Source organism: Coffea arabica, chromosome 3e (assembly GCF_036785885.1).
Source record: "Coffea arabica cultivar ET-39 chromosome 3e, Coffea Arabica ET-39 HiFi, whole genome shotgun sequence".
NCBI classification, from domain to species: Eukaryota; Viridiplantae; Streptophyta; class Magnoliopsida; order Gentianales; family Rubiaceae; genus Coffea; species Coffea arabica.
Window position 1 is genome coordinate 45,845,376 of NC_092315.1, and position 72,089 is coordinate 45,917,464.

Below are 72,089 nucleotides of genomic sequence, written 5' to 3' on the forward strand. Positions count from 1 at the left end.
TCGAACGGCCAACCCGATGTAGACCCGATTGCCACCCCTAGTTTTAGCATTGAGATTTTGTTTAATAGTTGAATCATTTGCTAACCAATGTTAGTTGAATTCTTAGATTAGTTAGTTGAAAATTGGAAAAGTCTCTGATTTTAAAAACTAACTGCCAGGTTGTCGAATCCTGTGCAATAATAAAACCTGTTCAAACTAAAAGTAATTTCTGTAGATAGCGGTGAGTAGGGTCGAATCCATAGGGACTGGGAGTAATTGTTTCTTTTCAAATTCACAGTGACAAAGGGGGGTGTTTTTATCTCAGGGGTGACAATCAAAGAAATTCAAATAAAATCTAAGAAACTACTAAAAATTAAATAACAAATTACTAAAAATCGAATGAGTGATAACTAAGGATCTAGCCAAGGAATAATTTCAGCAATGGTTCACCTAATTGGTCATCGAAACAAAGGCGATTCCAATTATTTACTAATAAATAGGTTATAACTGCCAAACAAGCGATGACATTCAACCCCTCCTTACTGTGTCGGTGATTAAGGTACGCCCGTTAATCACTGCTCTAATGGAGAAATAATCTTAGGTACGCCCGTAAGATTTAATTCCCCAATTGCCTTACGTATTAGAAGAGCCCTATTCTAACCAAATAACACACTACCAGGGTTATTTTAGGTTAGCCCGCGTATTCCCCTGACACAAACCCCATCATGCAGTTATCACTATTTTGAGACAATTAAACAATTACGGATTTAACGTCCCAATTGACAATAGATTATCAATTTAACTAATTATCCGGATCCAAGACAATCAATTAACTAAACAATCATAAGCACTGTAACCAGAGAATATGCGAATACCAATAAATAAAAAAAAAGATAAAATTAAATTGATCTCATAATTTTAGGCGAATCAAAGTCTCCGTTGTTCCTTGACTAGAATGAAGGAATTAGCTTATCTTTGATGCCGAAAACCCACGCACCATTGAAACAACAGTTGCGGCCATTGTTTCCGAGAGTTGAGAAAATTCAATTCGTCCCAATCCATAAGAAAACCAAACTACCAGAAGTGATAGCTAATTCCTAATTCTCCCTGACATGCGCAGGCAGCAAAGCTACTAAAGGACAAAAAATACAGAAAAAAAAACTCAAAGAGGAAAAACAAAAAGTGGTCTCCGTTGTCTCTATTGGTAATTCCTATCTATTGCCCCCTTGTCCCAATTGCGGCGGCACACCAGGAGAAAGAAGCCTTCCATCCGTCCTTGCTTCACAGAAATTACCAAAATAGGCATGATGTCTTCTTTTCCAAAAATGCCCCTGGGACAAGCTCTATCATTTGGACTCCTTTTCTGTCAAATTGGCACCTATTATTATATTTTCGTTCTACTCCCTGAAATATATGCCAAATACTAAAAGTGAGTAGAATCCAGCAATTAATCCACATCAGGTCAGGTAATAGTAAAAATTAATAATAAAATAAATGACAAAATCGCACCCTATCAATTCCCCCCACACCTAAACCATACTTGTCCTCAAGCATAAGAACATTAAACAAACGCCAATATTTGACAATAGCTATTGCTCTATCTACCAAATTGCCAAGATGCCAGGAAAAACATATATCAAGCATCAGTGATCAAGATCCAAGAAACATCACTCCGGTTAGCTTCTAAACCACAAACTCCTCTAATTTCAGGTTAACTAACCTAAGAAAAAGGAATGACGCACAACATTTATCAGTAAATGGTCCAACTATTAACCAAAATCTCAACATTAAATCCATAAATCGGCAAGCTGACTTTTATTATACACTAACATAACATTCACTTTTTTTTCATGTTTTTCTATTTTTCTATTTTTTCCTCTTTTTTTTTCTCTCTCTTTTTTTTTTTTGCTTTTCTCAATAGTAACAAAAGACTTAGTCGCTAGCCATTAGAGCCTTTTGACGCGAACTCTAACATTTGCCAGATGAAGGAACCCGGTTACTCAGCTCCTATCGCTATACGACCACGTACTCATAGGAATTATTACCTTTTGACGCGAGAATCAACACTTTTAGGTGCAGATCCTCGGTTACTCAGTAGTAAAGACTAGCGGAGTGCAGTCAACTCTTATTCACAGCCAAATAATACCAAAAAATTCAAAATAATACAAAAATCAAAAGGAACTTTGCAGCTGCTAGCCTCATTTTTAAATATGGAGAACTAAGGTTAATAACCGGACCAATTCACATAAAAATGCCAACAGTCATTCCCTATGCCTAGGAGAGTTAACCAAAAATTATAAAAGTCACACAGTCGTCGATATTCACCACAGAGACATTCTTAGACTCAACCACATCCACTTGATACACTTCCATTACTAAAACTTGGCAATAGCAGAAATAGAGGTAATAATCCAACATCAAACTTGGCATCACATACGAGCTAATCACTAAAAAGAAGAAAAAGAAAATGAACGAAAGACACTAGTACCATAACTGCTCCCCCCACACCTAAATCCTACATTGTCCTCAATGGAGGTAATAAAGTAATTAAAGTGAAGAGAACAATGAAACTTCCCTCTCGAGTGGCGAAGGGGTAGGTGGGAACAGTGGAGGAAAACTGATGTGGCGAAAGTATGCACCCAAGTGCTGAGACATCTAAACTCAATTCAACCAGCAAATGCAAAACTCTGTCCACCCAAAATCTCAACAAAGCCTCCAAATAGACAGTTAATTTCTCAACTCAAAAGCGGCAATTCCAGCAATAGCAGTATAGAAATTGGAGAATAACCACACAATCACAATCAGGTAGCCAACCAATTGGAAATAACAAATGCTAGTCAAAATACCCCAACCAGTACCACTGGTGCAAAACGTGGTCCAAAATCGATGAAATAGCTATAACAGAGCAGAGTAAATGCTATCTATGGCCCCCAATGCATCAGCCAACAGTAGAAGCTATACAATGCCACACTCGCAACAGATGCTCCAACAAAGGCAGCAAATGAACTCAATTGAAACGACTACGGAAGGCAAGTGAAATCAAGAGACTAAACACACCCAGTAAACCAGAATTAGTTTACCAACTTCAAGAAGCGATGCAGGGGTCACAATGCCCTTCCGATTCAACAAACAACCCAGAAATTGCGCCACTATAGTCCCAACAATTCAAGCAATAACAGTATTTCAGCTCACCCAAAAACTCAACAATTCCACCCCAAAAGTTGAACAAATGCCTCCCCGCACTGTGCCAGAGCACAACTAATTTCAACGAATATGCTAATCAACGAGGCTAAGAGCAGGGCAACTGTCAAACACCCAACAACCCAAAACAATTGTACTTAAATCCGCGCTCTCAATTAGGTAGGCAACAACAGAGAATGAACAAATCCGGAGGAAAACAACTCAGCCGCTAAACGATACCAATCAACACCAAAAATTTTGGGATCGAGGTTGACATACCTCAACTAGCCACCAAACAAAGAACTGGAGGAATAGTAGCCGACGAGGCATGGCCTGGCGGTGGGAGGCGGCGTGAAAGGGTGGAGTCGCGGGTGGAGAGCTTAGGCTGTTGAGCTGTGGCAACTGACTGCAGACGGCGGAGATAATGCTGGAGCAGCATGATTAGGGGAAAGCTGGAGAGAGGCGCGCGACCGTGGCCTGGCGGTGAGAGGCGGCGTGAGAGGGTCTGCTGTGGGGGAGGCTGCGCGCGCGAAGGTAGAGGGCGGCAGCTTGCGAGTTAGAAGGAGAGAGGACGCGTGAGGTGGAGTCGATGTCGGCCGAGGGGCGGCGGAGATAAGCGCGCGGAGGCGGCGCGCGGTGGCGGCGTAGGGGGGCGCACGTGGTTGGAGAGCGGCGGCGGCGCACAAGCTCTCGATCGACAGAGAGAAGAGAAACAATGGAGAAGAAAGAAAGAAAAGAGAAAGAAAGAAGAAGAGGAAAGAAAGAAAAAGAAAGAAAAGAAAAGAAAAGAAGGAAAAAGAAAAAGAAAAAAGAAAGATTTTTTTTTTTTTGCGTTTTTTTTTTTTGGAAATTTCAGCTACGGTTAAAAGGAGATTTTTTTTGTTGTTGTTGTTGTTTTTTTTTTTTTTTTTATATCCTATTATTATATATATATATATTTTTTGTGTTAATAAAAAAAATTTTTTTTTTTATGTTCTTCCCTTTTTTTTTATTATTATTACAAAACTCAACTTTGAAATTCAAAATTAGAGACTAACAGGGAATCACTAACCGGTCTTGAGTTTTTCTTTTGAATGCTTGCCTTTCCCGCGAACATGACGTGGGCATGTGACGAAGGCACGGAATGAGGGGCTTTCCAAGTTACTTGACGCGGGCACGTCAAGAGGGTAGGAACCCTTTTTGACGAATCTGACCGTGAGCTCTTCATATGTTATGACGCGGGTACGTCATGAGGGCAAGAACCCCTTCGGACGATTCTGACCGTGAGCTCTTCATACGTCATGATGCGGGCGCGTTATGACAGAAGGACACCTACAAATCATCATAAACGAAAATTGAAGTCAGAAACCTGTCAAATCCAAGGAAAAATATATTTAAACTAATGAATAAAAATGAACAAATAACTAAAAGAAATTGGGTTGCCTCCCAATGAGCACCCTTCTTTAATGTCGTTGGCTAGACATTATCATGTTTTGTTCATGCAGGATAAAATCTTGGGGCTTGTTTCAATGCTTCATCCTTTATATAGTCCTGATAACCATCGTAAATAGAGTAATCCTTGAGCACACGAGTTACGGTCTTCCATGGACTAGTTGATGGCGCCAAATAATCAAGCAGTGATCTCCATTCTTCGTCCACTCCTCCATCAAAAGCATTCAACGGTTCAAGATATTTCACCAGAGCTACTCTTAACTCATTTCTGCAATGAGACTCAAACACTTCCGGTATAATAAAATCAATCTCATTAACAGAAGTTATAGAGTAAGAGTCAGGGGAATATAGATTAAGGGATGGAGTGGGTGTCATCGCATTTAGTAATTGCTCACTAGATTCGTTCACTAGGGTAATTTGATGTTGGAGTCTCATGTCTTCCACTTCAACTTCCTTTACAACTGCATCTTTGGATCCTCCTTCTTGAGACTCTTGCAGTTCCATATCACTTGTCAGGATAATTGCACTTTAACCTTCCTCAGAGTCATTGATGGTCTGTGAGGGCAATTCTGACATGAATGACGATTGTTGAGACTCTTGCTGTTGAAAACTCATTGGCCCCTTTTCATAATTAACGTTGGAGTTATTCCACCATCCTTGATCATACCGATTTGAATAAGGGTCATACCACGTTTGAGATCGAGGTGAAAAATCTCCAAATTTTTTTTTGAGATAGTCACTCAGGTAGTCTTGATATTCGGGACACATACCGGTTGAATGATCTCTGGCATAACAAATTTCACAAGTTGCAGCAGCCATTCTTTCTCTAAGAGAGTTTAGTGTCTCTGAATATGCAAACTTAGAAGAAAAACAAACCTTATTGCCTTCCCTGAAAACAAAATCCAATCTATCACAAAAATATGGAGTGTTAGAATCCATAAACCATATAAAAAATAAAATAAAAATAAATAAAAAAATAAAATGAAAACAAGATGAAATCAAAAGGAAACAAATAAATCTGGCACCAGTCCCCAGCAGCGGCACCAAAAATTGACAGGTTGTCGAAACCTGTGCAATAATAAAACCTGTTCAAACTAAAAGTAATTTCTGTAGATAGCGGTGAGTAAGGTCGAATCCATAGGGATTGGGAGTAATTGTTTCTTTTCAAATTCACAATGACAAAGGGGGGTGTTTTTATCTCAGGGGTGACAATCAAAGAAATTCAAATAAAATCTAAGAAACTACTAAAAATTAAATAACAAATTACTAAAAATCGAATGAGTGATAATTAAGGATCTAGCCAAGGAATAATTTCAGCAATGGTTCACCTAATTGGTCATCGAAACAAAGGCGATTCCAATTATTTTCTAATAAATAGGTTATAACTGCCAAACAAGCGATGACAGTCAACCCCTCCTTACTGTGTCGGTGATTAAGGTACGCTCGTTAATCACTACTCAAATTGAGAAATAATCTTAGGTACGCCCGTAAGATTTAATTCCCCAATTGCCTTACGTATTAGAGGAGTTCTATTCTAACCAAATAACACACTACCAGGGTTATTTTAGGTTAGCCCGCGTATTCCCCTGACACAAACCCAATCATGCCAGTTATCACTATTTTGAGAGAATTAAACAATTACGAATTTGACGTCCCAATTGACAATAGATTATCAATTTAACTAATTATTCGGATCCAAGACAATCAATTAACTAAACAATCATAAGCACTGTAACCAGGGAATATGCGAATATCAATAAATAAAAAAAAAGATAAAATTAAATCGATCTCATAATTTTAGGAGAATCAAAACCTCCGTTGTTCCTTGACTAGAATGAAGGAATTAGCTTATCTTTGATGCCAAAAACCCACGCACCATTGAAACAGCAGTTGCAGCCAGTGTCTCCGAGAGTTGAGAAAATTCAATTCGTCCCAATCCATAAGAAAAGCAAACTACCAGAAGTGATAGCTAATTCCTAATTCTCCCTGACATGCGCAGGGAGCAAAGCTACTAAAGGACAAAAAATACAGAAAAAAAAAAACTCAAAGAGGAAAAACAAAAAGTGGTCTCCGTTGTCTCTATTGGTAATTCCTATCTATTGCCCCCTTGTCCCAATTGCGGCGGCACACCAGGAGAAAGAAGCCCTCCATCCGTCCTTGCTTCACAGAAATTACCAAAATAGGCATGATGTCTTCTTTTCCAAAAATGCCCCTGGGACAAGCTCTATCATTTGGACTCTTTTTCTATCAAATTGGCACCTGTTATTATATTTTCATTCTACTCCCTGAAATATATGCCAAATACTAAAAGTGAGTAGAATCCAGCAATTAATCCATATCAGGTCAGGTAATAGGGCAAATTAGTAATAAAATAAATGACAAAATCGCACCCTATCAATTCCCTCCACACCTAAACCATGCTTGTCCTCAAGCATAAGAACATTAAACAAACGCCAATATTTGACAATAGCTATTGCTCTATCTACCAAATTGCCAAGATGCCAGGAAAACATATATCAAGCATCAGTGATCGAGATCCAAGAAACATCACTCCGGTTAGCTTCTAAACCACAAACACCTCTAATTTCAAGTTAACTAACCTAAGAAAAAGGAATGACGCACAACATTTATCAGTAAATGGTCCAACTATTAACCAAAATCTCAACATTAAATCCATAAATCGGCAAGCTGACTTTTATTATACACTAACATAACATTCACTTTTTTTTCATGTTTTTCTATTTTTCTATTTTTTCCTCTTTTTTTTCTCTCTTTTTTTTTTTTTTGCTTTTCTCAATAGTAACAAAAGACTTAGTCGCTAGCCATTAGAGCCTTTTGACGCGAACTCCAACATTTGCCAGATGAAGGAGCCCGGTTACTCAGCTCCTATCGCTATACGACCACGTACTCATAGGAATTACTACCTTTTGATGCGAGAATCAACACTTTTAGGTGTAGATCCTCAGTTACTCAGTAGTAAAGACTAGCGGAGTGCAGTCAACTCTTATTCACAGCCAAATAATACCAAAAAATTCAAAATAACACAAAAATCAAAAGGAACTTTGCAGCTGCTAGCCTCATTTTTAAATATGGAGAACTAAGGTTAATAACCGGACCAATTCACATAAAAATGCCAACAGTCATTCCCTATGCCTATGAGAGTTAACCAAAAATTATAAAAGTCACACAGTCGTCGATATTCACCACAGAGACATTCTTAAACTCAACCGCATCCACTTGATACGCTTCCATTACTAAAACTTGGCAATAGCAGAAATAGAGGCAACAATCCAACATCAAACTTGGCATCTGATATGCTAATCAACAAGGCTAAGAGTAGGGCAACTGTCAAACACCCAACAACCCAAAACAATTGTACTCAAATCCACGCTCTCAATTAGGTAGGCAACAACAGAGAATGAACAAATCCGGAGGAAAACAACTCAGCCGCTAAACGATACCAATCAACACCAAAAATTTTGGGATCGAGGTTGACATACCTCTACTGGCCGCCAAACAAAAAACTGGAGGAATAGTAGCCGACGCGGCATGGCTTGGCGGTGAGAGGCGGCGTGAGAGGGTGGAGTCGCGGGTGGAGAGCTTAGGCTGCTGAGCTGTGGCAACTGACTGCGGACGGCGGAGCTAATGCTGGAGTAGCATGACTAGGGGAAAGCTGGAGAGAGGCGCACGACCGTGGCCTGGCGGCGAGAGGCGGCGTGAGAGGGTCTGCTGTGGTGGAGGCTGCGCACGCGGAGGTAGAGGGCGGCAGCTTGCGGGTGAGGAGGAGAGAGGACACGCGAGGTGGAGTCGATGTCGACCGAGGGGCGGCGGAGCTAAGCTCACGGTGGCGGCGTGGGGGCGCGCACGTGGTTGGAGAGCGGCGACGGCGCACAAGCTCTCGATCGACAGAGAGAAGGGAAACAACGGAGAAGAAAGAAAGAAAAGAGAAAGAAAGAAGACGAGGGAAGAAAGAAAAAGAAAAGAAAAGACGGAAAAAGAAAAAGAAAGATTTTTTTTTTTTTGGAAATTTCAGCTACGGTGAAAAGGAGATTTTTTTTTCTTTTTTTGTTGTTGTTGTTGTTGTTGTTTTTTTTTATATCCTATTATTATATATATATTTTTTTATTTTTGTGTTAATAAAAAAAATTTTTTTTTATGTTCTTCCCTTTTTTTTATTATTATTACAAAACTCAACTTTGGAATTCAAAATTAGAGGCTAACAGGGAATCACTAACCGGTCTTGAGTTTTTCTTTTGAATGCTTGCCTTTCCCGCGAACATGACATGGGCATGTGACGAAGGCACGGAATGAGGGGCTTTCCAGGTTACTTGACGCGGGCACGTCAAGAGGATAGGAACCCTTTTTGACGAATCTGACCGTGAGCTCTTCATACGTTATGACGCGGGCACGTCATGAGGGCAAGAACCCCTTCTGACGATTTTGACCGTGAGCTCTTCATACATCATGACGCGGGCGCATCATGACAGAAGGACACCTACAAATCATCAAAAACGAAAATTGAAGTCAGAAACCTGTCAAATCCAAGGAAAAATATATTTAAACTAATGAACAAAAATGAACAAATAACTAAAAGAAATTGGGTTGCCTCCCAATGAGCGCCCTTCTTTAATGTCGTTGGCTAGACATTATCATGTTTTGTTCATAGAGGATACAATCTTGTGTCTCGTTTCAATCATTCATCCTTTATATAGTCCTGATAACCCTCGTAAATAGAGTAATCCTTGAGCACACGAGCTACGGTCTTCCATGGACTAGTTGATGGCGCCAAATAATCAAGCAGTGATCTCCATTCTTCATCCACTCCTCCATCAAAAGCATTCAACGGTTCAAGATATTTGACCATAGCTACCCTTAACTCATTTCTGCAATGAGACTCAAATAGTTCCGGTATAATAAAATCAATCTCATTAACAGAAGTTATAAAGTAAGAGTCAGGGGAATATAGATTAAGGGATGGAGTGGGTGTCATCGCATTTAGTAATTGCTCACTGGATTCGTTCACTAGGGTAATTTGATGTTGGAGTCTCATGTCTTCCACTTCAACTTCCTTTACAACTGCATCTTTGGATCCTCCTTCTTGAGACTCTTGCAGTTCCATATCACTTGTCAGGATAATTGCACTCTCACCTTCCTCAGAGTCATTGATGGTCTGTGAGGGCAATTCTGACACGAATGACGATTGTTGAGACTCTTGCTATTGAAAACTCATTGGCCCCTTTTCATAATTAACGTTGGAGTTATCTCACAATCCTTGATCATACCGGTTTGAATAAGGGTCATACCATGTTTGAGATCGAGGTGAAGAATCTCCAAATTTTTTTTTGAGATAGTCACTCAGGTAGTCTTGATATTCGGGGTACATACCAGTTGAATGATCCCTGGCATAACAAATTTCACAGGTTGCAGCAGCCATTCTTTTTCTAAGAGAGTTTAGTGCCTTTGAATATGCAAGTTTAGAAAAAAAAAAAAAACAAGCCTTATTGCCTTCCCTGGAAACAAAATGCAGTCTATCACCAAAATATGGAGTGTTGGAAGCCATAAACTATATTAAAAAAATAAGAGAAAAATAAATAAAATAAATAAAATAAATAAAATAAAAACAAGATGAACTCAAAAAGAAACAAATTAATCTGGCACCAGTCCCCGGCAGCAGCGCCAAAAATTGACAGGTTGTCGAAGCCTGTGCAATAATAAAACCTGTTCAAACTAAAAGTAATTTCTGTACATAGCGGTGAGCAGGATCGAATCCATAGGGACTGGGAGTAATTGTTTCTTTTCAAATTCACAGTGACAAAGAAGGGTGTTTTTATCTCAGGAGTGACAATCAAAGAAATTCAAATAAAATCTAAGAAACTACTAAAAATTAAATAACAAATTACTAAAAATCGAATGAGTGATAATTAAGGATCTAGTCAAGGAATAACTTCAGCAATGGTTCACCTAATTGGTCATCGAAACAAAGGCGATTCCAATTATTTACTAATAAATAGGTTATAACTGCCAAACAAGCGATGACATTCAACCCCTCCTTACTGTGTCGGTGATTAAGGTACGCTCGTTAATCACTACTCTAATTGAGAAATAATTTTAGGTACACCCGTAAAATTTAATTCCCCAATTGCCTTACGTATTAGAGGAGCTCTATTCAAACCAAATAACACACTACCAGGGTTATTTTAGGTTAGCCCGCGTATTCCCCTGACACAAACCCAATCATACCAGTTATCACTATTTTGAGACAATTAAACAATTACGGATTTAACGTCCCAATTGACAATAGATTATCAATTTAACTAATTATCCGGATCCAAGACAATCAATTAACTAAACAATCATAAGCACTGTAACCAGGGAATATGCGAATACCAATAAATAAAAGAAAAAGATAAAATTAAATTGATCTCACAATTTTAGGCGAATCAAAACCTCCGTTGTTCCTTGACTAGAACGAAGGAATTAGCTTATCTTTGATGCCAAAAACCCACGCACCATTGAAACAGCAGTTGCGGCCATTGTCTCCGAGAGTTGAGAAAATTCAATTCGTCCCAATCCATAAGAAAAGCAAACTACCAGAAGTGATAGCTAATTCCTAATTCTCCCTGACATGCGCAGGGAGCAAAGCTACTAAAGGACAAAAAATACCGAAAAGAAAAGTCAAAGAGGAAAAACAAAAAGTGGTCTCCGTTGTCTCTATTGCTAATTCCTATCTATTGCCCCGGCGGCACACCAGGAGAAAGAAGCCCTCCATCCGTCCTTGCTTCACAGAAATTACCAAAATGGGCATGATGTCTTCTTTTTCAAAAATGGCCCTGGGACAAGCTCTATCATTTGGACTCCTTTTCTGTCAAATTGGCACCTGTTATTATATTTTCGTTCTACTCCCTGAAATATATGCTAAATACTAAAAGTGAGTAGAATCCAGCAATTAATCCACATCAGGTCAGGTAATAGAGAAAATTAATAATAAAATAAATGACAAAATCGCACCCTATCACTAACCGGAAAGATATTTTTTAGAAATTAGCTATTAATACTTGACATGTGTTTTGATTGTATTTTAACAATAGATGATTTGAGTAATAGTTATTGTTTGAACTCAATGACTTGTGTTACTTGATTAGTTGTTCTCATACTTGAGAACAAGTATAGTTTAGGTGTGAGAGAATTGATAGGTTGTATTTTTATCATTTAATTTATGAACATTTTTCCCTTGATTTCAGCTAAATATTGCGTTAATGGATGGATTCTACTTATATTTGGTATTGGTTGTAGGGATCCGGAGCAAAATGGCATTAACAACATGATTTTTAATTGAATTTTTGTGCAATTCAGTGTGGGTGCATCAAAATATAATTTTGCATATCTGGAGGTTCAGAATTTGGCTCGTGATTTTCAAATTTTAAATTCACGTTGCAAGAATCAGTTGTTCCATCGAATGGAAGTCTTCTATTCTTACTAGGATATTAGTCAATTTATCTATTAGAACTATTAGAACTTTTCTATTTTTATGGAATAAGAGATATTGACTTGTTGTCAATTTTGATTTATCTTAATATTAGTACTTTAGTAGAAGTAGGAAACACAACAGCAGGAGGCATTATAGTTCCTTTAATCTTTTCTTTTCTCCGAGCGAGAGAATTAGCAGTAGTAGTGTTAGGAAAAGAAAAGAAACGTAAGGACGAGGGACTCTTGGCTTTCGTGAATTTTAAGACATTGTTCCGATCCCGAGAGACTAGTAGTTTTAGTAGGAAGCAAAGAACCGAACGAAGAGTTTTTGTCATCGTCTCTTCTTTTGCGTTTCTATCATGGGACGTTCATGCAACTTTTGTCAATGAAATTGCTTGAGTTATTCCCAACAATGAACGCTAGTTTCTCATTCTAGTTAAGTAATAACAAGAGGATTTGATTCATTTAAAATTGTGAGATTGAATTAATTATATTTATTTCTTTTATTTACTAATATTTTTATGGTTATTATGTTATTTAAATATCAAGGGCCTAATATTTAATTTAATCTAATAACATAAAACCAGTTAGATCAGTAAAATTCGTATAAATTAGTTATGATTGACATGCTTGAATTTGTATCAGAGGAACATATGGGCTAATTTAAAATAACCTTTACAGCGTATTATTTAGTTAGAACAAAGTTTCTCTAATTTTTAAGGCAATTGAAAACTTGAACTCTACGATCGTACCTAAGGTTATTTCTTGATTAGAGAAGTGATTAACTGTCGTACATTGATTACCGATACAATAAAGACAAGTTGATTGTCATCGCTTGTTTAGCCGTTATAACTTGTTTATCAGTAAGTAAATGAAAATATCATTGCATCGATTATCAATTGAGTGAACCATCTCTGAAATTATTTTTTGGACAGGGATTATTCATTATTGATTTAATTTTGCTAAATTATCATTTAGTTTTTATTTTATTTAATTTATCTAAGTTGTTTACTAATTCTCAATTACATAAAAATCCCCCTTACTTTGTACTCTGGAAGAAATGAATTATCTCTAATTTCTATGGATTGGATCTTACTCATCACTATATACAAATATTGTATTTTATTTGAATAGGTATTTATTATTGTACAGGTTCGACACCTGTCAACCTGGTAAGCTATTGTCTTAAATCATCATAGATATTAAATTTATTATTTTGAAAAAATGCTAATTAAATGTTGACTTCTAAAATTTCTTTTAAGGCTATTGTGAAATTTAGAGAAATTAATTCTAAGACAAAATAAATTTGTTTTCAACAACAAAACATTTTTCTTTTCTTTCTTTGGGAAAAAACTAAGGGAAAATGACATGTTTCATCCTTCACATTTAGCAAAAATATTCTTTTCGTCCCTCACTTTTAAAATAAAGCAAATTCATCTCTGACATTTAAAAATTAAAGCTATTACATCCCTGAACCTAATTTTCAATCTGAATCAAACCATTCAATAGCACAGTAATAAATTTTGGAAATAGAATTAATAGATCACTCGGTCAATTTCATCATATTCACATGACATTTATTAAACCAAAAAAAATAAAAATTATAACATAAAAGGCCATTCTTTGTCTTGGAATAGTGGGATTTTTTTTTGTAAATCTTTTCATACACCGTTAGTATATCCGCTTGCGAATCTAGATGTGTATCATAAATATAAAATTTGGTGTTAAAATTTAAATTGAAATGATATGGCGGCACATAAAACCGTCAGTGTATACAATGATAATGTAGGAAAGATTAATCTTTCATTTTTATGTTATAAATTTTTTCTTTTTTGGTTCATTAAATTTTACATGAATATCAAGTTGAGTTAACCAAATGATCTACCAATTAGACTCCCAAAATTTGTAATCAGGTTGATTGATGGTTTGATTCAGATTGAAATTTGGGTTCAGGGATATAAGAATTTCAGTTTTTAAATGTCAAGAATGAAATTGTTTTGTTTTAAAAGTGAGGGACGAAAAGAATATTTTTGTGAAATGTGAATGATGAAACTGATCATTTTCCCAAAAACTAATAGTGCATTTGGGAGGCAAGAAACGGTCAAAAAAACAAAAGGTTTTGGTCGTCGACTTTTTAATTTCTGTCGTTTGAAATAAACAGTGGGAAAGTTAACGAAAGAATTGAACGGATTTCGTTTCCTTCCTAAAGCCAAAATATTTTCCACCCGAAATTCGGCTGAAATGGTACGAAAAGGAGAAAACTTAAGTTTACTTTTACAATATGACAGCTTTACCCTCAAAAAGCTCCTAGGGAAAAACTAAGGCCCTGTTTGGAAGTGCAAGTTTTTAGCAAGTTTGTTTCCTACAAGTTTTTTAACAACTTTTGCTACAGAAACACCAAAAAACTTCACAAAGTTCTTTACCTACACACCTCAAAATACCCAAAACACACAAAAAAAAAATTCTCTCCCCTTTTTCTTCTACTTCCTCTCCCACTCCGTCCCCACCTCCATCACCCACTCCAACCCACCACCACCTCCGTCCCCACCTCCGTCACCCACTCCAACCCACCTCCACCTCCTCCCCCACCTCCCCTTTTTCTTCTTCTTCCTTCGTCACCACCACCTCTGTCATCACCTCTTCCAGTGCCCAGCAAGAACAATTAGGCCCCCCATGAATGGAGGTAGCATCGATTCATCAGCAACTGGGCCTTGCGAAGTTTCCGATGCCAAACTTGTCCCAGCCGGTGAGCAACTTGGCAGGTTTCTGCTCGAAGGGAACATCACCGGCGACTTTGCCGGTGTCGCAGAAGTGGAAGGAACACTGGCACCGGTGGATGGAACCTCTGCAGTGGCTGGAACTGGAGAACTCGCCGGGCTTCTGGTTGGAGATGATGGAGGCGGTGACACTGCCGGAGCATTCACCAGGGAGAAGCCGCAGGTATTGTTGGAGGAATCTTTGGAGATGGAGAAGGAACCGGGGATACATGAGGGCTGGCCGGAGAAGCTGTGGGCACAGGAGTTTTTTAGGGGGAAGGGGAAGGGAGGAAGGAAAAGAAAAAAGAAAGAAAGAAAAAGAAAGAGAAAAAGAAAAAGAAAGGACAAAAAATGGTGACCATTGCTGCTGGGGAGGCAACGCAGAAGTAACGGGTGAGGGAAGGGGGAGTGGGAAGGGAGAGGAAGAAGAAGAAGAAGAGAGGAAAGAAAAGAAAAAAAAAAAGAAAAAAAGAAAAAGAAAAAAAAAGGAAAAGAAAAAAAAGAAAAGGAAAAAAACTTCCAAAAAACTTCTTAAAAAAACTTAAAAAAATTTTTCATCTTAAAAAATTTTTCCAAAAACTTCTACAGTACACTACAGTAAAGTTTTAGACAAACTCCCAAAAAACTCAGATTCCAAACAGGCCCTAAATTCCCCGTGATTTCTAGCTTCCCTGTGAAACCCACCAAATCAAAAATTCATCTCACTTCCTTCCCTTCATAACAGCGTCTCTGACACTGCTGGAGACAAAACAGAGAAGTTGTTCCTTCCCATTTTTTTGCTCCAAGACCAGTTAATCTTCTATTTCATTGATAGTTTCTTCATATTATAGGCACATTGACTTGGGGTGTAGGAAGGAATTCCATTTTTGTCTTATAAATTTCCACAATTGCTGATGAATTAAATTTAAAATTTCACATGTATTAGTTGTTTACAAGATACTTGATTGTGCTATATATATATTTAGATTAGATAAAATCCATCACTTAATTCTTAATCAAACAAGAATGGGTAGAATGTGTGGCACAATAAATTATTCTTGGTCTCTTACTTGATTATTTGAATCATGTAGGATTTCAATAATCTTTCAAGATTATCCCTCTTCAATAACATCTCACAATCTTGGACAAGTAGGATGAGAGATTATGATGCATATCTTTCTAAAAGAGTCAATTATTATTTTACGTTCATATTGACTCATACAACAAACAAACTAAAAGTGTTCAGTTTTGTTACAATTAATTACCTACTTTAAAAGACATTTTTAATGTAAGGTAAGGGCACTCTTGTAAAAATGCCAAGATCATTTCCTTTTACTTCTCTCAATTCCCAACCATTTGAAGCAGTGGTTTGAAAAGTTAAAGAGTTGTAAGAGAGTTTTTATTTGTATGAAAACATGGGTGAAGCTTTTATCAAATTTTGACTTGTAATAGTTAAAAAGTGATATAAAATACAAAAAGTTTATGAGAATTATGAAAAGTATTGTCAATGAATGACACAATAAAATTATGAAAAAATCAAGAAACAATTATGGAAGAGTATATTTTTATGGTATTTGGTATTTGATAAATTAGGATCGAAAGCATGACAGCATAGTTGTGGGTACCTAAAACTGGTTAAATATGATAAGAAACAGCATGTTAATATTCCTTTATAAAAATGGTGAAATTAAAAGAAACAGTAAAAGTTTCGGAGTTGTATAAAACTTTGAAAAAAACTCATAATGTGTGGGGCCAATTGGAAATTCCAGTCAGTGTCCAAATTTTTTAAAACATGGAGGATGATTTGGGCACACTCTTCCTCATTGTATGGGTTTGTGGTTCCCGCCCTTTAGTAACCTTTTGACTCAGTATTGATACTTCTATAATTATAACCCAAAAAGCTTTCAAAGCTTTCATGAGAAAAGAAAAAGGACGTGAGTGAAGTGAAGCATAATGAAGAATAAGAAATACTACAAGGTGACTGAAAAAGGAAAAATTCAGCAAATAAATAAATTTGGATTCTTATATATATATATATATATATATCAACAGTACGTAGGTGTCTACCGAATAAAAGCAAAGAATCCCAATGCATTTCGAACAGAGAAGTACGGAATAAGTAAAGAATTCATTTGCCTGCCTATAACGCGATGCTCGTCGGGAACCTTTCCTTCCTTTTTCATTTAATTTTCCTTTTGGACTGCTTTATCTCCTGCTACATTCATTGACGTGGGTGATGCTTGTCGGGTTCCTTCTTCATTAATTTTCCTTTTGGTTTCATTTCATCTACTGCTACATTCAGTCTACTCTTTCTCCCCTTCAAAGTTCAAACTTGCAAATTGCACCCGGTTCGGCTCCATTCCACACTCCCAAAACTAATCCAAGTCTCTCTTCTTACTCTCATCAGATATCGTGACCTGACCTGATGGCGGATGCACTGCTTGTTCCCACTGTACATGTTGCACTGGAGACGGCAATAAACTTGGCTTCAGCACATGTTGGCCCGTTTCCGGGCATCGGGAATGATTTTGCGAGACTGGTGAGCACGTTGACTATGATCCAGGCTTTCCTTCGTGATGCAGAGGAAAAGCAGGTGGCTTACTTGTGGGCGAAGCTTTGGCTGGAGCTGCTTGAACGTGTCACTTTCGATGCCGAAAATTTGCTGGATGACTTCAACTATGAAATGAATCGGCGCAGGATTGAGATCCAAAACCAAACGAAGAGGAAGGTATGCTTCTTCTTCTTCTCACTCTTTAATTCCATTGCATTCCGTCGCAAAATGGCAAAACAAATTCGGGAAATCAACGTGAATTTTGAAAGAATCCATGAAGATGCGATGGCCCTTGGCATCGTGGAACAGTTTCACTTTGAACGTGCTCTCTCCTCTCCTAGTGGAGGAAGATTTATAAAGAACAGAGAGATTGACCCTGAAACTATTGATACGAGTTTTGTTGGAAGAGATGATGATGTTTCAACAATACTAGCACAGTTGACTGCCACGGATAACAATGAAACTATCTCCGTTCTTCCCATAGTAGGAATGGGTGGGATCGGGAAGACCGCAGTCGCTCGAAAAGTTTTCAATGATCCAAATATTAAAAAACATTTTGACAAGAGAATGTGGGTGTGTGTTTCGGAGGATTTCAATGCCGATAGGCTTTTTAGGTTGATGCTAGAATCATTGAAAGAACCAATGCCCAAAGTTGAGAATACGGAAGTCAAGGTCAAGCAGCTTAAGAAATTATTGGATGGTAGAAAGTATCTACTGGTCTTGGATGATGTTTGGGAAAAGCGCTCAGAACAATGGGATGATTTTCTTGAAAGTTTGATTGGTATCAGCCAAGCCATGGGGAGCTGGATTCTTGTGACCACTCGTGACCGAGGAGTGGCAAGCATCATGGGAATTTCTTCTCCTCCTTGGTCCTTGAAAGAATTATCAGATGATCAATGTTGGCTCATTCTCAAAGAAAATGCATTTGGCACTGGAGAGGTGCCGAATGGACTACAACATGTAGGATTCAAGATTGCGCAAAGATGCCGAGGCTTACCATTAGCTGCAAGCGTTCTTGGTGGCATGCTGCGCAACAAGGGAGAAGATGAATGGCCAACTTTAGATGATCAATTGCGAACTTTAAAGCTTGGGATTCAAAGTTTAGGCGGAGATGAAATTACTGTGGTTACTGAAATTTTGAAGTTGAGTTTTGATCGTCTTCCACATCCATCTCTTAAAAAGTGTCTTGCGTATTGTTCAATTTTTCCCAGGGGCTTTCAAATGGAAAGGAATCAACTAATCCAACTTTGGGCAGCAGAAGGATTTCTTCATCCGAGACTCGAAATGCATATGGAGGAAGTTGGTAACAAGTATTTTACCATTTTGTTGGATAGTAACTTGTTTCAAGATGGAGAGAAGGATGATTATGGAAACGTATTGAACTGCAAAATGCATGATCTTGTGTACGATATGGTGCAATTCATTTCCAAATCTAAAACCAGAAGTTTGAAAGACTCAACAGAAGCAGATTTTCTTGACAGGACTTTTCGGTATCTTGCAGTGGAGAGCAGTGGTGGGGAAGAAATACAATTTCCATTGAACAAGAGTTTCAGGTACATAACAACATTATTTTTATTGGAGAACAAATCAATTAATATTGATGGTTGGATCTCATCTTTGACTAGCTTGCGGGTGCTAAACTTAGCTTCATCAGATGTCGAGGAGCTTCCCGAATCCATTAACAAGTTGTCTCATTTAAGGTGCCTCGATTCATCAGATACTCCGATCAAAATATTACCAGAGTCTCTTTGTCAGCTTAACAATTTGCAGACGATAAGAGTTAGAGATTGCAAATCATTGACAAAGTTCCCAAACAATTTCAAGAATTTGGTGAATTTGAGGCACTTTGACTTTTTCTCTGGAGATAAATCTAGTGATATGACGCCTCTTGATATCGGACAATTGCGTTCTCTCCAAACATTGCCATTTTTCAATATTGGTGAAGAGGCGGGTCGACAAATTGGACAATTGAGAAATTTAAATAATCTCAGTGGAAGTCTTGAGATAAGAAATCTTGAATTGGTGAGAAGCAAGAAAGAAGCCGAGTCTGCAAATCTGATTGAGAAGCCAAACATTAATGAGTTGAGATTGTTATGGAATGAATCAGATAATTTGAGAGAGAATGACAATGAATACAATCAAGTGTTGGAAGGTTTGCATCCTCACCAAAATTTGAAAGGTTTGACAATTGAAAGATTTTTTGGTGATAAACTTTCGACATGGATTGGAAAACTTGGGAAATTGGTGAAATTTGAATTGCGAAATTGTAGAAATTGCAAGGAGTTACCAACTCTTGGATACATGCCCTTCCTCACATATCTTCACCTGGAAGGACTCGACAACATAACAACCATAGGGCCTTCTTTTTATGGTGAATCAATAATGCATAGTGGCGGTAGCAGTCAATTGTTTCCAGCACTTGAACATCTCATTCTAGAAAACATGCTAAATTTGCGTGAATGGGTAGAAGCATTAGATCATGATGGAATAGTGGTGGTGTTTCCGGTCCTTAACACGATGAGGATTAAAAGGTGTCCCCAAATAGCCACTTTTCCAAGTCATTTTCCGTGTCTCAAGAACTTGCACGTTGAGCACATCAACAATGGATCAAGTATAGTGACATGTATTTCCAATAGTTTCAGGACTCTCACGAGTCTTTCTATTGATAATATGAATGGGTTCACTGAGCTACCATACACTCATATTGTTGGTTCAACTCAAAATTTGGTTGGCCATGGATCCTTAGAGGAATTACATGTTTGCAGGTGCCACTCACTGAAGTCGATTTCAATCCCTAGGGTACATCCGTACCTCAATGCCTTGCGAAAATTAAGGATTTTTATGTGCAGTGAGTTAACCCATTTGTCCATCCCGCAAATATACGAGTCAGAGTGGGATTCCAGTTCTTCATCCTCCTCTACTTGTCCTCCTCGTCCTCCTCTTGAGGAATTGGAAATATGGGGATGCCCCAATCTTATCTCCTTTCCGATTGATTTAACCCGCAGACCTTCTCTTTCTTTCCTGGACATCCCATACTGTAAGAAATTAACCGACTTGCCCAAGGGGAAGCTTTGTTCTCTTACAAGCTTGAGAAGCTTAGAGATTGGACCATTCTCAGAAACCACAGAGCAGCAGTCCTTCCTAGACCTCTTTGATGCTCTCCCCAAACCAATGCACCCCTACTTGCCCTTCCTTTGGAAAATGAGTCTGGTTGGATGGCCTCATTGGGAATCTCTGCCCGACCAACTTCAGTATCTCTCTGCTCTAACATATCTTGAACTAGATGGTTTTGGAGTAAAATCATTGCCTGATTGGTTTGGGAAGCTTTCGTCACTTGAACGACTCTACCTTTACAATTGTAAAAAGTTAGAGAATTTACCCTCTCACCAATCTATGAGAAGCCTCACCAGACTAACAGAGCTGCGGATTGAAATGTGTCCCCTTCTAACGGAAAGATGTAATTCAGAGAGCAGCAGCAGCAGTAGCACCGACCCCATTTCTGAGTGGTCCAAGATCTCCCACATTCCCAGAATTATAATTAATGGGCAGCGAATCAAAGGCTAATCTCCAATTAAAGCTACTAGGTAATCCTCTGTTCTACTACAAAACTTTTTCAATTGATTTTTGCTTTTTTTTTATCTATCTATATTTCTTTCCCCTTAATATCTTTTCTTGGTATTGACAGCGGTAATGTATTGATTATGTTTATTAATCGAATCTTTGACTGTGCAGCCTACCTTCTGCTGAATAACTGTTGCAAACCTGTCTTTCCTTGGTTCTCTCTGAATTTCTGCTTTCCAGGTAACCTCTCCCTTGTGTGTTTGTGCGTTTTTTTTTCTCTTTCAATTTTAACGGCATTGATTTGTGATCTACTACCCTTTTTTAACTTCCTGCAGTACTTGTATCAGCATTCACGGCTTTATTTCTTTTGCGATTTCTTCTATAGCAACAAATGCTACAAAAGCCCATCTTTCACTGCATTGGAAAATTGTAATGACTATTTTGTTTTGTCTGGCAAAGTATTTGATAACCATCTTTCTTTATGTGTCTGTTTTTATCTTTTATTTTTTCATGTATGAGCTTTTCTTTATATGGTTACAGAAATATTGGGACAAAAGTCTTCAGCTACCATAGTTTCGTTTTATATGGTGACACAGATAAATACCTACACATTCTTGGACTTACAAAGAAGAGGGGCTTATTCACTTCAAATGGATCCAGCAGGGCTCTTTCAAAGGGAGCTCATTCTCCTTCATTATATAGAGAAGGTTTAGGCACAATTCAGGATGACTTTTAACGCTTTTCCCTTTGCTATATTCAATTGTTGTGCAGTTCTGATCTGATGGCATCTTTTCTTGTATTGTAGGCAATACTATGTCTAGTTTGAGAGTGTAGAATGAACCATTGGTAAAAACCCATGGCATAGTATTAAAGGCTGAGGGTGTAATAGATTTTCTTGAGTCTTAGAGCTCTCCAAGATGCTGCAACAAAGATTACTCTGGCTGGCGACTGGGAATCTCATGCAGGAGGTAAAGTCTTGATTCTGATGAAAATTTTATGATTACAAAAAGTTTATCTGACTTAGAAGATAATTTAAGAACTAAACTTATGACGATCTGGATGATCAAATTCTCAAACATCAGGAATACTTCTTTTTAAAAGCCCACTATAGACCGCTTGTCCCCGCCCTCCCAAAAAAAGGCACCACTTTTTGTATTCCTCCTTGGCAACTTTTTCAGTTATTAGTCCCTTAGATATCAAGAAATACTGATGCTTGTCCGATGGTTGAATAGCCAAGCCGTGCCATGAAGCAATTCCTTTGATATATCTTCCAAATAGAGCTGCATGGGGTAATAATAGGCAATCTGCTTTATTTGAGGTGGTTCATCTCTTAGTTAGCAAACCATAATATTTGAGGTGGTTCATCTCTTAGTTGTGGATTTAGCTCTTATACCGTAATAAATTATGTGCCTGTTGAACAATATTATAGGGAGATTGCATTCTTTTATGTCGTTAATTCTATAATGCAATTCTGCTTTGTCTTATAGCTGTTTGACGGCTAGAAATTGGATGAATGGTCTGAAGAGATGTTCTCAAATTTCCGATGTATGAAAAGCTATAAGCATAAGCTGTTCTCTCAATCTGGTGATGGGGCAGACACTCTCATCTCAGTCAGGGCTATCAGACGGCTGGTGGAAAACATGCCATGGTTAGTATTCTCACTTTGCTCATCTCAATGTTGCATAAAGTTCTCCAGCTTATTATGAGATATTTGTCATTTTGAGTCCTCGAAATGACTAGGCAATGGAACTGTGGAGAAAGTCAAATTTTTGCACAGGAGAGGAGAAGTTTGATGCATAGAGTATACATCAAAATCTGATGGATAAAATTCAAGCAGGAAGTGAATTTCTGATATGAGGGTCAATCTTGTTAGTAGTAGAATGCATGTGGATGGCAGTCTTCCGGTGAAAGAGAATGTTTATGCCTTATAAGGGGAACCTTTCATGAAAAATCTTGGTGAGTTATTTGTGCTCTGCAAGAATCTCAAGTATGATGAATAGGCAAAGTCAAATACCTTTTGTAAAATATAATGAAATTAGGAAAGCAAATATAAATAAATATATAACACGAAGATATGAACCACCTCAAAATATTATGGTTTGGAGTATATGAGGCTGACAGTGATAGATTTCCTAGAGGATCAGAGCTCTCCAAGAAGCTGCATCAAAGATGATTCAGGCTTGCCACAGGGATGCTCATGCACGAGGTACATTTTTGTGATGAAAATGTTCTGATTCAAGAAGATATATCTAATTTTCATCACTTCCGCATATTGTCCTTTCTTCAAACTTTCAGAATTGATAGAATCAGCAAGGTCTTCGTTAGTTGCCATTTATTCTAAACTTGCCTAAAGTTGTGAGTTTTCACTCAATCTTTACTAGGTAAAGAACAGAGCTGTGGATAAGCCAATACATGGGAAAGATACTTGCTGGATTTTCAAGTCATGGTATGTCCTCCCTGTCATAATCATGGATATACTTTCTGGATCTACTACATCCACTTTCTGGAGTTTGTTTACTATTGCGCTTAAACTAGTGGTGATCAAATTGCCTTATAGCCTGTTAGAAACTAAATTTGTCTCCATTCAGATGACAAATGCCGCGAATGAGGCTTCGCAGCCCCTCGACAGAGATATAGCCAGATCGAAGTGAGAAGCTTTCACTTGTTGAAGGATTTGAAGTTGGAATATGCCAAAAACTTGAGCAGTAACCTCCCCGCCAATCAAATACAAGCCTCCCTATGGAATGTGTATCTTTTGATCTTTTGACTCTGAGTGGTGCAAGATTTCTAGATTTCTCACTTTGAGATTGATCGTAGTGTATGCAAACTCTAGTCTACACCTGTATTTATGATTTCTCTCAATTCTGTATGTTCAATTATGCTGTCTCCAATTCAGTGAATTACTCTTATGATGATATACCTTTTCTGTGACATTCTGCTGAAGAGTACATTGTTATTAGATGTAAGAGTGGACGAGAATTACATCATCACACATTGTAAACTGTATGATCTTGCACACTCCATTTTAAGTGGATAATCTGGTGTCAAAAGAATTTATGAGATTTGTTGTATTGCATATTAATCATTTACAGAAATGCCATGTACGATTAGAAATGTCAATACTAGACATGTACAAAAAATTTGCTTTTGGAGACCAGTGCTCTTCATGCTATGGTCACCTGCAAGTTTAACACGGGCAGGTATTTTGCAATGCAGTTGCCAACCTCAATTAGCAGGCTGATAGATATGCTTTGTCTTGGATCTATTTTCGCAATCTCTATTTTCAACCTTTACAACTTAGAGACTTTGAGAATCAACGAGTGATACTCTCTAGTCTCTGTGCTAATCTCTACTAGAGCTCAATTTGATTTTTGTGTAGTTGCATATAAATTTAAAATGCCATCGAAGATAGGGTAACTGTCTTGTCTTCAAAGATTAAAATTCTGTAATGTTGGTCAAGACAGAATCATCAAATTAAAGAACTGGAACATTTCAATAACTTCTCCAGTAGGCTAATTATCTGCAAAATTGAGCGAGTCGACAGCAAAGAAGCAGCTTAGGCTACAGTGTTGTTCGGAAAACCAAGTTTGTGCAAGATGGAATTTGAATGGAGTTGGGACAGGAACAGTGTTAAGAATGGCAAATTTGAAAAGCTTAATAATCTTGAGAGTTTTTGTGACATTAGCTACCTTCATGTAGGGTGGCAATCAGGTCGAATTCGGGTTGACGGGTCAAGTTGAGACCCAGGTAGAACAGAAAACCCGCTGACCCAAACCGGACCCGTCAACCCGAAACGGGTCAAGATACCTGACACGAACCCGAAAATTTCGGGTTGGCGATTTATCACTGTAATTTCTAATAAAATCAATTTCTCACAAAACTAATTACATAATCAAGTAATAAAATTTTAAATAAATAATTCCAAACAAAATCTAAAATAAATTAAACACCGTAAAAGTGTTTTATCCCAAATCAAATATAAAATAAATTAAAACAGTATAAAAGTAAAAAATAATACAATATATTATTTGTCCAAATATAATAATTTCAACTTCACACAAATTAAATAAATTCATTTAGGATTAAATAATTAATGCCTTTGAAGAAAAGAGAATAACTTAGTTTAGTTGGATAAAATAATTTTTATGTTTATTAAACTATTTTTAATTCGTAAACAGGTCATATCGGGTCATATCATGTCACTACGTGTTGACCCAAAATCGACCTGTTTTCTTTTCGAGTTCATCGGGTTCGACCCGATTCTGACCCGAACCCCCAAAACCTCGACCCAATCCCATTAATTTCGTGTTAGGTTCGTGTCGTGTTTTCAGGTCGTGTTGCAAATTACCACCCCTACCTTCATGGTATATGATAATGGAAGTTTGTACCGTTAATTCAAGGTGACTGATTTTGAGAGAGATGGTTAATAGAGGTCAAATTGCTTATTCAAGAAACTTGCAAGGACTCCCAACATTTGGGCATCAATTCAATTGCAATGATCCCTTAGCAATTGAATTGATGACTGAGTTGTAAAGTCTCCAGAAGCATCACATTTCCATCTATGAGAATCAGGTTCAGATAGCACAGGAATTATGTTAGCAAGCATAGCTTGAATCAAACTCTCCACCTGAGTGGTCCTCTGCCTACCTAGAGACCATTGCCAATTCCCAATCTGAATGATAGATGCAGAGGAAATTTTAGCCGTCAAATTACTTGCAAACTGTCTAACGGATTAATAATGCCCCAACCATAAACATAAACATCCAGTAGAAGGGCATCAAGGGTGCGAGGATCATACCACAAAAAACGACATAAGGGCCATAGACAACTTTATACAAATAGGAGACAAAAAGACAGACAAAGGAAATTTTAAAGAAATGCTATACAAATAGGAGACAGAAAGACAGACAAAGGAAATTCAATCAACTACTTTATTTATACTAGACGCTAACCCCATAAGGGCCATAAGCAACTGACCTTTATCGCGCCCAAGTCACCAACCTCATAACTAATGTCTTTTGTCTGTGAACTTCTCCAACTCCATTAAACCTTGTTCAAGCATTAACTCTCTTCAACTCCACTGAACCTATATTCCCCACCCCACCCCCAAAAAAAAAACCTCCAAATTAAGAAAAAAAAAAAAAAAAAAACTAGAATCCATCGGTCCGTCCGTCCCTGCCTTTGCTGTCCAGATATCAGAGAGCATCAGACAAAGTCACCAAAAGTTTGTGATGCAAGTCTGATCAAGATGATTGATGAATGTCAAATTCCACATTGTCTCAGGTAAATAATGCAAATATACAGTTAAATCAGGCCTCATACTTTTTCATAAATAGCCTATTACAAACTACAAGGCAGATTAGGCAGCTGCAATTGCATTCACTTCCAGATATGGTTAACTTCCAGGAGCCTGCAACAGTAGAGAAATTCTAATGCAAAAGGAAAATTGAAAAGCCCGGAAAATGGATCCATAAAACATAAAGCTTTTTTCCCCTGATCTGAGTCACCACTGGGAGCAAGCCATGAACAAGATCAATCACAGCATTAAATGGGCATCGCGTCAAACTTTGCCTCAAATTACACCATGCAAACACTTAGCGCATGGAGAGTCTGGAGCAGTTTGAGACCTGCAACATAGACAAATCTTAATTGGCTTTGTGGTCGAATTAGATAATAGATGCATCATTCACATACAAAATGGGGAATCATTGACAGCTAAAAACCCAAAGCATTGGATAAGAATCAACAGATGCCAAAAAGAAGCTATAAAAGCTAGCTATGGTTTTGTGTATTTGGTGTACCAACATTCCCCGTTGACTAGGCTATCCTTTTATGCAGAGATATTCCAAACGTGGTCAGAATAAGAAATTATTTCCAGCGGCCAAGTTTAGTGAGTCCCAGGCCCCCTTGCTCACTAGAAAGAAATTATATCCAGAGGTCAAGTTTAGTCAGTCCCAAGGTTCCGTTGCTCACTGGTTAATAGATGTCAGACCAACTAATTTCAGCACCATAGTAATTTCTTTCCTCACCAGAAGACAAGAAAAGGCTGCTGATAGACTATCTAATTTCTTAAACACTTACTTTGGAAGCACAAACACCATAGTCCAATACAAAACAATATTTTGAACACATTTAATGAGCTGAAGTCTGCCCACATAATCTGTCATGACCAGGGTCCAAGGGCTGGCCCAAGTAATTTTTGGACCGAAATCCACTGGCTCAAAATGATTAACCCATATTGCCTAATAGCCCAAGGACCCAAGTTCTTATACCTTTCCTTTCATTTTCCCACCACCGATGTGGGATGCCTCATAATCAGTGCCTCGACAGACCAAATCTATTATCTTGTTTTGCTATCATAACCGTCCAATCAGTAAAAGACAGCCTGAAGAGATAATTGGAAGTCCTAGACAAGTCACAAGCAACTGTCCAAGAGGCATAAAAACACTCATGCAGCTGCATGCTCCTTCCCTCTACACCAGCCAGGAAAACAATTGAAGTAGCTTTAACAACTTCAAAAGCTTTATCAGAGGTAGCACATAGAATAAGGAAATAGCATGAACGAACAATAGGTGACAATTTCATATCAGAATGCTTAGGATGGTAATCAAATTCCTGATTATTAATATTCCATTCAAACAATGGAACTGAAGATGTGTGGTTATTCTACAAACACCTCAGAGGCTTATTTAGACACTTAAGAGTTCCCAAAATCATTTAATGCACTTTATATTGCGCTTCTTTTTCTTCTTACTCAACTATCAAATCTTCATTTTCTACTTCAACACGATGCTCAGCAGAGGTCTGCCATCATCCCAAATGCAGCACTTGGACCCTATGCAATCTTGAGAGGCAGTAAATTCATGATATTGCTAATTCACATTGCAAAGTGTAACGTTTTCTCACTCATACTACTTAAATTACTCAAAAAGTTGTGCATAAGATATTTAATAAGAAAGGTGAAACACTTGGTGAATGATAACTTCTGTTGTATACTTGTTTTTCGTCTTTTTTTTTTTTTTCAACTTTCTCCCTCGTTGTCAGATGTCATTACAGGAAGACTTGTATAATTGTATCAGAAATTTTCTCTCTGGCTGATCCTGGATTTTGCCATGTCAGATTGTTGGCCTATTATGCATGTCAAGTCTATCAACAAAACTAATCCAATCCAGCGTCGTGTTACAAAAGAGATGCTCAATAGTTTTATAACCAACAGAAAATTCGCAATTCTCTTTTTCTAGTTGTTCTTCACAATCAGGTAGCAGAACATTACAAATTTAATAAATCAGCTCTGTTCACATCTCCATATTAAGTACACAGTGATAATTATAGCTTTTAAAGAGAGAGATTATTATTTATTGCCAGAATTTACTAACCAAGTACTCCTACTGATTTAATGCATGGAATTGATGAAAATGCCCACAGATGGTTCTATAAGATTATTGATCTTTTAGAAATTTCCTTTTTAATTTTCACAAAGTTGTGGCACTCAGTAAAAATAAAAATAAACAGTATTGATAATTTAGTGAAGACAAAATCGCATGTATTTTAGACACTTAAGCAAATAATTACTGCCACAATCTCTTTGATTAAAGTAACCATAGGAATTCACAAGCTTGGCAGCACTCTGAAGAATATAACTCAAGTTTTTGGGGCCTGATTCAAGACAATTGTCAAGATCACTGACTAGCTTCATTGGGAATTTGGCCATTGACCCTTTATGCAACCAAATAAGGATCTAATTGCTGTTCTTCAATTAAGACTTTTAGTTCAGTTTCCTAGTTAATCTAATCAAGAGAAGAGCATGCTAATCTATTGGCTCTCATGAAAGGAATGGAAACTGGAAAAGGTCTAGAATATGTTGTAAATGATACTCGAGACTGTAGTTTGGGGCAGATGAGTATAAGAAAAGGAAGGAAATGCCTATGATGAGCTGGAAGGCACCATTGGATAGCTTATCTCAGGATATTGCATCTATAAAATGTAAAGACATGAACAGCAGGCAGCACCATGTTGATCTCATGGACAAGAGAAATTATCCTTAAATACAAAAGACAATAATCCAATTTTCCCACAACAGAGAAAAATATTTCAATTGCAAATATGAGCATCAAATGATTCATTAGTTTTTTGTTTAATTCTACTTTATCCCATTTTTATTTTCAATCTGCACTCAAAATTGCTTGGATCAAAGAGGCAAGCTGAAACCACATGAATACCAATTTTTTCACCTTACAAATTTAAAGCAGAAGGATTATCCAAGCAGCACTTTCTCTTTCTCCAACTCCCTTGACCATGCAGGTTGGACTTTGTCTTGCCAAAATAAGAATAACAGTTATATCACATATTCTTTTCCGCAGATTATGTCTTTCCACTATTCATCAGTTCTGAGGGTACACTACCTAAAAATTGAAAGGAGAAGTACCTTGCTTTGACAGGTGGAGTAGGAAGAGAAATTTTAATTCAGACTGAAACATGAGATTTCAACACTAACAAAAAAATTTCAGAAACTTCTTCTGGCAATAATATGCTCAAAATATTAACAACAAAAAATCTTACAAGGATTGTAGGGAAAAATAAAAAGAGATTCACATATTACCGACTCTAGAACACTCAATCATGGTCGGAAACAGCATAAGCAATTGATTCTTAGAAATTGAGTAATATAACTTGCTTTAAAAACAGGAGCTGGAGGAATATAGGAGAAATCAGGAGCAATTAAAAATGAATAGCAAACGAAAAAGTTGCAGCAAAACTCACTCAAGTAGTTGCTACAATTGCTCATGCTGCTTTTTGTTCCATGTGATATCTGGATCATATTCATCTCGACCAATCTTGTTGCATTTGACTTTCTCCAAGTACTCCATCTCAGGAAACATTAATCATAATTCTGGCTCGTCAATTTTCAAGTTCTTCAGATACTTCAAACGTAAAATTTTAACTTTCCAACTTTTTTCATCATGGCGCTCTATGCTGCTGAGTTCACCTCCCCTGATGTAAAGTTTTTCCAAAGATATCAATCTGCCAGGCTCTAACCATTCAGGCCAGGTCACTAGAGGGATACATCTGAGATCAAGTTTCTTTAGATTTGGTGGGACTGAGAATGACCTCAGAGCAGCTTCTGTACTCGACTGCGACAAAACTATTTCCCAAGATATCACAAGAATTTGAAGGGCCTTGAAGTCCTTCAAGTTTGAAAACTCCCCTTCTGCTAAAGCTTCATTCCCTATTCTTATGCTCAATTTCCTTAAACCTTTTGTTAAGAGAATATAAGTATTCTTGTAGATAATAAATTAGTAAGGGTATTTTTGTAAATAGTTTGTTAGGGTTGTACTCCTATAAATACTAGTTGGTCACTCATAATATAGTGACTAGATATTTTCCTCCCAAGATACCTGTTGACATGGTATCAGAGCAAAAGTCCTAGGGTTAGGGTTAAACATCTAGCAAAAGTTCTGTTCACCGCGACTGTTCACGCGGGGGGCACTGTTCATCGGGTACTGTTCACGGCACTGTTCCCGTGACACTGTTCATCGGTACTGTTCACTGTTCACAACACTGTTCACGCGACACTGTTCACGCGCCGTTCATCTCGAGTTTTGACCTTTCGTTTGGTTTGGAGTGCTATTCGCTATGGCTGAAAGTCTATCAAAAGGTATTGTGACGTCTACTAATATTATGCCAATGGTGATGCCTCAAATCACAAATTGAAAGTTGAATGACACTAATTATCAACAGTGGTCAAAAGCCGTTAAGATTTATCTGACAGGCTTAGGAAAGCAACGATATCTCACAGATGACTCTCCTACGGAGGACAACAAGAAACTAGTCTGGATTCAAGAGGATGCCCAAATTCTTGGAGCAATATGGAATTCTATGGAGCCACGAATTGCTTACATGTGTTCTCATTGTGAGACAACAAAAGAAGTTTGGGATTATGTCCGGTTATTATACTGTAGTAATCTTTCACGGATGTATGATATTTCTTTGGAGTATTTTCAGTTGCAACAAGATAACAAGATAGTAACTGAATACTTTGCTGATCTGAAGCGAGTTTCAGAAGAATTAAATGCCGTAATGCCTCTCTCAAGTGATATTACAGTTATGCAGAGGCAAAGAGAACAAATGCTTGTGCTCAAATTCTTGGCCGGTCTCAAACCAGAATTTGAACCAATCAAATCTCAAATTTTAGCAGGTGAACAATTACCATCCTTTGCAGAGGCATATGCTCGGGTCTTACGTTCTGCATCTAAGGACAACGCACAGGGTGATGGTGCTCTAATTAATGACAAATCTGCGTTAGTTGCTAACAATGGTCGGATAGAGCAACTTAACTTGGGACGTGGCTCTCGTGGAGGAAGAAGTAGAGGAGGTCGTGGAGGTCGTGGAGGTCGAGGCACCCGTGAGTGCACTCATTGTGGTTTGAAGAATCACACTCATGATACTTGTTGGGATTTACATGGAAAACCACCTCGGTTTGCTAATGCGGTTACCATTGACCAAGCTGAATCAAGTTCTTCAGCACAAGGGTCCCAGAAAACTTTTACCATATCCGAGGAAGATTATGTCAAATTTCTGCAGTACCAAACTGCAAATCAGGCATCTCTTCCCTCTGCTTCTTTAGCACAAAAAGGTAATGCTATGGCTTGTCTCTCCACTTCCAAAAATTTTGACTCATGGATCATTGATTCCGGAGCTACTGATCATATGTCAGGTACCTCTAGAAATTTTTCTAATTTTCAAGAGTCTACTTCCTTCCCTCATGTTACTTTAGCTGATGGATCTACAACTAAAGTTAAAGGACTAGGCACTGTAGAAATTAACCCATCTCTTCCGCTGCCTTCTGTTCTTTACGTACCAAATTTACCTTTTAATCTAATGTCAGTTAGTAAGCTTACCAAATTTCTACAGTGTTCAGTTATTTTTTCTCCTGATTTTGTTGTTATTCAGGATTTGAAGACAAAGAGGACGATTGGTGGAGGGCGCGAGCATAATGGTCTTTATTTTCTCAACTCTAATGGTCCGATTGCGTGCCCTGCTACTGTTTCTCCTCTTGAAATTCACTGTCGTTTGGGTCATCCGTCTCTACAAAATTTGAAGAAGTTGGTTCCTACCTTGAGCCAGTTGTCTTCATTAGAATGTGAGTCTTGTCAATTAGGAAAGCATCATCGTGTTCCTTTTGCCCCCAGGGTCAATAAACGGGTTTCGGAACCCTTTTTGTTAGTTCATTCTGATGTTTGGGGTCCTAGTCGAGTCACTTCAAAGTTAGGTTTTAAATATTTTGTAATCTTTGTTGATGATTTTTCAAGAGTTACATGGCTTTATTTAATGAAAGATCGTTCAGAACTATATTCCATTTTTTGTGCATTTGTTACAGAAATAAAGAATCAATTTGGTGTGCCTGTACGTATACTTCGCAGTGATAATGCGAAAGAATATTTTTCCACTCCTTTTAATACCTTCATGACTAAGTCCGGTATCCTTCATCAATCCTCTTGTCCTCACACTCCACAACAGAATGGAGTTGCTGAAAGAAAGATTGGACATTTAATTGAAGTTGCTCGGACACTTTTGTTGCACATGAATGTGCCCAAACAATTTTGGAGTGATGCAGTTCTAACTGCATGTTATTTAATTAATCGCATGCCATCCAATATTCTTGAAGGCCAATTACCTCACTCCATTCTTTTTCCTCATGAACCTGTGTTTAAATTGCCTCCTCGTATTTTTGGATGTGTGTGCTTTGTTCATCAGCTTGCTCCCGGAGTGGATAAATTAGATTCTCGTGCTATTAAGTGTATTTTCTTAGGATACACACGAGCGCAAAAAGGGTATAGATGTTACAGTCCAGTTTTAAATCGATTTTTTACTTCTGCTGATGTTACTTTTTTTGAATCCACTCCATATTTTATCAAACAAAGTATGTCTTGTGAGTTAGACCAGTGTCCCTCTTTTTCCTCTCCTGTTTTACCAGTCCCTTCCCCTTTATTACCTGAGTTATCTAGTTCACCAGATTCCATAACTCGATTATCTCGTCCTCATCTTCAAGTTTACTCTCGTCGTTCCATGGTTGAAAAAGTTCCTGATATGCCACGCACTTCACCAATTAACTCTCAATCTTCAAATCCAGGTATGACGCCCTCCTCTGAGTTAGATCTTCCTATTGCTTTACGCAAAGGTAAGAGACATTGTACTTCACATCCTATTTCTAATTTTGTTTCTTATTCTCATCTCTCTATGTCATATTCTTCTTTTGTTGCTTCCCTTGATTCTATCTCCATTCCTAAGTCTATTACCTATGCTCTTAATCATCCTGGTTGGAGATTAGGCATGCAAGAAGAGATGTCTGCTTTGGAGCAAAATGGTACTTGGGATCTTGTCCCTCGTCCTTCAGGTAAGCCTGTTGTTGGTTGTAAATGGGTGTACACTATAAAAGTGCAGCCTAATGGTTCTATTGATAGATTAAAGGCTCGTCTAGTAGCTAGAGGATTTACTCAGGTGTATGGCGTAGACTACTTAGAAACATTTTCTCCTGTTGCAAAGATTACCTCTGTTCGTCTTCTTATCTCTTTGGCAGCCACTTATAATTGGCCATTGCATCAGTTGGATGTGAAAAATGCATTTCTGCATGGAGATTTGGAAGAAGAGGTATATATGGAACAACCTCCTGGATTTGTTGTTCAGAGGGAGAATCCGCGGTTGGTTTGTCGTTTGAAAAAATCCTTATATGGATTGAAACAGTCTCCGAGAGCTTGGTTTGGCCGGTTTAGTAGTGTTGTCATGGAGTTCGGTCTGACAAGATGTGGAGTAGATCATTCTGTATTTTATCGGCATTCTAATGCCGGTAAAATTTTATTAGTTGTTTATGTGGATGACATTGTGATTACAGGTGATGATGTTGTGGGGATCCAGAAGCTTAAATCCAATCTGCAGGCAAACTTTCAGACAAAGGATTTAGGTCATCTACAGTATTTTCTGGGTATTGAGGTAGCTCGGTCTAAATATGGGATTTATTTATGTCAAAGGAAATATGTACTCGATATGTTGAGTGAAGTTGGGATGTTAGGTTGCCGACCTATGAATACTCCTATGGATCCCAATGTGAAATTAGCAGGAGATCAAGGTGCATTACTTGATGATCCTAAGCAATATCGAAGACTTGTGGGTAAATTAAATTATCTCACTGTAACGAGACCTGACATTTCGTTTGCAGTGAGTGTTGTGAGTCAATTTCTTGATACCCCTCGTACTAGTCATTGGGATGCTGTTATACGAATTCTCAGGTATCTTAAGAGTGCTCCTGGAAAAGGGTTGCTGTATCAAAATCATGGACACACTGATATTGAAGGATATAGTGATGCAGATTGGGCTGGTTCTGCCTCAGATCGAAGATCGACTACAGGATATTGTGTGTTTGTTGGTGGTAATTTAGTGTCGTGGAAGAGTAAGAAGCAAACAGTTGTATCCAGATCAAGTGCAGAATCTGAATACCGCGCTATGGCTCACACTGTGTGTGAGTTGGTTTGGTTGAAGAGCATGTTACTTGAACTTGGGTTTGAGCATAAACAGCCTATGAATTTAGTGTGTGATAATCAGGCGGCTGTTCATATTGCGTCTAATCCAGTGTTTCATGAAAGGACAAAACATATTGAAGTTGATTGTCATTTCATTCGAGAGAAATTGCTTGACGGGATCATCAAGACATCTCATGTACCGTCTGTAGATCAATTGGCTGATGTGTTTACCAAGAGCTTAGGGGGCTCTAGGGTGAAATACCTTTATAACAAGTTGGGTGCTTATGATATATATGCTCCAACTTGAGGGGGAGTGTTAAGAGAATATAAGTATTCTTGTAGATAATAAATTAGTAAGGGTATTTTTGTAAATAGTTTGTTAGGGTTGTACTTCTATAAATACTAGTTGGTCACTCATAATATAGTGACTAGATGTTTTCCTCCCAAGATACCTGTTGACACCTTTCAACTGAGCAAGGTCACTTACCCTGCATGGATTTCTTCTGACGATTCCTATCACAAAGCCCTTGAGTACTTGAAGAGCAGAGACCTCTTCAATACCCTTTGGCATGCTTTCGAGCAGGTAACATTCTGATAAATCCAAATGAGTAAGGTTCCTCAGTGCTGATATATCAGAAGGCAGTTTCTCTAGATTGTGACATCGCGTAAATCAAGGATCTCAAGGCTTATTAGGTTAAGCACCGAATGAGGTAGGTTAGTCAATCTAGAAACGGCTCTGAGGCTTAGATATCTTAGGGATGTCTGACTTCCCAAACCATTCAAAGAGACTTAATATTCCACCTTCTTTTTCTTCTTCGACTCAACTGTCAAATCTTTATTTTCCACTTCAATATGATGTTTGACAGAGTTTTGCCACCGGCCCAACTGAAGAACCTCAACCCTATTCAACTTCGAGAGCCAGTCAGGTTTAAATCCAAGATATTGATCATTTACATTGAAAACCATAATAGTATCCTCGGTCATTGTGCTGTATGAATCACTACCACCCGCCAATAAGAATGCGCGACGATGACCATTGCTAGGCGTCCCTGAGGGAGTAAATTCAAAAGTAAATTCAAAAAAGCTAAGTCTTTTTGCAACCGAGATCAGCATTCTTCGAATCCAAGGGTGCACAATAAAAGTGTTTATATTGGGAGAAAGGTTCTCAAATTTGGGGATTATGAAGCTTTCATTTATCAATTCATTAAAGACATCTTCTCCAACCTCCTCTGCAGTCTTTTCTGAGGTTTTAGTGACCATACCCTCTCCTATCCACCAGTAAATAAGGGGTCTCTTCTTTATGATGCTATTCTCAGGGAAAATTGAAAGGCACAAGGAGCATGCTTTCAATTGATAGCTCTCCCGACAGTCAAAACTTTTCTGAAAATTTGATATTGCTTCGCTGGCATAAATTTTTTCCTCCACACCAAGTCTCGACCACTCTTCAGACATTGTCTGATCCTTCCTAACAGCCTCCTCAGAAGGGAATTGCATCCCAGAAGAAGGCATCGTACGTGTTCTATCCATCAGCTGCCTTTCCACTGCAGAAAATAGCTGTTTTACAGACACAACACTCTCACTGATGCGCTCCAATCTATTAAGAATCTCATTAGCCTCGTCATGCTGTTTAAAGAAAACATCATCATCAATGTCTTGCTCCAAAGTTCTGAACTGTTCCATGAGTTTCCCTTCCCAATGTTTTATCCTGGGGAACAAACGTTTCATGCTGCCAAGTTCAATCTCGATTTCTTTGAATTTCAAAACTAGAGGGTCTGCCTCACTGTTCTCGCTGATACGCCCTACTACAAATTGCTTAGCTTTTTCCAGACGAGCCAGTAGTATTGGGACAATTTCCTCGGGTTTTCTTTGAGCTGGCATTCTTAACTACAGCAACAACTCTTCCAATTAGCCAAGAAAACATTAGCAATCAAATCTTCAAAGATAAAACTTTTATATGCTTAAAACAAACCAAGACAATCCACTATACTGCTGATTAATAAAATCCCACATTGCAAATCAAGATTTACTTCAAGGTCAAAGAACAGTTGCATACAAAACTCAACCATTTCAAAAGAAAAAAAAAAGTCAACTTTTATTTTTTGGGTTTTTGTTTTATAGTTATATTCACAACTAGTAAATGTCTGAGCGATCAATGAACCAAGAAGAAATTTAAACTTGTTGGAAGAACATTAAAGTACCTGGGAGCCTGCAGTCTGGAACCTTTAAAAAGGCTTCTTCTTCTTCTTCCTCAATTGTGCGATAGGCAGACTAGACGGGTAGTACAGAATATATTATACTTTTCCAATTTAGATTACTACTTTGAGAGAGAAGAGGTTTCAAGTTTCAACGAAACAACAAATGAGGAGGAAAAGAAAGAAAGAAGAGAGTAAAGAGACTTTTCTTCTACTTACCCAAAAAGAAAAAATAAAGAAACTTTTCTTCTGTTTTTTCAGTAGAATAAAGAAAAAAAATATAGAAAGAAAGAAACGAACGTGGCCTGCATCGGAACTTGAGGACGGCGACGAGAAAGAAAGTAAAGTGGAAACTGGAAGTTGCTCTTAAAAAGGGGCATAAAAGCGATAAACTTACAATCATGCCCAAAACTTTTCTGTTACTTTTCTGTTGGCCCTTTAGTGTTTTAAATAACTACAAATGGTCTCATAAACTTTTTTTAATTTCAATTTACAGCCTTGATTTCCACATTTTTTCAACTATGTCTGAATAATTTATTTCTAGAGTCACTACAGGATGATTATAAAGTGTTCCAAATTCGTCATTAAAGCATTCATGGTGCTATATCAACATTCCACTATCTCATCTTTCATTATATTCTTATTCACAATAAATTACACTCTACACGCTATAATAGTATGATCCACAATCAAATAAAATATTTATTTTAATAATGCATAACTCATATCCCGTAAATAAATAAAGTAATTTTTTAAAAAATAATTTCATTATTTTTAAAAATAAATTATTAAACTTTCATTAAATTTTTTACCTTTTGGATTTTTTATTTTCTAAAAAATAATATTATTAATTTTGCACATTTGTAGGAATACCAGAAAATGAGAAATTTGGGAAATTTTGGTGGTTTTGATTTTGTGAGGAGGATGAATTTTCTATATTTGGAGCATTTAACATATTTCTAAAACTACTAAAATTCTCATCCATAATCACAAAATATTGAAATTTTAGAAAATTGTGCAAAGAGGTTGAGGAAAATGAGTGAAAGAGTAAGAGAAATAATAGAGTAGGATATTGAAATATGAAAAAAAATGGGTGTCCTGTGTGTTTATATAAAGAGAACAAAACAATGACGGTTGGAAAAAAAATTGAATGTTAACTTGCACCATGAAATTTTGTCCGTTGTCTATGTTTAACCAAATTTATCCGTTGCAAAAAAAAGGCCCACTATCTCCTCTTTGTCAGCGGCTTTTACGGGCATCATTCTAATGATGTATATAATGGATCTGTATCCATGACACGTCATTGGAGTTGCTCTCATGGTAACATCACGAAGGGGCGCGCTTAGCTTGATGTTTATAGCAGAAACACAAGTTCTTGGAAGATTATTGAGGATTCTTGGGACTGTCGTCCTACTGGGGAGATTTATTATGTTAGTTGGAAGCTCCGTAGGAAAAAATGGGAAATATTTCTTATAATGGGGAAGATTGCTAGCCTTGATTTGACGAATGAGATCTATGAAGAGGTGGAACAGCCAGAAGATGACGTTATTGGTTATAGGAGGATGTCGTTCTGTGTGTTGTCACTATACATCTTTGGTTACTGGATTGTCTTATGATCCTGCATCACACTATAATAAACCATTATTTGAGTCAAGGGACGGCCTAATTTTGAGCATGTTTAAGAGGTGGTTGGCACTTTACAATCCGAAACATGAATCCCTTGCACATTCTTGCATTAACAATCTGGAAGATTACTCTGAGAAAGTGTTTATGTATGCTGAAAGCTTAGTTTTGCTCAACAACCATGGCAGAGTATAAAAGTCTTAAGGCATGGAACAGAAGAAGAGTACAGGCTGGCTAGGTGTAAATGTTTACTGCTTCGCAATACCTGTACAGGTTGAAGATCAAACTTGAATCTGTGGTCGGTCAAGTTGGACAAATGTTTTACTACAGAAAAGGAGAAATGGTGCTGATTAAGTTGTGTAGTTAACTCTAGGGGTTAAAATCACATGGAAGGTTTTCGTTCTTTGCTCTTCAATTATTGTAACGAAACAACAACAGTAAATGCAATTTTTTGTTCTTATCAAACCTGGTGTTCTATAAATTAACTTCCTAGAAACCCTTAGAAGATATGATTTTTGGGTTTTGGCATTTGTGGTGACACACTTAATTTGCTTTTAGTATTTGTCCAGCAAAGAAAACAGTTAGATATTTTACTGCAGTTGAAAGTTAATGAGATTTTGAATATAGAGCTTGTTCGTTATCTAATGTTAATAATAGATGTGAAACTGGCTATTTCCCATGCCGCCTTCTATAGGGTGTACTGAGCTTGGAGAATTAATAGCATTCCAACATCTTATTAGAAGACCATATCTTAATGCTCCATAAAACTACCAGAAAAAGTAGATATCTTGAATTGAGATCCCACATTCTCCCTTCTCGCGTCTTAATTAATCCCAAAATAGCTTAAGTTTTATATATTATTTTAGAGCATTTGGTGGTTAATTTTTTTGTAACTCTAACATTTAAAATCAACTACCTATAGCAGTTTCCTTAAAAAAAGAAAAAAAAATTCTGCACTAATGGGAAAATACAGTATTGCTTTAAGAAATTCGATATCCGTTTAAACTATTATTACCCTGTTTGCAACCATTAAGATTTCCCAGAGGTCTATAAATTTTTATATCAGATTAAGAATTCGTATGCCACTCATCCTATCACATGCAAACAATGAAGCTTAGCTTAATTTCAAGGTTTCCACAAACTTTGAACTGATTATTGAGGTTTCTAAACAAATTGTTAGGCACAATCATCTCAGTAACCTCTCCTTTTTTTTTAAAATTTTTTTTAAAATTTTCAATCTTTCATTTTCTTTTGCATGTAATACTAAAGCTTTTCTTTTCTTGGCTGAAGTTAGTAATCCTTACGGACATTGTTTTGGTTTTTTTAAAAAAAAAATGGAAATGCTTGTCAATTTCTATCAATGCCAGATGAAATAGAGTTGTTATGATATGCTGTTTGATGGAATTTTAACAGAGTATTTCTTAGAGCAAGTTGTTGAGCTGGTAGTTTTTTACATTATCTTTTTGAAAGAAACTGTTTTTTTTTTTTTAACAATTGGCAGTTGGAAATTTATATCAAGTGTAGAAAGTTATGTAATTGAGAGTTATGATCCTTGGTTTTGCAGTTGCATTCTAATCAAATTATCAAAATGATGAAAATTTCTCTGAGTTATTATCTATACTTTATCTCCAAGTTTTTCATAATTTCTATTTTATGGGGAGATTTATTAGTCAAAGAATTTCAGTTCTTCAGGTTACCTTTGAACTAAGAAAAAATCTTAATCTTAAAAAATCAGACATCGGATACCTCAGAGTTTGCCTCCAATTTAGTGGGAAATCAGCTTTAATTAATTAGGTCTGTCAAACTGGTGCATTTCGAAATCATGACTTTCCTTGATCTCGATCTCGATCTCGAGCCCACAATTCATCCAATTTTCCAACAACAACGACTACAATCACCATAGACTGATTTTTCATGTTCACCCTAGGAACATGCATGACAATTATCTCTACGCCCTGTACTATATGCTCCTATCACTCTCCCAACGTCATTTTTTCCATTCTCATGGGTTTCGAACTCGAAACCTCATGATTAAAGGATGCAAGTCCCTTTCACTTGCACCAACATCCGTTGGTATCTAAGGATGATTATAAAGTGTTCTGAATTCTTCACCATGATGACATATTATGATGGGGCAAAACTGGCTGGATGTTTGCAGTAGAAATACGAGTTTTTGAAAGACTATTGAGGATCCTTAAGGGCGATTATCAGGAGATTTATTATGTTAATGGGGAGCTCCTTAGAAAAATAAAATGGGAAAAATTTCTTAAAGTGGGGAAAATTGTTAGTCTTGATTTGATGAATGAGAGATGTACGAAGATGTAGAACAGTCAAAATATGACGAGAGTTGTTATGCAGTGGCGGAGCCACATACAAGCAAGTGGTGTCAATTGACCCCACTTAACTTTGAAAAATTAGTTCTTAGGTTTAGGAAATTTTAAATTTGCATCTTATTTGACCTCCACTATATTTTGTCAAATTCTCTTTCCTATATACATTGACCCCAAAAAGTTGAAAATTCATAATTATTACCATTACAATAATTTTGAATTTATTTCAAATTATCTATGGAAGTTAGCTCAAGACTAAATTCATCTAAAATTTCCAAACACAAGGGGTCAACTTTCTTAAGTGGAGTGAGAAAACCAATTCTTTAGATTATTTTTTTTAACTTCAAAGTCTTCAAAAACAAGAATTATTCAAGTGGATGGTAAACTTTTTATTTGTAATGCGAAATTAAGTTATTATGATTTTTATTTATAATAGGGTAAAGATAAATTTTATATAAAAAAAAACTGTAGAAGATCAAGTTGCTGGTGATTCGCGATTATTTTTAAAAATTCAAGGGATTCAGTTACTTACATTGAAAAAGATGTATTTAACAAAATTGATAATGAATTGATTTTACAACATTAGAAAAAAAAAAGAGTACTCGTAGGGTACAATTATAACTTGCTGTATATAATAATGTTAGTAGTTTTTATTTTTTAAAAAATAAATTTTACTGTACTAGAATTTGACCCCCACTTACTGTGGGGGTCTTAGCTCCGCCCCTGGCACTGTAAAGGTATCTTGGACAAAACTGATTTTGGTTATTGAATTGTGTAATGATCCTTCATTACGCTACAAACTATTATTTGAATCAAGGGATGGCCAAATTTTGAGCATGTTCAGGAGGCGGTTGTTGGCACTTTGCAATCCAAACAAGAATCCCTTACATATCCTTGTGCTAAGAATCTGGAAGGTTTCTTTGACACAGTGGCAATGTTTGTTGAAAGCAGAGAACAAAAGTCTAGGGACATGAAACAGGGGAAGAGCATAAGCTGGCTAGGTGTTAATGGTTTACTCCTTCCTTCACATTACCTGTACATGTTGAAGATCAAACTTGAACGTTTTGGTCAAGTTGGATAAAGGTTTTACTATGGAAAAGAAAAGCTAATGCTGATTAAGTTGCGTAATTAACTATAGGGGTTAAAATCACAGCTTTGCTCTTCAATTTTTTTTTTTTTTTTGGGGTGCTTTGCTCTTCAATTATTGTGACTAAACAACAATGAACACAATTCCCTTTTCTTTTTTTCAAATTGTGATTATAAAAAAAAAACTAATGTTTTATAAACTACCTCCTTGAAGCCCTTCAAAGACGTGATCTTTGGTTTTGCATTTTGTGGTCATATGCTTAATTGGCTTAATTGCATTTTTGTGATCTTAATCTTAACCACTAAACCCTGGCGTCATATAGTAACACTTTGATTCAAATTTTTTGAATTTTGGAATTTCAATATTAACTACTAGACTATTTTGTTTTCTTTTTTTTTTTTGTGATTTGAATCTACTTGCAACCAGGATTATGCTAGACAGGTGGAATTTTAGTCCAGAAAATTTTTATGGAGATTTATTAGCCAAAGAACCTCTTCAGGTTACCTTTGAACCAAGAAAACAAATCTTAATCTTAAAAAATCAGACATCGGATACCATACAAATAATTGCATCAATTTACCTCAGAGTTTGCCTCCAATTTAGTGGGAAATCAGCTTTAATTAATTAGGTTCAGGAAATGATTTCTTTACAAGCATATATAGCTTGAGTCAAGTCCATAAGGAACATATGAGATTAAGTGATGCAAGAACCATATAGCAATAGGAAAGAGAAGCATTCAGCTTTAGAATCCCTTTATGACAAAGTGACTGAAAATCACAGAATGATAAAAGCTGTTCTACCAAGGAGCAAATCCTGAATTTTGTGCAGGAGATATGAGCAAAATAGGTGGTGTGCCAATAGCCTGTGACATGATGAATCAGGGCCCTGGAAGGTGAACATAATCATCCTTTCAACTGCAGCAAAGTAAATTGACAATAATCACATATCTGAGCAAAAAGAAATTGAAATTTCTCAATGAACTGGGGATATAATTAATCAAATGATAGATTCTGCCCAACTTCAACTGTAATTTCATGATTTTTTCTTTGGTTGTGGCGTTTGTCTTCAGAATTTCTTAGTTGCTGTGTATCTTTTTAGGATTCATATTGCTATGGTTTGAACTATCAAGAACAGATATTGGCTTTATGTTTTGCAGTCATTTTTGATCCAGATTTATGAGTTTCACCTGAGCTAAATAGGAACTGGTCAGGTTATCTTTACAGATTTTGGTCACAAGTTACCTTGGTAAACAGGACACGCAATAGATGGAAAATAAGAATCAGCAAAAGCAAGAGGCGATAAATTGGTGGTTCCTACTCCGAAACAAATTTGCAGGCCAAAAAGCCATGTCCAAGAAATCACCTGAAATAGATTATTTTTCAGCACAGGAAATCCCTGATCCCCTGATACACCGATCCCTGATCGATTTAGAACCAAAGATGCAAGGAATCCTACATGCCAAGTAACAAATTAGATAGCCAAATTTTAGAAGTGAAACATGAATTTCGGAGAGTTGAAGATTCACCTGAACGTTCAAGAAAGTTTCAAAGTATTCTCCATAGCTTATGATAAGGACTGAATAAGAAATAAATCTATTTCGATTGTGGGAATATGAGAAATCCTGGACCACTGGCTGTTGGGGTTGCTTCTCTGGATGCAACTAGCTTTTAACAGAGGACAATTTGTAATTGTAAATTCCTTCAGTTTGATCATATGCCTCATGGCCTCTAAGGAAGGCAGCTGATGCAGTTTCTTGCAATTGGTCAGCCTCAGATTTTCGAGAGAGAAAAGATTCCCCAGCCAATTGGGCAAAGTTTCAACTCCAAAATCATTTATGTCCAGTTGTTTCAAAGATGTGAGGTACTGAAGTTGATCAGGCAGAGAATCCCAGTCAGAACACCCAAACAATTCTAATTCTATAAGGGTTGAAAGATTTTGCTCAATGCCATTGAAAATGATTTGGAATGAGCCAAACTCCAAGAAACAACCTATGTACAATTGCCTTAGCCTAGTAAGACCACACAAACCTGTGGGCATCATATCCAATTTGGGGCAGTGATGTATCCGTAGACAAATGAGAGAAGGCAACTTCTGCAAATCCACTGGAAAAACTACAAGCTCATTGCAGTACTTTACCGACAGAGACTCCAGAGAGGTGCAAAACTGCAATGCTTCTCCAGGGATGTTGGTCAATCCATGACAACCAGCAAACTCCCAGTTACGAAGAGAAGTAAGGCCCTGGCCCTGGCACTCTGGCGCTGGTATGGATCTGAGACTGTCACATCCATTTATTGTTAGTCTCTCAAGTGACTGGAGGGTGTGTAATCCTTGTGGTAACTCAATCAGACTATCGCAGTGCTCAATCTCCAATATCTTAAGAGAATTGGCACAGCCTGACAAGTTTGAAGCAAAATTTGTCAGGTTTGAGCAATAGCCCATGTTAAAATGTGCAAGCTTTGGATTGTTTTGAAATAAACAATCTGGAAGACATGTTAGATCTGACAGGCCAAATATGCGTAGTGTTTCAAGAGTGAAAACATTACTACATATGCTTGACAATGGCAAGATGCTGTTGTCGCCCATTAGGTTTAAACAAGTAAGACAACGAAATTTTCTTGGAACAGTCCTTAAATGGGGGCAACTTATGATGGTTAAGTTTTGAAGGCGAGGAAAAAAACTCACTTCACTTGATGCTGTTGTACTTGAAGATGGCATATCTGGAAAATCAATCCATTCTATCAAGCTCGGCATTCTTTCTAGAACGAGATTTTCAAGTGCTGGAAACCATATGGTTCTACATAGACTACTGCTCGATCCAATGTAGTAATCAGTACCATAAGTTGAAGGAGCTATAATTCTTACATTAGTAAGCCCTTCCAATTTAAGATGCTGGAGAAAGGGTAATTGTCCGAGCATTGGAATTTCTTTACATCTTTCACACTGGACTAGTTCTATCTCCACCAAATTCTCAAGTAATACCCATGCATTCTCGGTTTTGACGGCCATTTTGATAGCCCACAAAGGAAACTCATTGCCCATGAAGTTTTCTATCTTCAAGCTTTTTATATTTGGGTGAGGTTGGAGCCCTTCCAGTACATTTTCGTCCTGGTTGTCGCCTTGTCTATTTCTTCCCCAATAATATTCCAATTTGTAGATATTTGGCTTTCCAGATAAATTTGCACTTCTAGCTTCATCTGCATCATTCACCAGTTCTAGATTGTGTATCTTCAATTCACCTCCAAGGTTATTCAAGCACCCCAGCTCGCTAATTCTACGGCCCTTCTCTTGATCCACATTAAAGCATGACAATGTTTGAAGATCAGTCAGTTTTCCTATCCCAAGTGGCATTTGAAATCTTTCAGGAAAATAAAAATGAAGGTGTCTCAAGCTGATCAAGTTATGAAAATTTGGTGGAAACTTATTGATAGAACCATGTAGATGGAGGGCCCTCAGAGTTTGCAAATTATACAACTTGCAAATGGAGTCTGGCAGAACCTTAATTTGGGTTCCTGACACATCAAGATATCTTAAATGTGTTAGCTTTTTTATTTTGGAGGGCAGTTCCTTAACAAGATCTGCACCCTCCAAATTTAGTACACGCAAGAGTACAAACTCTAGCAACACTTGGTGAGAAACATCATATTTCAAGAACAACGTGCGCAGATTTCTTTCCTTTTCTTCCAACAGATTTTGGGGTGCTTCACTCGATGTGCTCAATGCGAGGCATCTGCCTTTGGCACTTGAAACAGAACTTGCAAGATCATGCACAAGATCATGCATCTTACAGCTAATGACATTGTCATATATATCCTTCTCCAGATCTTGAAGTAAGCAGTTTTGCAGTAAAATGTGGAAAATCTTGATCCCCGTTTTCTCCATCACATCACTTCCTTGATTTGAATACAAAAATCCTTCTGCGATCCATAGTTGAACTACTTGTTCCTTTTTCAAATTGAAATCCTTGTTAAAGATTGAGCAATAAGCAAAGCATTTTTTAGCAGCAGGAGTTGGCAAATGATCAAAGCTCAACTTCAGTATTTGCAAGATACTACAACCATTTTCATCTCCATTTACATGAGAAAGGCCTTCATTCAAAATTGACATCCACTCAGATTTTCCCTTGTTGCGTAAAATTCCTCCTACCAGATTTGCTGCTAATGGTAAACCTTGACACTTGGCTGCAATTTTCTTCCCTATGGCGTCCAATTCCCTTGGAACTTCTCCTCCTGGGAATGCTCTAGCTTTCAATATTGACAGACAATCTTCTTCAGATAACTTTCTAAGGAAATGTTGGGGTAGCGTCGCAACTATTGAAGCTACTTGTTCACTACGTGTAGTCACAACAATGCTATTTCCCTTGGTTCTGTTGATCCCTTCCATTGATCTTTTAAAATCATCCCATTTATCAGCTTTATCATTCCAAACATCATCTAGTATGAGAAGATATCTTCCAACCCCGATAGCCTTTTGAAGGTTTTTCACTATGGCTTCCCTGCCCTGTACTTGAACATGCGATTGTGTCAATGATTCGAGCATCATGGCAAAGAGCTTAGTTACATCAAAACTTTCAGATACACAGACCCAAATTCTTGCATCAAAGTAGTTCTTAATTCTTTCATCATTGTATATTAACCGAGCTAAAGTTGTTTTCCCCAATCCACCCATTCCCACAATGGGAATAACTGAAACAACTTCATCCCTTGATCTCATCAATGTTTTCACTAAATCAGATTTATCATTATCTCTTCCCAGAACATTAGGATCAACACTTACTGAGTCAGTCTCTCTGCTTCTTGCTATGGAATGAGAAAACACAGCACCAGCAGCAGAATCTGCATCCACATCTCTGATATGGAACTGAAGGCCAAACTCATTTGCTTCATGGTTAATCCTTTTCAAGTTTGTATTTATGTCCTTGAGTTTACCAGCCAATTCCCTATTAAAAGAAAAGGGATTTGAGAGCAAGCTGAAGATTTTTACCTTGCTTTCCACTTTCTTCTGTAGCTTTACTTTGTGTTGGAGAATTTTGTAGTTCATCTCGTCCAATACATCATCAGCATCATAAGCCACGCCTTCAAGTTTCTCCAGCCACAGTTTTACAGCTTCTTCTCCAACTGGTCGTCTCTCAGCATCTCGCAAGAAGGCCTGTATCATGGCCAGTGATCCTCTCAGCTTTTCAAGATCTTTCTTGAAGCCGTAGATCAGGCTAAATTCTTTGTTGACTAGAGAAATCACCTTATCCAGCGGACCCTGTACAATGGCCTTCACCGAGGCACTAAGCACAGCTAGCTCAGCCATTTTGCTTCCTTGTGAGCCTAAACAAACTGAGAGGAAGAAAGTGGTGGAAGACTTGGTTGGAGAAAATGGTTGACAAGTTTATGAGTAAACAGTTAGTAATTGCTTAGAGCCACAGCTATCTTTTTTTTTTTGTCAAAGTCAGCAGACTTTTGGACGCTTTTAGAGCCACAGCTATCCAATGGCAACTTTCTTGACTCCTGTTCTGCCAGCTAAACGCGTTTAACGACTTGTGGGGAATAAAGGTCCCACGCAAATAAGTTTTGTAGGTGTTTGTTTAAAATTTTACGGTAATTTATTGTAAAAATTATAAAAAATATTTTTAAAGTAGATAAATTTTTAAATATTTTAAAATATATAATTTAAAAAATTTGAGAAATTTTTTAATGTTATCATAGTTAAAGTTATTAAAAAACTTATAGAAGATAAACTTGATCAAAACTTATTTGCCAAACAACCCAAAGTTTGATACAAAAACAAAAAATTTGCATACAAGTTGTACAAAAACATAGTAGCGTCTCAAAAGGTATTTTCAAGACAAGTAACAAGACAAGGCTCTGTTTGCAATTAAATTTTTGATCAAGTTTATTTATTACAAGTTTTTTGTTATAATTTTAATTATAGTAAACTTAAAAAACTTCTTGAAAATTTTAAACTATAAACTTCAAAATATGCAAAATTTTACACACTTCAAAAAATTTTATAATTTCTATAATAAGTTACAGTAAAATTTTAAATAAACATTAAAAAAAATTATTTACCAAATGGGGCCATACTGCTCTTTGGACTATCGGATTGGGCGTAGGAATTGTTGGGAGTCGTTCGACTATTCTTTGGTATTTTTTTTTTAATGACTTTTTTTAAAATTCTTTTAACCTTTTCTTTGATGCCAAGATATGATTAATCTCTGTTAACATGACTACAAGCAAAACCTACCTCTACTTCGGCTAAACTCTCATGTTCGATGCCGTCGTACATCGCTTTGGAAAGTTGGTTCCTCAGTGGAGCACATCATCGCAATTTCCATAAAGTTTTGGCCCATAAGGAGCATCGACGGCCAGAATCAATGACACCTCCTCGAGGGTCGAGCACCTTGTCCTACTTCTGATAGTACCGCACGATTTGACACATTTTACTAATTTTGACAAAATAGACCTTATTGTTACCAAACAATAAGATTTGTAATTACATAGTTCATTTTAGATTGAGCATTTTAAATTTTTTGACAAATTTGAACATTTTGATTGATTTGTATATATCATTTTTTTTAGATAGATATTCAGTATATTTTCTTTAATATTGTTTTTCATTCTCAATTCAATATGACGCAAAAACGTAATCAAGAAGGATATTGTGAGAACCCGTATTGCCCTAATAGTTTCCTAGGGTTTTTCCCCCTTAAATTTCATGTTTTCTGCATTTTCTGGCCTAGGAATATTTTCTTGGTAGATTTTATGAGCAGTTATAGTTTTTATATGAATTTTCTAGTATTGGAGAGTTTTTAGAAAATTAAGAATATATATTGGACGTGGGACCCACTAGTGCGAAAAGTTCGGGAAAATTCGGCCAATACGGTTAAGTTTCGGATACTGTGGAAAATTTATCGGGTGTTAAGAGATAAGTAGTATGTGTGAAGTGATTGATGTGAGAGAGAAAAGAATGACAAGAATGCATTTAATGAGGTGCCATGTGTCATGTTCCCTTTGGGTGGACTTTATGGTTTACTATTCTATTTTTTGACCTTTTGACCACTTGTTTAAATATCTTAAAAATTGAACAAAACTTACCATTTCTTGCTCCTTGATGGCCGAACCTCTCATCCAAGAAGAAAGAAAAACTCTTCCAAGTTTAAGCTTCCAACAAGCTCAAATCACCCAACTCAAGTGCTTAAACTAGAATCTACTCCATAAAATTCCTTCCTTTGGTGCTCTTGAGTGCTTAGTGAAGTTTTTTTTGGAGAGCTAAGGTGTCCACACTCCCTATCTCTCTTGATTACTTGGTAAGTGATGGTTGAACCTCTACTACACCTAATGATGTTTATGTTTGGCTTAGAAGTGGCTAAAGTGATGGATTATATGATTTATTTCTTGGTTTGGCTTGATTTGTTGAAGTTTTTAATTTTATGAGGAATTTTCTGGTTTCATATGATTTTGATGTTGTGGACTAGTATGATGGTTGGTAATAAGGGGCTTTGGCTCTAGTAGGTGTGAATTGTTGTGAAATGCAATCAATTTTGGATTTGGAATGAAATGTGAAAAGTTAGGGTTCATGAACCCCTATTCTGTCCGAAATTTTAGGTCATAGCTAGAGGCCGAATTGGACTTTGCTCAAAACATGAAAGTTGTAGGTATTGATGAGTTTGATGTGCCTGCAAAATTTCAGGGCATTTGGACCAGTATAGAGAGAGTTATGCCGTTTTTACTGTTGCTGTTTTTGGTGAACAGAATTTCCGAACTGGGATAGTAATTGCCTGTTTTGACTGGATTTGGTTTGGAATTTGAAGTTGGTGTCTTCTGATGAATGGTAGCTTGATGTCTTAGCTTTCATTTGCCTTTGGAATCAATGCATTTGGATCTGTGTAGGCTGAGATAGACGTATTACAGTTTTCTGTGATTTTGGAACCTGCAATTGCGGTTCTGGCGGGATTTTCTGCATTTTTGACCTAGTTGTGCTAGGATTTGGACTGAGAGGCCTTCTACATTGTTGTAGCCCTGTTTCATAGCTTCGAGATGGTGGGTCTTTCGCCCTCATCCGATAAGCGTAGCGTATTTTGTGCCATTACCGCTTTTGGAGGCCAAAAACTATTTTTGTCGTTGGGACGAATGAGTTCCAATGCTTGATTTTCTGGTTTGCTATTATGCTTGTTTATGCATATGAAACCCTATTGGGTTATAATTGGCTTGGCTTTGTGACTCGTTATCGAGTCTTATGGTAATTGTTCACTTGTTCTAGGAGGAAACGGTGGTGCACGACGTTCGTTTAACGACGGTGCATGAAACATCATTTTCTCACTTGGTGAGTATACTACTCACTTAATTGTTACTATGTGGCTTTGCTAAATGTATATGTGATGCCTTGAAGGCTTACTTGGATATTGGAATTGATTAAGGTGAGGGTGTACTTGACCGCCCTCACCCCTTTTGATAGTATCACTGATTGGCTACCGTTTTACTGCATTACTGAACTTGATATACTGGATACTGAATTCCATTCTTGGAAACTGATTTGGTGTCATTTGGGCGAATGTCCAATGGCTTCACTGTATTACTGAGCTCAACCCCGTTTGGTAGTCAATTGGATCGAGCCGGCGAGGGCTTGGTCGTGAAAATTGTCATGCCACGGGGACTGTACTGAGGAACCTTGTGGTAATGAGACCTTTGGTTCCGGTATACTCGAGTATTACCAAAATGACTGAATGGAGTGCGGGCCCGGTTGGGGTATGTTGGGTGGAAGGAATGGAAGTGAAGTGAGGTCTACGGTTTGGTACTTTTAACATTGACGGAGGGTCAATGAGTGTGGATCAAGAATGTAAGCGTGGAAATGGGCTCTTGAGAGCCGACCGTATCCTTTCACTGAATTGCTTTACTTCGAAATTGTATACTTGACTTGAATGGTTATGCTTATGTGATCTTAACTGCTATTGTGATAGTTGCTCACTGAGCTTTAGCTCACACCGTTCCATTTGTTTTCCTTACAGGAAAATGAACACTTTTGGAAAAGATTGTAATAGTTGAATGACAAGTTGAGCTCATGTACATGTATTTTGAATAGCTCCTTGAGGGTGAAACCCTAAGTGTTTTGTTTCCTCCAATGTTTGGTTTGTAATTGGTTATTGTACATGTATGGATTAGTTGGATATTTTGGTATGCCGATTTGGCTTGGAATGTTGGATTTCAATGTATATATGCTTGGTTGATGTTTGGCTGAACTTTGAATCGATTTGGATTTCAAACGGCAAAAGGAAAATTTTGAACGAAAAGTCACTGGACTGAATCCGGCCGGAATGCCGGATTCTGACGTGGCCTGCACTATTCATCTTCGGCAAATTTTTTCGTTTTTTTTATTTTGACTCTTTTGACTTGTTTACGTGCAATGGGATGTTCCGGAACGTTATAGATCGACGTAAACTGTACCGTAGTCCTGGCGAGAGCTGGGCAGGCAGTCCGCTAACCCCTTTAGTTCGCCTTAGGGGAAAGTGGGGCTGTCACAGATATACTCAATCTTTTTTCAAGAACAAGATTCAATTAAAGGCTTATAACCTTAGGCGCTCATGAACAATTGGTGTGATGAAAGTTTACTTATTGCTATTCCGGCTAGGCAAATTTATAGGCACAAAGCTAGTAAAAACAAAAAAGAAAAGGAAAATGGCAAAATATAAAAATAACTAAGAAAAACAAAATGGATAATTTTAGATATCTCCCCTGAGATTTCTAATAATTTCACCTTCATTTTATAAAATTTTGAAACTATTACTTACCTCCCTGTTAGCCATTTTGGGATCCAATCCGTGACTCAAATGATGGTCAAATAACTTTTCTACCCTTACAACTTAGGAAATTTTACTTAGTTATATGGAGAGTAACAATTGAATCACTTGTACTAAATTAACCATAATTTAGAATGCAAAAATTTTGAAAATCTTGAATATTAAAATTTAGAATGATATTTGTTAAACATTTTAAAATTTTTTCTATATTTTAGTAGTTCCTATAATTTCATCCTCCCAGAAAAGATTAAAAGTCCTATTTAGATATTATTATTTCATAATTTTTTCATAAGAATAACAAGATAAATATGATAATACACAAAAAAAGTGGGTAAAGTGTTAAAATATGTTTACAATTAGATTTTATTAAATTCTGGTTAAGATGTCATTGCCACCCGATATGGGTGGTGTGGCGTAACAAAAAGAGTAAAGAGTAAAAAAGTTATGGATAAAATGTAAGTACACATAATCTATTCTTCCCTTTCTTCTCCAAAATATTTGGTGTTTATTTTCTTTTCTTTGTCTACGTAATTCAAACAAGATGGTTAGAAATGATTTTTCTACTTTGATTTACTTATTTTTCCATTAAAATTATTTCCTTTCTATTAAACCAAACTTTTCGTGAGAGTTGTTATTGTTTCATTAATAAAGATGGAAATTTCTTAGTAATCATGTGAAATAATGGACCTGTAAGTGAAAGAAATAATTCAAAAAATATAATATATTTTATTATATTTTGTATTTCTATCTATTGTGGTGTTTTTTTCTTGAAGAGGCCATACTTTCTCTTGTCTACTTCTTAGTTAAAATCTTCCAAGTTCCAATACTAAAAGTTTAAGAATTCTATGTGTAAATCTTGATTCCAAATTAACAAAATTTCGTGTCCAATTCTTTGATTTTCTTGTTTTGTGTAGTTCTATGAAAAGTAGACATTGTTACTGAATTCTGTGCTAATGCTAGCATTGCGATTTGCCCCCACTTACATTGACACTTCCTTACTTTAGATCTCATTTTTTTTATAACTTTTGAAGTTTTTGTAGAAAGTATTGCAATTTGCCCCATTTACGTTGATACTTCCTAACTTTAGTTTTCTTTTGTTTTTATAATTTTTTGGAGCTTTTATAGAAAAATATATTATAATGATTTCATATAATGAAATAGAAAGATGATTGAAAAATATGTATGAAAATTTTTTCCATGAAAAATAGGAATCCAAACATGCTTCTAATCTTGAGGTACATTTTTAATGGTGCGTTTTTTGGGTGATTTATATAAAATTTTACTATAACTTATTGTAGAATTTATAAAAATAAAATCAAAAGAAAAGTTTCATCTCTTTCCTCTCTTCTTCCTCCTCTTGCTCCTATCATTGCTCCAATCAGTGCCAATCGACACCTCTGCTGCTTTATCTCTCTCTCTCTCTCTCTCTCTCTCTCTCTCTCTCTCTCCCTCTCCCTTCCTCCCTCCCCGCATTCCTCTCCTCCTCTCTCTTTCCCTCATCCTCATCTCCTCCCATTCTCCCCTATTCCCCTTTCCCTAGGATGCAACCTTTGGTCATGCTTTCTGGTTGTGCGACTAGAGGTCACGTTGAAGAGTGAAGTGGAGGAAGAGGGGGAAGGAGAAGGGGTGAGGTGGGCGAAAGGGTGGCGGGGGAAAGGAGAAGGGGAGGGGGTGGGATAGGGGCAAGAGGGAGAGAGGAGAGGAGGAGGAGAGGGAAGGAGAGAGAGAGAGAGAGAGAAAGAGAGAAAGAAAAGATGGAGCGGCAGAACTTGTGAAGATATTGGCATGGGTGGAGGTGCGACGAACAATGGTGGATTGAGATGGGGAGGAGGAAGAATAAGAAAGGAAATAAAGAAAAACCTAGTATGGTTTTGAATATTTTGGGGTGTGGATTTTAAAAATTTGGGATGTATTTTGAAGGTTCTCATAGACAATTATTAAAAAAACTTGTCTTTTGAAAGCAAACCAAAAAAAATATACCTATCAAACAGACCTTGTCTATTTTCTATTTTTAACTAATATTCCCTTTTGATTCTAAGTCAATCAACTAGTAATAGTTTGAGGGGCGCTTTTATATGAAATATTCTTGTCATTCTGGAAATCATTTTTTATTGTTATTATTATTTTTAATTTGGTTAATTTACTATAAAAAATTAGTTTTAAAGGGGGTTAGGGGAGGTTTTTAAAAATATCTCAAAAGAAAATAATAAATATGGAAACAATAGCAAATCTTCAAAACGTATCATGTTCGTCCACAATCACTCCACCATGTTCCTGCAGGAAATAGCAAATCTTTGCTAAACATCCTCCAATTTCTTTGCCATAATTACTGATGAACTTGAGTTTTCCTAAAAAATAACTGGCCAATTTTTGTCCCGAAGCCTCTAAACAAAGGAAACAAATCCATGTCCTTCAAGTAGGGGCTTCTGAAAAAATATAGAAACCTTGGGATTGAAGTTGAAAGCCAATGGAATTGAAGATTTTTAATGTGAAAATAGAAAATATTGTGTTGGTAGAATATGAGAGAGGCAGCGGGGTTACTATGGCAAAACTTTACCAAATGTTCTTTTGGTTTCTTCTTTCTTATTCTTCTTCTCTAAACATTTCCATTTCCTCTTCAATTTTTCAAGATAAGCGCTTAGGAAATTCCAATCCAAGTACATGGGAGAAGCTAAGGAACCTTTCTTTTTCTATTAGCCAAGGTAATCTTAGTTATTTCGAGTTTGTTTACCGTTTAAATTACTTAAAATGTTGGATAGATGAGTTGATGCTGTTGGGTGTGGTTGGATCATTGAGTGGATATCATATATCAATTTTAATATCATTGTGTGGGATGTACAAAAGTTATTATATGTTTATAATATATAAAAAGTGAGTTATATTTTAAATAAATGATATTACATCTTGTGAAATTAAACAAAACTAGCTTAAATTATTTTCCTGATTATCTATCATACTAATAGTATTTTAGTCTTGGATCAATTGTGATGTCTTGGGCCGAACTTTAACTTGAGTGGATGAGTTAAGAGTCAAGGATGGACCACGGGGTGGACGGACAGGGCAATCGACCGCTTCCTCAAAAGTTTTCAAAAATCTTTAATATTGGACCTATTTGCTGTTAAGAAAAATAATATCACATTGCCCTCCCAACTTTGTCATAAGTTACTTTTTACCCCTTTCAAGTTTTATTTATAAAGGGTTAATTACATTGACCTTCCTTGAGGTTTGACCAAACTACAAATCAGACCTCCAAGTTTGGACATATTACGGAAAGCTCCACCATTCTAAGAATTGTATAACACCTAGCCCCTTGCCGCCATTGATCTAACGTTGACTGCAAGAGTTTTAGTGATGTTAGACAAATTTTTTAATGAATGTCCCAAATTGCCCCAGATCCCCATTGATATCCTTCGTCTGATCTTCCCTATCCGCCAACACTTCTAATTGGCCATGGACAAAACAACAGAAAACTTTGAGAAGAAAAAATTGAATTTAGCCCATCAAATACCCAAACCTCCGAAGATAAAAAATTTCCTCTTCCTCGTGCCATCTGCTCAATATCTTCTATTGATTAGCATATTTGTTCTTCCATCTCCTCTTCCTTCAATTCTCACAAAAAAAATGCCATCCAAATTGACAAAGTGACCATTAAAAAAGAAAGTATATCAACCAAAAAAAAAAATTAGATCTAGTAGTTGTAGCGTATGAAAACAAAAGCAATGGTAGGCAATGTGGCTTAAGAACAAATATTCTGATGCATTTTTTTCGCATGGTAAAGAGTGCTGGTGGGTGATATGGGGTATGGAACTACCTTTTTTTCGCATGGTAAATATTCTAGACTTCCTTTTTTTTGTTTTCTTACCCAATCTCTTGTTAATTGTTGGATGATTTTAGGAAGTAATGCTTAAAAAAACAACTTTTTTTATTTAATTTGGAAATAGTATTAAATCAAAGTAATGTGTTATAGGTAGGCAAAATAAAATCTTCTGCAAAAAGGGTATTTTTGCCATTTCATTTTTTGTGTTTGTACGATTTAGATGCTGTTACTAACAAGGGGGAGACTGTAATATGACTAAACCTGGGGTCTGATATGTAATTTGGTTAAACCTCAGGGGAGGTAAATGTAATTAACCCATTTATAAAAGGTATCCTATGACTTGCCCGCTTTCAATTAACTTTCCTTGTAATTAGTATTAATATTTATGTTAGTAAACAACCATTAGTAACTAGTATAACTTTTATATAGCAACTGATCAAGGAAACAATAATTTGTCTTTTATGCAAGTGTGTTTAACAAACTAACTTTTAATATAAGATCGATTTAAATTAACAAAAGATTTTTCCTAATGCAAAGGCACCCAAAATAACTCTCCTTTCAAATATATACCCAAAGTAAACTAATTTTAAAATTTATTTCCTTTATGATCCTTTTTTGCCAAATAATCTACATATATGCCAGGATGGATATAGAGACATACTCCATTTCTCTTTCACATCTAATATCTTCCCTGATTCTCTCTCTAAACCTTCCCACATTTTTTCTTTTTATTATCTTTTCCTTGTCAAACATAATTCTGAAAAGTCAATATTTATATTAACAACATGTAAAACTTCAGTATCATCTTTGATATTATTTTGGTGGATGAAAATATTCTTTTCAAATCGATAATCTCAAGATAAACAAAAATTATTCTTTTGTCTTTTCTATTGCCATGTTTTCAAACTCAGATCGGACTTGTCGGTTGGACCGATCGAACTAAGAATCAGTCTGGCATCCGATCCAAGTTGTCTTTAAAAATCGGTTGGCCAAAACTCGGTCAAAATCCAGTCAAAATTGGGGTTCAACCAAGAACCAGTACAAACCACTAAAATCGGGTTTCTTTCATTTTTCCTTTTCTTCTACCTTTTTTTTTCCGCCTGTGAGTTCAGTTCTCTGCAACATAGACTTGTTTCGCTTCCTTCCTGTTCTTCTTACATATCATTAGCCGGCATGGACTCAATCAAAACCAGCTCTTACAATTAATTTTTAAATAAGATCTGATAGATCCCATGTCAATAAATGAAAAAAAAAGACAAAGAAAATTGTAGAAAGGAGAAACATTAAAAAAAAAGAGAAATTAAAAAAAAGAAAAGATGAAAAGTTTGATATTTATTGAGATTGAAAAGAAAAACTAACAAAATTAAAATTGCAAAGGCGAGCAAAAAAATCAGGAAAACGAAAAGACGAAAGACCAGTAAGATTGGCAATTCGCAATGAAGGGAAGACAATAGGAGAAATTAAGCGGGGGCAGGCAGCGTGGAGACTTGAGGAAAAGACAAAGAAATACGAAGAAAATTACTGTGGAGTTCAAAGCTTTTCCAATTTTATGTTTCGACCCCTAGAGTTTTATAAAACTATTAATACACCTAAAAATAAAGTACAGTCCTACATTCTGGTATTATTTTTCAAATGAACCCCTAAATTTGGTTTGAAACTTGTAGGATATGCCTTAAGTTATACAAATGGAAAGTTTTCTTTTCTTTTTTTCATAGATGGATACTTAATAATTCTATTTTATTCATATTCTCTTATTAAATAATTTTGAAACATCAAACATATATGAATGTAGCTTTCTTGATATCAACATGCTATTAGTATTTTACATAGTATTCTTATTTTTAATTATATTATATTAATGAAATTATGCTGACGTTGTCCAGTTTTGTATATTGATCTGACTCGGTCGAACCCTTTGACCCTGACTTCAGCCAAGTCATTTTTCAGTTTGAGTTTCCAAACATAGTTCTATTGTGCAGTTTGTGAAACATTCCTATGGCTTTCAAAAAATTTTGAATACTAATTGTTTAACAAATGATTTCTCACACTGCGCGCTTGATAAAATGTCAAGGAAGAAAACTACATAACAACATAGATTTATATCTAGGATGACTTTTGCTTTTTGTAATTGTTGATTGCTTATATAATAATCTGGCAGTTTCAGTTTGCAATTGAAAATTTGAAATTTTCAACTTGATTACTTTTTGTAAAAGTTCTTTTCAAGAAGTAGGGAAGATAACATAAACAAATATGATAGTCTTGAAGTTTTTGTAACTTTTCTTGTTATTGTTTACAATTTTCATTGAAATTTTTGCTGCAATTTTGTATTTTTAAATTTATTTTTTGAAACATATATGCAATATGTTTGATACATTTATAAAAAAATGTAGAGACCAATAATAACAAGTTCAATAATGGTATAATTTATTTTAAATAATTACAAGGAAATTATCAAATTTGTACAATCATATTGTGCCTCTATATGATAGGTTGCAAAATTATTATTAAATTTATAATTATTTTCTCCTTGATTTTAGCCAAATATTATTTTAATTGGAGGATTCTACTTATATTTGGTTAATTGTGCTAATTGTAGGAGGTGGAGCAAAAAGTGATAAAATATGTGATTTTTCAAGAATTACTTTCAAGTCCAAAAGACATGGAGATTTCCTAGTTCGAGTTAAATATGGACATTTTTGGTGGAATTTGGAAGACTTTAATTATCTTTGTCAGTTGTAGAGTTGAATTAGGAAACATGAGTTATTATTGTTTTTATTTTCTTTTTTCTAGTTAAGCAATCGGCCTTTATTATGAGTAGTAGATGTGAAGTAGGAAACAAAAAATAAGGAAAGCTAGATTCCCGTTTGATTAGTACTTCGAAGTGTAGAAACAATAGGGGGAGAGGACCGTGACTCCTTGTAGGGGAACGGCAGCCGCTTGGCTTTCTTTTCTTCTTAGTTAGTTTTCTTTGTCGAACGCGTATGCGAAGGTTCTCAATGAATTTGCGCAATTTCTACTCAATGATGCTCAGCTAATTCTCTTTTTTAGTTAAGGAATAACGGAGGATTTGATTCATCTAAAATTATAAGATCAAATTGATTATTTTTATTTCTTTTATTTACTAGTATTCGTATGTTCTTTGATTTAATTTCTTATGGTTATTATTTTATTTGAATATCAAGGGCGCCAATATTTAATTAATCTAATAACCTAAAACTAGTTAGAGCAGTTAAATCTGTAATTATTTAATTACTTTATATTAGTGGTGACTGACATAATTGAGTTTGTGTCAGGAGAACATATGAGCTAATTTAAAATAACCCTCGTAGCGTGTTATTTGGTAAGAACAAGACTTCTATAATTCTTAAAGCAATTGAAAAATTGAACTCTATAGTCGTATCTAGAGTTATTTCTTGATAAAAGGAGTGATTAATGGTTGTACCTTGATCACCGATATAATAAGGAAAAGTTGATTGTCATCGCGTGTTTGGCAGTTATAATTTGTTTGTCAGTGAATAAATGAGATTATCATTGCATCGATGATTAATTGAGTGAACCATTTTCAAAATTAGTCCTTAGCTAGAGTTTGTTTATTATTGATTTAATTTCAATAAACTGTCACTTAGTTTTTATTTGTTTATTTATTTTTCTTTGAGCTGTTTAGTTATCTCTTTTTTTTTTAAAAATCCCCCTATACTTTGAACTCGAGGAGAAACGAATTTCCCAGATCCCTGTGGATTCGACCCTGCTCACCATTGTATACAAATTTCATACTTTATTTGAGCAGTTATTTATTATTGCACAAGCCCAACGCCTATCACTATAATAAAAAAATTTTAAATTTTTAGTTCATGTTGGAAACTATAGGCTAGATTAAACCTTTCCTTCCTTGTTATCCTACATGGCAATCAAGATAACTAGGTGGCAACAATAACATCATTATGGGATTAAAATTTGAAAGTGGATCACATCAAGAATATTTTTTAGAAAAAGTGTTGTTTTGGCAAAAACTCACAAAAGTACTCATTAAGACACTTAAATTAAACCTAACTTAATATGTGAATACACATATTGACCTGCTGCATTTATTGACCTGCTGCATGTACATTTTTCTTCAAATAAGTTCCACAGTTACAAAAAGAATTAAAACACGAAACTATCTTAACAAGTGCCTCTGGACACATGTTAGCCAAATGCATTAAAAAAAAAAGAAAGCTAACTCCAAAAATGTAAGATTGACTTGGAATGAAAAAATAGGTTTATTAGTTAAAAACAAACACAAGTTGTAATAAATGTTTAATGCTTTATAAAGTATCCATCATTACCAACTTCATTGAGAATTTAATGATGATGCTCTTGCTGATCATATAACATTGAAAAAGAAATAATTTAAAAAATGTTAATTGTTGTATTTGATCAAATGAATTCGGACTATGAAATACAGTTTCGCATCCCTTGCATTGTCAGGAAATAAAATGACTAGAAAATTTAAGGTTTATATTTGTTTTATACTTTGTGTTTTACAACTTAAAATATCTTATTGCTAGTTATCGTTTATTGAACTTTCATTTTAAGTGTATTATACTTTATTTATTATAATTTTTTATTACATGTTTGATTATTTGCCCCCCTAACTTAAAATTCTGGTTCCATCTTTAGTTAGAATGTTAGTGATTTGGGTTAATGCTTCGTTTCCAGGATTATTTATGCTATAAAATAATTGTGGGATGTAAAATTATTGGATTTTGAATGGTATAGAAGCTGGAGTTGATGTGATGTGAGAATGGAAGAAATCTGTTCTACCTCAGATTCGGCCATGGATCTTTAGAGGGTTTTGGGACGGATGTATCTTTCAGCTATGTACCAGTTTAGTATTTTGACCATATCTTTTTGCAGGAAACTTGAAATTGAGTTTCGTTTGTTACGTTCGAAACTAGATTCAAGAGACTAGATTCAAGAGGTTTCAAATATATGTAAAGATGCCATCCTATTTTATACCCAGTAGAGTTGGTGAACCTTTAAAATTGATCTATGTGCTATGATAAAGTGAGAAAATGATCTTTGCTATGGATTATTAGTTGAGGACAGCATATAGGGTCCTACTTATGATAAATTAGCATGGTTAAGAGTATTTAGAGTTTGAATTAAATACTCTTCGTATATTTAGGTGGGGAAATGATTGGTTTTGGGACGACTTGGAGTGAACTGGAAAAGTGGAGGTAAGTGGTGCATGTACTTTTTATCTTTTGAAAATGTATTTGTCAAATTTTATGACTCTAAAAGCAATTTAATTAATATATTAAACTGACATGAGTATGTGTATACGATTGATCTACTATGAATACAGAATTGCTATCAATTGAGAATGAATAGATATTAAATAACCGAATTCTTGTACAAAGTGATTTTGACAGAACTAGTTCTTTACATGGTAATTAGCATGATTGAGTGGGAGTTGCAGTTGGTGTTCTGAAACGGACTAATCATGCGGTAGCTAGCATTCTAAAATTGGCTAACTCTGTAATAGTTAGCTTTCTGAAATAGGCTAGACCCGCGGTACTAAACCATCTTAGCTAGTCAAATTAATAATTGGATATCTAAGGTCAATGGGTAACTTTATATGTTGAACTCACTAGTAAATATAGAAATTGTAATTTTTGTTATGCAATTGAATTGTTTACTTTGACCATCCTTTGTGGAACTATACATATGTAGCAATAAATGTTTGAATTGTGTTATGAGTGCTAATGTGGTCAAGTCAATAAAGAAGCACAAGTACTACTTATTGAGCAAGTTGCATGCTCACTCCACGTATTAAAATTTTGCAAAGACTATAGCAATTACAGGGAGAGATGGCAAGGATAGGGGGTGGCTAAAGTTCGATTGATATAAAAAATGAGGCAACATATATATATATATATTGCTTTAAAACCTATAACCAGTGACATATCCATGAACTCCCTTCAAACCTATAACCAGTGACATATATATTGCTTTCAAACCTATAACCAGTGACATATATATATATATATATATATATATATATATACACCTTAATCTGATCATATGTCCTACTTCTATCTTGAATAACCCTAGAAAATACGTCTAAACCTTTTACAAAAAAGTATTTGATAAGTTTTCTAAAATGGCAGGTTTTTCTTTTCAGAAAGTTTCCTAATTTAGAACGTATCTCTCTTTTTTTAGAAGGCGCCATAATTTGGTTATCCATGAAATAAGCGTTAATTAATTATTTATTCATTTATTTATTTAACTCATTTATTTATTCATTTACTTTTATAGAAATGGTGTGCATTAGTTCAGATGGATATAGAACTAAACCCACTAATGAAAAAGCCTTGTTTATTTTTATATTTGGATTAACAATTTTTATTTGGGTTATTAAAAGAGTCCTTGGATTCATTTAGGCCAAAAGGAAACTTTATAATAAGGTTGGCTTTATTAAAAGATACATTGGGTTTGACCAAATTATACTTATTTTAATTGTGTCATTTTTAAAACAACTTGTTTTCAATTCAAGCAAAAAGGGTTATTTAATCTGAAACTAATCCAACTCCAAAACTTTCGAGCCACAAAGGAAATACCTTAGCTACCCCATCCTAAATAACCCAAAATTCAGGGGCTATTCTACAATATGTAAGATTTCGGCCTTGTACTTTCTAATCGAATCATTATTGAACCACTGATTAAATACATCGAAAAGAATTTCGGACTCTAAAGTTTAAAGAATTTGGACATATGTTAAATTACGAGATGGGTTATCACATAAAAACCAATTTAGGGTTTCAACTTAAATTAAGTTAAAAGGCCTTTAGTAAAAATAACTAAGAAAACTTGTTGGGACCCTCTTTGTCAAATCTACAAAACTTGTGCAATTGTGTCAACAAAAACACTAATGTTGTAAAACTAATAAAATAAGCTACTATAATATCAAGTGAAATATTGGAGAAAGAAGTAGAGAAATGGAGAGTCATATTCTTATATTCCAATAAGATACAAAAGTCATCCCAAAGGATATCAATGTATCTCTATATATAGGTACTACAAGATTAAAGGTGCATCAATTCTATTAAACACCCACTACTACAAGAATATGAAGAAACCTATGAAACGGTTTCTCCACTACATGAATAGATTTATGGATTGTAATTTCTATACATAATATAGCCATAAATCATGAATTAATCCTCTTGGCAATACAAAGGGACATCCACATTTTTAGTTGTTTCATAACACTCCCCCTTGGATGTCCATTACACAAAGAATATGCCTCGTTAAAACCTTACTAGAAAAAAACCCATTGGGACAAAAACCCTAGTGAAGGAAAAAGAGTACACTATTCCTGTGTATTAATTTCTCCCCCTGATGCAAACATTATTTGAGATCTTTTAATCGTCGCATTCCAATATTCTTCGCCAATTGCACTGAGATATGGTACTTCAGGACCAAGTATCTCTTCATTTTCCTCTCGTGATCTAAAATGATCCTTATTAGGATCTAATGATCTGATGACCATTGGAGTACTTAATGTATATGTTTTATCCATATAAAATCGCTTTAATACCTTCTGGGTATATGCAGTTTGGTGGACAAAAATTCCACTCTTCAAAGGTTCAATTTGTAAACCAAGGAATTTTATTTTTTCAAAATCTTTGATATCAAATTCCTTCTTCAAATATTCAACACTATTTTGAATCTCTTCAGGAGTTCCAATCAAATTTAGATCATCAACATATACAACAATTATCACAAAATTTGATCCATTTTTTTTTGGTAAAAACATATGGACATATTGGATCATTGGTATAATCTTCTTTAGTTAGACATTCATTGAGGCGGTTATACCACATACGTCCAGATTGTTTTAGGTCATACAAAGACCTTTGTAATTTAATAGAATAAATATTTTTAAAAGTTGTTGAATCCTTCGGGGATTCTCATATAAATATTATTTTCAAGATTTCCATATAAATATGCAGTAACGACGTCCATTAGACGCATATCTAATTTTTCATGTACTGCAAAACACATAAGATATTTAAATGTGATAGCATCCACTATAGGTGAATACGTTTCATCATAATCAAATCCAGGCCTTTGTGAAAATCCTTGGGCTACAAGTCTAACTTTATACCTCACAATTTCCTTTTTCTCATTTCTCTTTATCACAAATACCCATTTATATTCTATTGATTTTACACCTTCAAGTGTTTGGACTACAGGTCCAAAAACTTTACTTTTAACCAATAAATCCAATTCAGATTGGATCGTATCTTTCCACTTTGAACAATCATTTCTATACTGACATTCATCAACTGATTTAGATTCATGATCCTCATCAACTTCTATAATATCAAGTGCTACATTTTATTAGGCTCCAATTAAATTTTCTATGATTTCATTCTCTTCAGGAGTTGGCTCTTCGGGAGCGACCTCTTCAAGAGGTTGAATTTTGTCATGACATTTATTTAATCTCCGGAGTTATTCGAAATCAATTTATACCTTATTTAGGTAGGCCGGCCTTAAATTTATTTGTAGCACTTGTGCATGTCCTTCAGGGACATCAATTTTAACCAGAGTATTTCCTGCAGGAATAGTTGATTTAATGACTCTTTTGGAGTCGATAAATATATCTGACAATTGATTTGCAACTTTTAAAAAATGAAGAATAAGAATTTCTTGAACTTCTAGTTCACATTATTGAGGATGAATTTCTTGAACTTCTAGTTCACATTATTGAGGATCGAGGAAATCCAATTTTTCAGATGATTTCCTTTCGGTTGATTTCTTCCTCCCCCTAATGTCGGGAATCGTAACTCATCAGAATAAATAAATCATTTAATAGATCACCCATCAAATATTTTACGATATTTAATCGTAAAAAGTGATTCATACCCGACATAAATTCTAAATTTTTTTTTAGAGCCATATATAATATAAAGGGGGTATGTATAAATACTTGTCGGCTCTCAAATATTCTCACTTTTGTCAAATCATATATCTATTGGGATCAGTAAACTTCTGGTTTACTGCAGGTGATAATTATAAATCAAATGAGAATAAAGACAACTATATCGATAACCATTTCTCTCTCGAATGATTATTATGATATAATTAACCTTTATCTCATTCGATTTCTGAACATGATCTTTATTATTGTCTCATTTAGTGTCTCAATTTGATATCCATTTCGACGGATATTCAAATTCAATAATTCTTTCAAGACATGATAAAAAGTAGTGCTTTATTTATCATAAATTTTTCTCCTACAGGGAGAAATATAGTAGTGACTCTTCTGGAGCTTTCAATCACTTAAACACTACAACTGATTGTGTTTGTCTCTCTCATTGGAATATAGTGTATATAGTAGCACTTATTAATGAGACACATATCATTGTCACCATAATTCTTATGGGACAAATATCATCACCATAATCCTTTGATCTCAAATATTTAACATCCATTTTTTCTTCAGGAAGAAAAGTCAATTACTATCATAAATTAAATCAAGCATCATACACCTTCAGAGTGTTTAAAGAAATTGGCCATGTGAAGATGCTATTATAATTTTGATTCGTCAAATGTACTTCGGGACATTTATCTTCAGGATTCTTATTTTCTTGTCCTTATCATTATTATCCCACTTTAAGTGGTAACTTTTTCTCTTGTCATGGTAAAATATGTATTTACCAAAATCATAGTCATGGCAAGAACCATAACTAATAAATTGAAATTTAGTCGCATTCACTTCTGGGAATGGACTAGAATTAGCATGCAATAAATACAAAATACTTCTCAAAATTTCTCTTAATATTGCTACTACAGGAGCATATTCGAGAAATCAATTGTGGAGAATATCATTTTCAATATATCTTATGAGTAAAATTTTCTCGACACAATTTCAACTGAGAAGTAATTCTGAAAATTGCATAATTATGTTCTTGTAGCCACAGGTAAATTTATCATACCGAACTTTTGAAATAATGACCATCTTCTAGTGGCCAAATATTTTCGTTAAAGAACGACCATCTTCAGGTGGTCGAATATTTTTCTTTAAATATTTCAAAGGACAAGTAGATCCTCAAATATAATTGATTTTTTACAATAACATCTCCAAAACTCAATGCATCAGAATATAATTATTTATAACAAATAATTCTAAAGATAAATAAGTAGAAGTAAAAGGAGAACTATTACCTCAAAATATGTCAAACAGTATATATTTGTGTTTAGTGATTGCTCAGCAATAGGCACTTGTATTTTCCGATCATTCAAATGTTAGCCATAATAAATTGAAATAAGTTTATAGGTTAGAAATTTACCTCAATAAATCGACAGATGTTGGCGAAAAAACAAACATGGGCAGAATCTCGTGTTTCACTTTTACTCAAGGTAGAGGCTCCGCTTTCACCTTTTGCTCAAAAGTAGAGACTCGTGCTGATAACGTGTTGTAAAACTAATAAAATAAGCTACTATAATATCAAGTGAAATATTGGAGAAAGAAGTAGAGAAATGGAGAGTCATATTCTTATATTCCAATAAGGTACAAAAGTCATCCCAAAGGATATCAATGTACCTCTATATATAGGTACTACAAGATTAAAGGTGCATCAATTCTATTAAACACCCACTACTACAAGAATATGAAGAAACCTATGAAACGGTTTCTCCACTACACGAATAGATTTATGGATTGTAATTTCTATACATAATATAGCCATAAATCATGAATTAATCCTCTTGGGAATACAAAGGGACATCCACATTTTTAGTTGTTCCATAACAACTAAAGGAAATAACCTTACTTAATAACATAATAAAAGGCCCCAGTATGTAAATTCACAAAATCTATTAAACATCATCTCTTAAGATCCGATATACCGCTGGTAGCCAACTTCAAACTTAAGGGAAATGGTTTACATGTCTTGGTATTTTGGGTCTCCACTAACCAATCAAAACATAACTGACTTTCACGTAAGGATTCTCCTTGAGTAAACCCAACATAGAATTTGAATACATAAGTCACAGTCAATTAACTTAAACCAAAAACACCATGCTTAAATAAATGTGAGAATTTAAATGAGAATATGAAAGTATAAATTAAATAAAAGATTCCAAATCCTAACACCATGCTTCTTGTGTTGCAATTACCGGTAGTAAGCTCGAAGATCTTCTTCTTCTTCTTTTTTTTTTTTTTTTCCCAAACTCAAGTTTAAGTTTCCATGTCTCGGTTCTATGTTCTCCAACCACAGAACATTATGGAATCATCAGGCTATGTCTCTAAATTCATACAAGAAAACTAGTGGTACTCCTCTCTCCTCTCTATCTCTTTCTTATCTTCTCAAGTTTTTAGTTCAGGCAAGTCCAGGTTTAGTAATGGTAATATTCGAAAGTCAGTAATACAAGTAGTAACATTTAATAAGGAGAGCCCATGACTTGCCGATCCTGTGATTTCGACAACTAAACCTATCAAACTTTTACTCTAATTCCATAAATGTTTTTTGGCTCCTAAGCTTGAAAATCTTTCCGTAGTAAACAGAAAACATGGAAATTTTAGAAGACAAGTTCATACCTTACTTGTCTATTGTCAAAATCAGTCGAATTCTTGCGTTCCTTTTCTTGTTTTGCTCTTTTTTTCTACACTTGAAACTTTGTGCCACTCTTTCTCTCTTTTGTTCCCTCTCTCTGCATACATCTTTTTTTCATATGTGAAGGGTGAAAGGTGGAGAGTCATATGAGTTCTACAATGATACATGTTACTAGAAGTTAAGTTTTATGTAACTCCCAATTTTTCCTCCTATTTAATCTCCATGACTTGCAGCATAACTGCTCCAATTTCCCACTAATAAGAATTAATCACTGACTAACTTAGACACAGCTATCACATTATTATGGAGTTAGTTAATTAAGAATAAAATTCTTGATAATCCTACTTATTTATTTTGTCTCTTTAAAATTATATTAGACATTTGAATAATAATGATAATAATTGGATAGAAAATATGGGGTTTCACAGGATGGCTAAAGTTCGATTAATATAAAAAAAAGAGGAAACTCATATTTTGATCATTAAGTTTCTAATTTTTTAAGCCTATGTTTATTGTAGCTTTATACATCTTGCATCAGGTTGGATCCTTGGGCTTGAATTCATGAGTTTGCATTTTCTTTTGGTTGTGAAAAAAAAAATGTTGGCTATTGTTATTGATCATATTGATGATGAATTTAAATTAATTTAGTTTTATTGCCTTGTGCCTTATGGAATAGCCATGAAGTACACGGTGTTGTGTCTTAAGTACAGAATGTGACAGAAAGCAACTTTTCCGAAAATGAAAAGAAAAGTTCAAACAAGGAAAATTTTTTGATTTTTTGGATGGCTTCCTTGTTTTTTATTTTATAAGAAGGCAAAAAGGGAAAGTTTCTACAAAGGTTGGATAGAAATGGAAAGCTTTAATTGAATAATTGAAAAAGAAAGGAAACCAAAGTAAGATCAAAACAGGAAGACATATTCATAGATAACACTTCCTCTGTCCCATAAAAATATGCTCATTTTTCTTTTACATTTGTCTTATAAGCCGTTTTTTTGTCAATTTACTAATATGCCTAAATTTAATATACATTGTTATAAGCAATTTCATATTTTATTATTCATTTTGGTCAAGTTTATAACTTTGACTTGGTTGAAACTTGCATTGAAAAACTAAAGAGTAATAAATTCAAAGAATGATTTAGTAACGTGAACCATGTACTTCGGATAAGTCGTCTAATATTAAAAGAGGGGTGTGCTAGGAAAGTATTAAGTAAAAATAATGGCTTCAACTATATTAGCTAACACTTTTTATTCTGTACAAAAAATAGAATCAGGTCTATCTTTACGAGACGAATGGAGTAATAACAAGATTACAAAGTTTGATAAAGGATCACTGAATTCTAGGATGAATACTTTTTCACTCGTAAGACTGAGAAAAAGTTCTCATGAAGATAAATTTGGCCATTCTAATCGTATCTTTTTCCAGAAGTCATTTGTGGGGTTGCGAGGGATAGATCATAGAAGTGAATCATAAAGAAAGTTGCTTAATGATATATACTTATTTGACTCAAGTTCTACGAGGTGTATATTTGTACATTGTCAATCTTTTGTTGTCATTTGCTCCTTCAATCGAGAAGATTGCCCTGTACTCATGCCCAGTACCATTAGCTTAAATTCCACAACAATAAAACTTGTCTTAAATCCATTAATGTCTCTCTATCTATTGTATGTATATGTATTGGAACATGTTTAGTAGAATAATAATAGGGGCAGCATGTTAATATCGTTTGTAGAAAAAGAATCTTAATTTTCCCCAAGCTGAAAAAGGGTTGTAGAAATAGAGTTGTAGACAAATTGAAATTACTACCTGATTCATATCTCTTAGTATTTTATACCCTTTAAGATTCTGATAGTTACGGTCTCCTTAGCACTCCAAAGTTCATCGTAATTAATCAATGGTACCGTGAAAGAGTTCCACGTAAAATAAAATAGGCTTCTCCTGAAGGAATAGTGAATGCAACGGGAAAACCCCTAAACCCAAGATCGCATCTTCTTGTTTACAATTAACAGTATAATCTCCTCTCCTTCACAGCAGCACTAAATTCCATTAGCATTCTCACTCCATGGGACAAAAACTAAGCAACAAACGTCAAAAAACCACACCTCAAGATGATCTGCAATGCACCTCTTCCTCTACTTCCGACAATGGTCATCTCATCAGCTCTACTTTATACCGAGCTTCATCGCCTGGTGATGATAATCTCTTTAACTCTTGTTCAAACCAAGATTTGGACACGTTACAACGAAGTGTAACCAGCATACCTGATGATCTCATGATTGAAATCCTCTCACGGCTTCCTGTTAAATCCCTGTTGAAGTTCAGGTGTGTATCGAAATCTTTGCTTGCGTTAATGTCAAGTCCCGATTTCATCAGAACCCATGTGAGGAAAAATAATGAGAACATCAACCATAGGGTCATATGTTGTGTTCATTGTGACGAGTTTGGTGGTTCTGATCTCAAGGAATTCCCTCTGAAATCAGCTTTGAATGAACCAGTAACTCGAGCTACCGACATTGACTATCCCAAGGGGTACGACAAAATTGGATCATTCAAAATTGTGGGTTCTTGCAATGGCTTGGTTTGCGTTACTTTTCCTAAAAAAAGATCAAAAAATGGTGAGTTAGGAATTCTTCTCTGGAATCCATCCATGAAAAAGTACAGAAAATTGCCCAAGTTTGACACTAAGTTGAACAGTACTATTTGGCACAGTTGGTTTGTGGCATGTGGATACGGCTACGATGAGTCTAATGATGATTACAAAGTAGTTGCAATGTTAAGTGTCCGCTATCGGCAACCAGAAGGAGTGACTATGAAAGAAGATACTGTGACTAAGATGTACAGTCGTAAGACTCACACTTGGGAGGAAATTGAGAATTTGAAGGATGGGATTCCGATTAACGAGCTGGGTAATTTTGCTAGTGGGAGGCTCCATTGGTTGACGAGTACTACTATGCCTAGACGGTTTCATACCAAGCACAACATTCATAGCTATGCCTTAGTCAGTGAGACTGAAGGAGACTTGAAAATTGTAAGTATTGATTTGGAAAGTAAGATGTTTGGCGTGGTGGAGTATCCAGAACATGAAAAGAGCAATAGCTACTGTGCATTAGGGATCGCTGGAGGACGTCTCTGCCTTGTTCGCACCTATGAAAGTCGTGTGATGGATATTTCGGTTATGAAGGAGTATGGAGTGAAAGAATCTTGGACTAAAGTTGCTTCTGTTAATTATCCTGAGCATATTGTTGCCAAATTATATCGTCAACCTTTTGGCTGGCAGAACAACGGTGGACATATGCTTAAGCTTGAGAAATTCTTGGTACTTTATGACTCAGAAGATGATTCAATTAGGTTTCCAATCATTGGAAATTTTGGACTTGTTCGATGGGTCGATACTTATGCTGAAAGCTTGGTTTTGCCTTGAGCCTTTCACCCTGTTCAGGCTGTTGAAACCTCGTGCCTTTCAGCCTGTTGAAAGGCAAAGGAAGGCAAAGGAACAGAAAACGAAAGAGGAGGACCAGACTATCATCTTCTACTTATTAGTGGTAATTTCTGTCCTTCCTTCAGCAATTAAGTTGACTACTAAGGATTTATGGCTTAATTTTGTTTCCTGATGGAAGACCACAAGAAAATTATGTTCAATAATATATTTTCTGATTATTAATTTCGTGAATGACAAAATGAATATGTATAGAAGAGCCACCTCTTGACTGATTGATGGCTCTGATATTTGTGACTTTCTTTGGCTCTAGGTGTTGCTTGAAAATTTTCTTTGGTGATGAACTAGGCAGCAAGCTCATGAGCTTGTTTTTATTTCACTAGAGATGTGTAGGTCTTATCATGCATGTTGGGACATTTTACTGCACAAATTTCACAGGCACTGCAAAAGAACTAGTGTTACGGGAATGCAAAACAATCTGATATTACTGAAACATTCTTTCACTCTGTTTGCGAAGCAGGATTGCAGAAGGCAAAAGGGATTAAAATTGGCGCTCTTGGCCAACAGTTGTACTTGACTTCAATGTCCACAGTAAAGTTTTGATGAATTTTTTTTGGGAAGTTTGTAAAAGTTTGTTGGAACATTTCCAAGGGTTTGTATCAGTAGCTGCTATTTTTGCTGGTGCTTGAATAATGAGCAGTGACATAGTAAAAGGTCATGCTCATAGCTGTCCCGCAAGAGCTATACGTTTCTGTTAAGCAGTTACTGGTCTTAGCCAGAATAAATTCTGAAACTTTATTATGCAGGCGTGATCTCTTTTATATTTTGCAATCTTATGATCCTGAGAGGGTTTTATAAAAAATTTTACATTTAACAACAAAAAGTGGTCTAACTTTTCATGAGTCTTATTTGCATGTTCAGTCTACTCCTTTTTTTTTTTGAAAGACTCGATAACGAAAAATATTCTGCCTTTTGATTGGATTATTGTTGCTTATTTACTGCACTTTTGGGTTTTTTTAATTTTTTTCGTTGGGCTGTGGGGAGGAGAATATGGGGGTGTGAAGTTTGAGGTCTGTATCAAGTCAAAACCTACAGAACCAGTTATACACAGAATTTACCACTAAAATGCTATATTCATCAAACAAAATGAGAGAATGAAACCTTCTTGGAAGGATGTCAAAAAACAAAAACAATAACAAAGACTATCAAACATCTAATCTGTTGCAGATATTACACCTAAAAGATTAATTTCTGCAGGCTTTTACATTATTGGCAAGAAGTTGATCCAAAGTGATGTTTTGAAGGATATATTTGCTTGATTTATTCTTTTTTAAACACAAACTAAAGTAAATAAAAACATCATGGAATAGCTTACCCTTTTTTTTTTGTTATTAGAAAAAATTGTTGGGGAGGACATTGGAGGAAACACAAAAGTAAAGAAGCCCTAATCTTTTTGTTGGATATATTAGGCCAAGAATTGAGAGGAATATTTGGAGACAAGGTAGCTTCAATTGTTTCTTTCTTTTATTTCTTTCACTCTCTCTTACAGTGGTTTGGAGTTTACAAGGTCTTTTTATACTTGTAAATGATCATTCTAGACACATAGGGAAGTATTCCAGCCACACAACAACTCTCTTAATTTCCATCATTCTAGAGAACATTCCAATTATCTAGAGAGCATTCCAACATTCTAGATACATAGAGAACATTCCAACTATCTCATTAATCAAGCTAATTGATTCAGCACATTATTCAACACTTTTTCAAGCTAAAAAAGTGGTGGAGAACTTTAGTTGTAC

At 35.8% G+C, this 72,089-nt stretch overlaps 4 protein-coding genes and 1 long non-coding RNA gene across 12 annotated transcripts; 3 read left to right on the forward strand and 2 right to left on the reverse strand.

The window, feature by feature from the left end:
• The first annotated feature begins 17,077 nt into the window (after positions 1-17,077).
• LOC113737211 (putative disease resistance protein RGA3) lies at positions 17,078-23,964 on the forward strand. 2 transcript variants are annotated; one of them, XM_027264473.2, is made up of 9 exons: positions 17,078-20,927; positions 21,076-21,144; positions 21,501-21,611; positions 21,710-21,872; positions 22,392-22,552; positions 22,645-22,860; positions 23,041-23,110; positions 23,286-23,350; positions 23,493-23,964. In XM_027264473.2, the coding sequence occupies exon 1, from the start codon at positions 17,218-17,220 to the stop codon at positions 20,905-20,907; it is 3,690 nt and encodes a 1,229-aa protein (XP_027120274.1). In that variant the 5' UTR covers positions 17,078-17,217; the 3' UTR covers positions 20,908-20,927; positions 21,076-21,144; positions 21,501-21,611; positions 21,710-21,872; positions 22,392-22,552; positions 22,645-22,860; positions 23,041-23,110; positions 23,286-23,350; positions 23,493-23,964. The 2 variants fall into 2 exon arrangements, with proteins under 2 accessions (XP_027120274.1, XP_071939648.1); XM_072083547.1 differs by having other exon boundaries at positions 23,049-23,110.
• Positions 23,965-25,806: 1,842 nt separating this feature from the next.
• On the reverse strand, positions 25,807-36,959 carry LOC113736931 (uncharacterized). Of its 4 annotated transcripts, XM_072083549.1 has the most exons (4): positions 36,617-36,959; positions 29,665-36,302; positions 29,136-29,217; positions 25,807-26,531 (listed from the first exon to the last, which is right to left on the reverse strand). In XM_072083549.1, exon 2 carries the CDS (start codon positions 36,294-36,296, stop codon positions 35,208-35,210), a length of 1,089 nt encoding a protein of 362 aa, XP_071939650.1. In that variant the 5' UTR covers positions 36,297-36,302; positions 36,617-36,959; the 3' UTR covers positions 25,807-26,531; positions 29,136-29,217; positions 29,665-35,207. The 4 variants fall into 4 exon arrangements, with proteins under 4 accessions (XP_071939650.1, XP_071939652.1, XP_071939649.1 ...); XM_072083551.1 differs by lacking the exon at positions 29,136-29,217 and having other exon boundaries at positions 29,665-36,297; XM_072083548.1 differs by lacking the exon at positions 29,136-29,217.
• A 5,392-nt stretch (positions 36,960-42,351) lies between these two features.
• LOC113736932 (putative disease resistance protein RGA3) lies at positions 42,352-47,057 on the reverse strand. 4 transcript variants are annotated; one of them, XM_072083554.1, is made up of 4 exons: positions 46,631-47,057; positions 43,176-46,147; positions 43,013-43,101; positions 42,352-42,564 (listed from the first exon to the last, which is right to left on the reverse strand). In XM_072083554.1, exons 1-2 carry the CDS (start codon positions 46,946-46,948, stop codon positions 43,214-43,216), a joined length of 3,252 nt encoding a protein of 1,083 aa, XP_071939655.1. In that variant the 5' UTR covers positions 46,949-47,057; the 3' UTR covers positions 42,352-42,564; positions 43,013-43,101; positions 43,176-43,213. The 4 variants fall into 4 exon arrangements, with proteins under 4 accessions (XP_071939655.1, XP_071939653.1, XP_071939654.1 ...); XM_072083552.1 differs by having other exon boundaries at positions 43,176-47,057; XM_072083553.1 differs by having other exon boundaries at positions 42,892-43,101; positions 43,176-47,057.
• Positions 47,058-49,893: 2,836 nt separating this feature from the next.
• LOC113737832 (uncharacterized) lies at positions 49,894-50,873 on the forward strand. The gene is made up of 2 exons (XR_003459988.2): positions 49,894-49,960; positions 50,643-50,873. It is a non-coding gene; the product is annotated as an uncharacterized lncRNA (long non-coding RNA).
• Positions 50,874-68,916: 18,043 nt separating this feature from the next.
• Positions 68,917-70,275, forward strand: LOC113737710 (F-box protein CPR1-like). Its single transcript, XM_027264892.1, has one exon. It carries the CDS (start codon positions 68,917-68,919, stop codon positions 70,273-70,275), a length of 1,359 nt encoding a protein of 452 aa, XP_027120693.1.
• Positions 70,276-72,089: the final 1,814 nt, after the last annotated feature.

Bases quoted from the DNA above. Each gene is read 5' to 3' on its own strand.
- LOC113737211 (XM_027264473.2), top strand. From the start codon at position 17,218: ATGGCGGATGCACTGCTTGTTCCCACTGTACATGTTGCACTGGAGACG.
- LOC113737710 (XM_027264892.1), top strand. From the start codon at position 68,917: ATGGGACAAAAACTAAGCAACAAACGTCAAAAAACCACACCTCAAGAT.
- LOC113736931 (XM_072083551.1), bottom strand. From the start codon at position 36,296: ATGCCAGCTCAAAGAAAACCCGAGGAAATTGTCCCAATACTACTGGCT.
- LOC113736932 (XM_072083552.1), bottom strand. From the start codon at position 46,948: ATGGCTGAGCTAGCTGTGCTTAGTGCCTCGGTGAAGGCCATTGTACAG.